General features: G+C 36.0%; 1 protein-coding gene across 1 annotated transcript; it reads left to right on the top strand.

Moving 5' to 3' along the window:
• Positions 1–35453: 35453 nt before the first annotated feature.
• LOC136128018 (peptidyl-prolyl cis-trans isomerase A-like) lies at positions 35454–35997 on the top strand. Its single transcript, XM_065883653.1, has 2 exons — positions 35454–35522; positions 35590–35997. Exons 1-2 carry the CDS (start codon positions 35454–35456, stop codon positions 35995–35997), a joined length of 477 nt encoding a protein of 158 aa, XP_065739725.1.
• The last annotated feature ends 36092 nt before the right edge of the window (positions 35998–72089 follow it).

The following is a 72089-nucleotide window of genomic DNA, read 5'->3' as shown; positions in this document are numbered from 1 at the left end:
TTATGACTTCAACTTATGAGTTTGGGGAAGACATAAACATTTAGTCTGTAGCCCTTGTTATACAGCAATAGATAAACTATACATGAGGAAATTGAATCCCAGAAAGGTCATATGATTTGAACAATGTATCAGATGTAAAGAATTGAAAACGCAAGGGTTTTCTGACCACTTGGTCAGAGAAGGGCACTAAGGAGGTGGCATTAAACAGATACCTAAATGAACTGAGCCATGTGGACATTTGGGGAATAAGTGTGCAGGCAGAGAGACAGGCAAGGGCAAATGCTTTGTCATGAGAACACTGGATCAGCATCAAGGCCAATGTGGATACAGAAGAGCAAACTAGAGAAAGATACAGGGGATGAAGTCAAAGAGATAGGCAGAGGCCAGATTATGCAGAGCTTCCCAGCCATGGTAACGACTTTGGATTTTGTTCTAATTCTAGGGGGAAGACATTAGGGTATTTTAAACAGAGAAGTGATATGATTTGATGCACTTGTTAATATTTGTGGAGAATGGAAAGAGAAACAACAGAAGGAGTAAAGACCCAGTAAAAAGATTTCTTGAGGCAGATAACTTGCCTGGATGAGTGTTAATGATTACTTGGACTAGAGGTAGGAGTGAAATGGTAGTAAATGGTAGATTGAATGCTTGGAAATTGAAGTAGTTTTTATTTCTGGTTGCTTCTATGGACATTTTTGTCAAAGAGCTTGCATTTTTGGAAGGGAGGTTTAATCGTGATGAGAATGCAATCTAGGTATTTGATTACTGGAACTTAATGGTTTTGAAATTATGGCTGTGCTCTGCTTTAACCAAATCAGATGAGCAGTCTTGACTGAAGGCACTCAGACATTGGAGAAGACTGTATAAAGGCACGGTACAGGTTTGGCATTCCCCTTAGATTTTGAGCGGGTGACCATGAGTGTTGGAAAGAGCCAACACTTATTTCTTTGCTTTTGCACTACACAAACTGAAGTTAGTTTTTGTTTTCCTCTCATTATCCTTTTGACCAGCTTTCCTGGGAGATCCCAGAGAACTCGCCCAACAGTTCACATTTTATAATTGCTCTTTTTCTAAGAATGGGTATGTATATATATGTACACACACACACAAACACATACAAGGGAGAGATGGCACAATTTATTTTTGATTTTGTTGTGTATGAGAACACACATTCCTAAATAATATGGAGAGATTGTCTAAGTTTGGATGTTGGTTGAGATCCCCAGGGATCTGAACACTGGCACTTTTATTTTGAAATGTCCTATTGCTGCCTCATCAGCATTATCCTCCCATTTTCTTCTCAAAGGTGAATTGGAGTCTTTCATTCTTTACATCTATCCCACTAGGGGGACTAGAGTTGAACACGGTTCAGGAGAGCTCTTTGTATACTTGATTTCTTCACAAGCTTTGTTTTGGGAAAAAAAAAAAGGTAAAACTCATCTGGTAATTTTGAGTCTTTTCATTTTAGAGCAAGAAATTATGCGGTAAAATTTCAGTAAGTGACACTGAAATATATTTCCCTTTTGCTAAGTGTAACTGCCTTTTTCAGATTTCAGAAATAAGGTCTCATATGTATTCAATATAAATGATATGAAACATTCATTTGTCTGTGGGGTGTGTGTCAGATATAAAGTAAAACATCTTAAAACCCACAGGTCAATTTCCTCAATAATAAATTCATGTAACTATGAGTTTTAAAATAAATACATTCTTGGGGAATAAAATAAATGATATTTGAGAAGTTACTGATTATTTATTGAAGGCATTGTTTATGTTAAATGCTTTATGCTAAGTGAAATAAGTCAGACAAAGACAAATACTGTATAATAGCACTTATATGTGGAATCTCAAAAATACAACAAACTAGTGAAAATAACGGAAAAGAAGTAGGCTCACAGATATAGAGAACAGGCCAGTGGTTACCAGTGGGGTGGGGAGGGGCAATTTAGAGGGGGGAGAGTAGAAGGTACAAGGATGTATTGTACAACACGGGAAATACAGCCAATATTTTGTAATAATTACAAATGGAAAGTAACCTTTAAAAATTATACTAAAAATGCAGTTTAAACAGTATTTTCCCAGCATTTTATCAACTAGGATCTCTCACCCTATCCACCATTCTTTGATCATCTACTACATTTAATCCACCCCAAATGAATAATGGTCCTGCAAGCAGTTGGTTGAATCTACCTACAGAACAGGCATTTCACACAGAAAACATATGTTATTTTACATCTCTCAGATTGGAGAAATGTTATATCATGATGGAAATTGGAATAATTCCAGCTTCAGAAGTGTCCTCTAGAATTCCCAAATGTCACAAATTTCCATTTCAGAGTGGTGGTATCATAATTTATAAACTGCTAGGGAATTAAAAAAGGGCTAAACAACCATTAGTTTGGGTGTTAATATGTAGATGTATGTTTTTTGTGCTTTTCCCCATTATACAAAAGCAAAGGTTTTTCATTATGCTAGCATAGTTAATTTATTATTTTCAAGCTAGTGCCTAAACTTCTGGAACACAAAAATTAATGGGCTCTTGGAAACCCTCTCTGAATTGTCCCAAAGTCAATAGTGGTTCTTCCCATCTGTCATCTTAATTTGTAGTATGTCTCCCAGATGCATTAAAACAAAGATATACACTAAACTTCCTTGCATTCCCATTGGCACTAAGTACAAAAATAAGAGTTGTCATAAATCAATTATTTACAAGAAAACTCCCAAACTTGCCAAACTGGAAGCCCTGATTTAAAATTAACTGGGATGCCACTCAGCTTTGCCAACCAACTCTTTCAGACTGCAAATGACATATTTATTTATAGAGCTATTTAGATAATAATGGAAGAAGGTTTAGTAGCTTATTTTCTAAACTAGCAACCAACGTTAACTCCGTGAGTTTGATGACTGCTTATAAAATGATCTGTTTGCATCTGTTTTCTGTTGAAATAATTACAACTGGAAATGATGAAAATATGTTAATATTTAACATTACACTTGTTTTGGGTCATATTCTGAGAGAAGATTATTTTTTGATCCAGAACTATGGCCTTCAAAGTAATTGAGAATGAATTAATTCATGACTCCCATAGTTCTTTCCATGATAAAAGGGTAAAGGAAAATTTGGGTAAGTAATTTTAGCATTTTATGTTGTCTCATGTTGGAACCGAGCCCAGTTTAGCCTGGGGAGAATCCAGCTCACAGTTGAAAGGGAACCAAGTCTGCAGTCAAAAAACAGTACTACATACAGCAAGTCCAAAGAATGAGGCAAGCTCAAGAATGGGGGGAAAGAAATGAAGTCGGAAAGCTGGAGAAAAAGGCAGCTAGAATGTAGTTTAAGGAATTGGTCCAGGACAGAGGTTTATAACTAAGGTCAGCCATTTTCAGATAGTGCCAGCATTATCCTGCAGCAATGGTGCACGTCAAAGTAAGAGTGGAATTTATAGGAACTGTAAGAGCAAGACACAGACCTCCACTATCCCCACTCCTTACCCATAATTGCTGTAGTTCCTTCAGTATTTATTGTTTCCTGGTACAGGATAGCTAAAAATTTGAGTGACAGGATAGCTAAAAAGTCAGGTTTCCCTGATTTTGTCCTAGTCAAAGCCTACCTTTTGGTATAGTTATGAAAAACACCCCCTTTCACTTTTCAGAGTTTCCTAGTTTGGATGATAAAGTTTATGGTCATTCTAGCAAAGGCCCAAGATGAGAAGGTATGAGCACCTTAATCCTTTGTGGATTATTATCTTATTATTATTACTATTTTTTTAAATTTAAATGAAAAAAATTTTTTTAACATCTTTGAGTAAAATTGCTTTACATTGTTGTGTTAGTTTCTGCTGTATAACAAAGTGAATCAGCTATATGTATACATATATCCCCATATCCTCTACCTCTTGCATCTCCCTCCCACCCTCCCTATCCCATCCCTCTAGGTGGTCACAAAGCACCTAGCTGATCTCCCTGTGCTATGCGGCTGCTTCCCACTAGCTGTCTATTTTACATTTGGTGGTGTGTTTATGTCCATGCCACTCTCTCACTTCCCAGTTTACCCTTCCCCCTCCCCGTGTCCTTAAGTCCATTCTCTATGTCTGCATCTTTATTCCTGTTATCATTACTATTTACCCACAAATCCTGTTGAAATCCACATAGGAAAAGAAGATTTGTTGATTATTCCTTCTTTGGGAGATGGCAAAGTGTATGGGAAGGGATGAGACTGTCTTCCTGGAGAATTTTTTTAAAAAATTAGAGAAATTTGGTTCTAAAGTATTCAGGACATCAAAGATCCACAGACCATGAGGGTAAATTTAAGAAAATTGATATAAAGTTAAATTACTTACCTCCATTTCATTAGGGGCTTTTCCTAAGGTTCTACCTTTTCTTTTGTTTGGAACATAGTCTTCAATTTCTTCGTCTTGCTTGACTCGGTGTTGATGTCTATGCATTAGATAAACAGCCCCCTCTCCCCAGTCTTTTTTTTTTTTGTGGTACGCGGGCCTCTCACTGTTGTGGCCTCTCCCGCTGAAGAGCACACAGGCTCCGGACGCGCAGGCTCAGCGGCCATGGCTCCCGGGCCCAGCCGCTCCGCGGCATGTGGGATCTTCCCGGACCGGGGCACGAACCCCCGTCCGCTGCATCGGCAGGCAGACTCTCAACCACTGTGCCACCAGGGAAGACCCCCCGCCCCCAGTCTTAAAGGAGACGCCTTGGGTAGATGAGCGTCATCGTTCAACCCTGCCCTGGCTCTTGGTTGTCCCTCAAACCTTTGTGATCGTCCAAGTGGCCTATTTTAGTTTTAGTGGCTCCCAGTAGTTGAGGGTTTTCCTAGAACTATCAGTGTCCCAAAGGGAAGGATCTCAGGCAGCACCGAGATTCAGGCAGATTAGAAGCCAGACCCTCAGGCAGCAGCTTTGAAAATATGCAAATATATACAGTCCTGTGGGACCCTGGCTTAAGTCCCGTCGGCCACGGAGTCAGTGATCCAGAGGTGTCCCCTGGGTGGCAGCTGCAAAAACCAGGGCACCAGATGCACTTAAAAGCTTCCCTCCAGGAGACTGGCGCTCAGGAGCACTGCAGAGGGAGAGTGTGAAGATGGGGTGCATCCGCTGGGGTGGAGGTGAGGTGGAGGGTATAGATGGCGTGGCCAGGAAGGAGAGAGAAAAAGATGGCGCCAGGGAAAAAGCGCGCCAAGACGGCGCCTGCTAGCTGGAGCTGGACAAAAGGAGAGTGTATAGATAGCATCTGCAGGAAAAGGAAGAGAAAAGAAAAGAAAACAAAACTTTAGCGTTAGAAAATTATATATATATATATATATATATATATATATATATATATATATATATATATAGTGACTGGGGCTAGAGCGAGGCACAGGGAGAGTGTGAAGACAGTGCCCGCCAGCCAGCAGGCTCCAGATGTGTGCTAAATTAGATGACTGCCCCTCCTGCCAACAGCTTTAAGATAAGCAAATGAGCTTCATTTACAGAAGTCTGGGACCTCTTCATCCTATGTGTCCACCATGAGCCCTGGAGCTGGTGAGTCCGAGCGCTGGAGCCCTTTAAGGCTGTTTCTTAGACCGTTTTATTTTAACCTTTTGGGTAATGTGGACCGAGCCCTGGAGGTTTTTAAAGCTAGATGTTTTAGGAACTTGACAGTCAGGGGCTGGTCTTAAAAGTTGGGGTCTCCAATGTGGGCGTCAAACCCTACTCTCCTCAGGGAGAAGCTCTGGGGTTTGAGTTCCCTCCTGATGGTGCATCGCTCTGCCCCAGGGTGGGGTTTATGGGGAGATGTGCCCCAGGCTCCCCTACCTTCTTCCACGTGGGACTTAATTCTCTCATTCACCTGATGCATAGCATTTGCTCAGAGATGAGGTTTATTTCAGAGGAAGTTGTTTCATACTTAGCTGCAGATTCGGTGTGCCCGTGGAGGGAGGCGAGCCCAGAACGCTTCTATGTCTGCCTTGACCCAGAACTCATTGGTATAAAGAAATACTGACAAGTCTGGTAATTTTAAAAGGTTGAATGGAATCTTAGGGTCACATAAAATGTAGCACAGGCCATAAATGAATCGTTAATTAAGATGAATAAAGAATGGTAAAGTTAATATTAGAATGGGGCCCTTTATTTCACGTAAGGTGTTCTTTATTCAAGGGCTATTATGACAAAAACACAGCACTTAGATCTTGAAAAAGGGAGAATTCTTTAGGCTTAAAAGTAAATAGGAAAATAAAACATTCATGGGAATTTGAATTTGGAGATTGAAATTAATTTATCACTTCTCATTTTACTATTCAGTGTGGTGTGTGTGTTCTAGGGGATGTTTAGACCTTACTCATGAAAGTCGGTAAACTATTCAACTGAATGGGGCTTCGTGTGGGAACCCTGACAGCAGAGGCATACGGGAGTCACTTGATCACTTGGGTATTTAGTAATGCAGTTAATGCCGTTCATTGTGTGATCATTTCTATAATGAGAAGGTGAAAGTTGATTAGTAAGTGGAACTGATTTGGAAGGAATTTATTAAAAGTTTGCACATGACTAAGTGTTAAATAGAACATTTAATTTCTACAACCAATGTTTTCATGAAAAATTTGAGATTATTTTTTCTAAAAATGGATCGACTCTCTTGTCCCTGGTTTTCGCTAATCTGATTTCTCCTCAATATCAAGATAAAATGGTTCATACACACTCTTTCACTTTCTCGCTTCCCATTTCCTATTCAACCCACTACAGTCTGGCCTTGTGCCTGTTTAGAGATAATCAGAAACTGCTCTCAGAGTCATTGTGACCTGCAGTCATATATTGGACTTCTCGATTGCATTTGACTTGGGGATCATTTTCTCCTTGAAATTCTGTGTTCCCTACGTGTCCTGACACCACCTTCTCGTAGTTCTTTATGACCAGTTCTAGTATAATTATGTGCTGCATTTTACGATGGAAGTATGAACAAGCAACAAATAATTCTGGCTCAATCTCTTGTTTTCCTTCTTATTTGTTAATTTTAGTAGTTGGGCCAGGACATCTCAGTATCACAAACAAGAAAGCACTTCCTACACAAAGTGAATATCTAAATGTTTTGAGGACCTTATTTCTTATTTCCATTCATTTTACATATTAATATTATGCATAATATAATATTCATTTGATAAAAGATTGCTATCAACCTTGAAGCAGTTTCTGTTGACTCCCTGTCTTTACCTGAGTTCCAACTCCTGTCTTATCTTTGTCGCTGCATTTTGACTTTCCTCCTTTGTGGATGTTGATACAAAGATGGAAAAGTCATGCATTTCCTTTTGTGCGGATGCCATGCCCAATCCACTACTGTCTCCTCTTCTGCTACTGGTACTGGCTCCATCCTGTTGCCTTTCCTACCAATGTTCTGTTTTTTCACTCAGAGGGGAAATTTCTCTTGAAAATGTGACACCCCAATTGAATCAACACTAGAGAATCGGTTTCTACATGAGGATAGCTCATTTAACCCCCAAATGGTAACCTTCTCTTTGATGATTACAGTGTCTTGGATGAGACCTGCACATAGTGGGTGTTCAGTGAACTCCTAATACTCTTTTTAGGTACTCTAGGGATTATTCCCAGTGGAGGATAAATATGAGGGAAATGATTCTGTATCATTCTTTAAGATTCATCCAGCGTGGGATGTTTGTCCACTGATTTATCCCTGACTTTAGGGGAATACCCTGCTATTCCAGGTGTTAGAATAGCCTTCTTTGCAAATGAAAATCTTCAGGACAGAGATTGGACACAGTCAAATGCTCTTTCCATGATGGCTCCTGAAAAAAAATCTATGTAGGAAAATTTTATTATCTCTATTTTATAGACAAGGAACTTCACTGAGAGACTGTGATCCTTCTGAGGTTATTTCGCTGATACCTGCATAACTGAGACCCAGCTCAAGAGATCTGAGTCCAACTTCTGTCTACATTTCCTCCGGATTGTGTAATTTTATTGCAATAATGAATTTTTGGAGTTATGCCTAAATCTTAAAAGAATTACTTCCAATTTTAAACATTTCTGAGTTTTAATATTCTGTAATTGGAGTTAGTTCAATATAAACAAATCTATAAACTAGAAACTCTGTATTTCAAATCTATTAAAAAGAAAAATGAAATACAATCAGCTCAATTAGTTTATCTGGTGGTCTCTAGCTAAGGAAGCATAAGCCCGTATAATAAATCCCTCCAGCAATCTGGGAATTTAGTTCAACATAAATGGTTAAATTATTATATTATTTCCTGAATGTGTCTTTGATTTTTTGAGTATTGTATTAAACCATAAATAAATTATATTAAATCTGGGGAAACAATTAGAAAAATATAAATATAAATTAATGGGAGCTTTTATGATGAATAAATGAGGAAAAGGAGTTAAACTTGAAGACAGCAGAAAGGAGTAATACCAAGTATCTATGAATAAATAAAGGTAGATCCTAGGGAGAACATGGGTCAATTTTATGACTATTCGTCTTAAAATACGGTATTAATCAACTTAACATTCTAGACAGAAAAATAATTTCTTCAAGTTTTGATATGAAAACCTCATCATTTTAAGAAGGTTTGAGTGACAGAATAAGCTTTTAGAGAAGAGAAGGAAATCCTATAATGTAAAATCCTTGAAGTCAGGTTAATGGGTGGATTAATACTCATGACATAAATCCTATAATGCAAGAGAGTGGCTTAGCTGACTTGCTGGGAACATTGCTGATTCAAATTATATTCATCTGCTTGGAAATAATACTTTGGGGGAGTCTGGGTATCTGGAAATATATTAATTTTAGCTTTTTCAAGTCAAAAGGTGTGCCAGAAACTCATCAAGTCACTCAGGCAATGGATGGAAAAATCTTCATCCTGATTTTTTAAAAATTCTCAAACTATATATACCTCAATTTAATTTTCACCTTGATTTAAGTTGTAGGGACTTCTGCAGTATCATTTTAAATTTTGTCAGTGTCTTATGAGTAATAACTAAAGGATGGTTTTCTTGTTTGCTAATGATTTTATTTTTGGGGGAGGCCACAGTTCCCTATTTCTTATGTGAGATACCTATTTCAAAGAAACATCAGAAATGTGGTTTGTAAAATACAGATATACCTTTCTTGCTGCAAAAGACAAATTCCTGAAAGAATGCATATAAACTCAGTTCTGGTTTCAAATGGCTTCTTGGCTAGCATTTTCTCACATTTCTACCAAAATACGAAATCAAAGAAAAAGAAGAAACTAAAGCTTTGTAGATTTGACTTTGGAGTCATGTAGTTAAAGAACACACAAACAAACCAATAGTTTCAAACTTACAAGAATGCTGTAAAGGTAATATAAAGAACACAAATATGTCCTTTTTTTTTTCTTTTTAATTAGACATGTGTTTCACTTTATTAGATACTGCCAGTATCTAATACTGCCATTTTACATCCACACTAGCAATATAAAGGCATTTTATTTGCTCCACATTCTTGCTGGCTTTTGGTATTGTCAGTCTTTAAAATTTTGGCTCATTGTGGTTCTAATTTGCATTTCTCTAATAAGTAAATCTTTGAGCAACTTTCCATTGCTTATTGTCCATTTGAATATCTTCTAAAGTATCTGTTTAAATCTTTGTTCCATTAAAAATGTTTTAGTCTTTTATTAATTTATTTGTAGGAGTTCTTTATAATGTAGATGAGTCCTTTGACAGATACCTATGTTGTGAGTATTTTCTCCCTGTCTGTGATTTGCCTTTATACTTTCTTTTTTAAAATTTTTATTTTATATTGGAATATAGTTGATTAACAATGTCATGTTAATTTCAGGTGTACAGAAAAGTGATTCAGTTACACATATACATGTATCTATTCTTTTTCAAATTCTTTTCCCGTTTAAGTTATTACAGAATATTGAGCAGAGTTCTCTGTGCTATACAATAGGTCCTTGTGGTTTATCTGTTTTAAATATAGCAGTGTGTACATGTCAGTCCCAAATTCCCTTTGTCCAGGGACCCAATTAGCTTTCTTCAACTGTCAATCATATCAACTATAGCAAAAGAATCTAGTGTAAGATCATGTGTTCCACCTGGTTATGTCTTTTTAGCTTCTTTTCTTAAAAAACAATTGTTCCCAAGTCTTTCCCTTGTTTTCATGACCTTGACATAAATTTTAAGGTTATAGATCAGTGTTGTCTCTGTTATCCCTTAGTTTAGCTTTGTCCAATGTTTCCTCATGCTTAGACACAAATTGCATATTTTTGGGTGGAATGTCACAGAAATGATGCTGTGTTCTTTCCATTGCATCTTTACAGGTACCATAAAATGCTTTTTTTGTTGTTGTTGTTGAGTATTTTATTTTATTTTACTTCTTTGGAATTTAATTTAATATTTTTATACAGCAGGTTCTAATTATTTATCTGTTTTATACACATTAATATTATAAATGTCAATCCCAGTCTTCCAATTCATCCCACCCCCACACACCCCCACTTTCCCCGCTTGATGTCCATACATTTGTTCTCTACATCTGTCTCTCTATTTCTGCCTTGCAAACTGGTTCATCTGTACCATTTCTCTAGATTCCACATATATGTGTTAATATGCGATATTTGTTTTTCTCTTTCTGACTTACTTCACTCTGTATGACAGTCTCTAGGTCCATCCACGTCTCAACAAATGAGTCAATTTCATTCCTTTTCATGGCTGAGTAATATTCCATTGTATATATGTACCACCTCTTCTTTATCCATTCATCTGTCAGTGGGCATTTAGGTTGCTTCCATGACATGGCTATTGTAAATAGTGCTGCAATGAACATTGGGGTACATGTGTCTTTTTGAATTATATTTTTCTCTGGATATATGCCCACTAGTGGGGTTGCTGGGTCATATGGTAATTCTGTTTTTAGTTTTTTAAGGACCCTCCATAGTGTTCACTGTAGTGGCTGTATCAATTTACATTCCCACCAACAGTGCAAGAGGGTTCCCTTTTCTCCACGCCCTCTCCAGCATTTGTTGTTCGTAGATTTTCTGATGATGCCCATTCTAACCAGTGTGAGGGAATACCTCATTGTAGTTTTGATTTGCATTTCTCTAATAATCAGTGATGTAGAGCAGCTTTTCATGTGCCTCTTCGTCTCTATGTCTTCTTTGGAGAAATGTCTCTTTAGATCTTCTGCCCATTTTTTGATTGGGTTGTTTGTTTTTATAATATTGAGCTTCGTGGGAGCTGTTTATATATTTCGGAGGTTAATCCTTTGTTGATTCGTTTGCAAATACTTTTGCCCATTCTGAGGGTTGTCTTTTCATCTTGATTATAGTTTCCTTTGCTGTGCAAAAGCTTTTAAGTTTCATTAGATCTCATTTGTTTATTCTTGTTTATATTTCCATTACTCTAGGAGGTGGGTCGAGAAAGATCTTGCTGTGATTTATGTCAAAGAGTGTTCTTCCTATGTTTTCCTCTAAGAGTTTTATAGTGTCTGGTCTTCATTTAGATCTTTAATCCATTTTGAGTTTATTTTTGTGTATGGTGTTAGGGAGTGTTCTAATTTTATGCTTTTACGTGTGGCTGTCCAGTTTTCCCAGCACCACTTATTGAAGAGACTGTCTTTTCTCCATTGTATATCCTTGCCTCCTTTGTCATAGATTAGTTGACCGTAGATGCATGAGTTTACCTCTGGGCTTTCAATCCTGTTCCACTGGTCTATATTTCTGTTTTTGTGACAGTACCATATTGTCTTGATTACTGTAGCTTTGTAGTATAGTCTGACATCAAGGAGTCTGATTCCTCCACCTCTGCTTTTTTCCCTCAAAAGAGGGAAAAAAAGGATTGTTTTGGCTATTCAAGGTCTTCTGTGTCTCCATACAAACTTTAAGGTTTTTTGTTCTAGTTCTGTAAAAAATGCCATTGGTTATTTGATAGGGATTGCATTGAATCTGAAGATTGCTTTGAGTAGTGTAGTCATTTTCACGATATTGATTCTTTCAATCCAAGAACATGGTATATCTCTCCATCTGTTTATGTCATCTCTGATTTCTTTCATCAGTGTCTTATAGTTTTCTGAGTATAGGTATTTTACCTTCTTAGGTAGGTTTATTCCTAGATATTTTATTCTTTTTGCTGCAGTGGAGAATGGGATGGTTTCCTTAATTTTTCTTTCTGATCTTTCGTTATTAGTGTATAGGAATGCACAAGATTTCTGAGCATTAATTTTGTATCCTCAACTTTACCAAATTCATTGATTAACTCTAGTAGTTTTCTGGTGGCATCTTTAGAATTATCTATGTATAGTATCATGTCATCTGCAAAAGGTGACAGTTTTACTTCTTCTTTTGCAATTTGTATTGTTTCTATTTGTTTTTCTTCTCTTATGGCCATGGCTAGGACTTGCAAAACTATGTTGAATAATAGTGGCAAGAGTGGACATCCTTGTCTGATTCCTGATCTTAGAGGAAATGTTTTCAGTTTTTCACCATTGAGTATGATGTTTGCTCTTGGTTTGTTGAATATGGCCTTTATTATGTTGAGGTAGTTTCCCTCTATGCCCACTTTCTGGTGAGCTTTTATCATAAATGGGTGTTGAATTTTGTCAAAACTTTTTCTGCATCTATTGAGATGGTCATATGGTTTTTATTCTTCAGGTTGTTAATATGGTTTATCACATTGTTTGATTTGCATGTATTGAAGAATCCTTGCATCCCTGGCATAAATCACACTTGATCATGGTGTATGATCCTTTTAATGTGTTGTTGGATTCTGTTTGCTACTCTTTTGTTGAAGATTTTTGCATCTGTATTCATCAGTGATATTGGTCTGTAATTTACTTTTTTTGTAGTATCTTTGTCTGGTTTTGGTATCAGGGTTATGGTGGCCTCATAGAATGAGTTTGGGAGTGTTCCTTCCTCGGCAAGTTTTTGGAAGAGTTTGAGAAGGTTGGATGTTAGCTCTTCTCTAAATGTTTGATAGAATTCAGCTGTGAAGCCATCTGGTCCTGGACTTTTGTTTGTTGGAAGATTTTTAATCACAATTTCAATTTCATTACTTGTGATTGGTCTGTTGAACAATGACGCTCATCTCCTACCCAAGGCGTCTCCTTCAAGATTGGGAGGGGGTGGGTGGCTTCCCTATATTGAATATAGTTCCCTGTGCTATATAGTAGTACCTTGTTGTCCATCTGTTCTATAAATGGTAGTTTGTATATGCTAATCCCAAATTCCTAATTTATCCCTCCCCCATCCCCTTTGCCCTTTGGTAACCATAACTTTGTCTTCTATGTCTGTGAGTCTGTTTCTATTTTGTAAATAAGTTCATTTGTATCATATTTTAGATTCCACATATAAGCAGTATCATATGATATTTGTCCTTCTCTGACTTACTTTACTTAGTATGATAATCTCTAGGTCCATCTATGTTGCTGCAAATGGCATTATTTCATTATTTTTTATGGTTGAGTAATATTCCATTGTGTATATATACCACATCTTCCTTGTCCATTTATCTGTTGATGGACATTTAGGTTGCTTCCATGGGAAGACTGTTTATATCATTTGCTAACTTCTCATGTCCCAGTCAGAAGAGATCTGCGCTCACTCTTCATTCCCCTCTGTTCTCTGGTTCATTCTTCTCAGCCATCCTGCCTACTAGCATTACGACAGGAAAAGACCAGGGCAAAGTGGATAGACATGTCTTCAAAGACACTGGAAGCTTTCTAGCCAATTTAGTAAATTTAGCAAATATTCCTGAGTTCCAGCTGTCTGTAACTTTGTGTGAAGAAGGCAAGGTTTTCCCACCTAAGAATTGAGTCACTTCCCTGAATTAACTGAAATGATGTCATCTCAGATGAAAAGCTTTTTGAAAATCTCTTACACCATAAATTCTTTTCCTAACTTGTGACCTCCTGAAAGGGAAATAAGTTTATGCTTTATGTGGGCCTTGGAGTAAATATATATTCACACAAACACATACACACATGCATATATAATATATACATATATATGTGTATATCTTCATATATATTGCCTTAGAAAGCCCTATTTTGACACTATTTTTGACCTTGAAGATGTTGCTTAGTTTCTGTGTCTTCAACTACAAAACGTGTGTTTATGAGACTAAGAAAGATGGAAAGTACGTATTAAAGTGTCTGGTATCAAGAAGGTTTTCAATAAATGAATGGTACCTACTATGATACTTCTATGTTTTATTAAATTTATGCAACAATTCTAGCCCTGCTTCCCACCCAGGATCATCACAAGGATCGTGTGAGATAACTTGTGTTGAAAATATTTTATACACAGAAAGTGTCAAACAAATGAAAGAAAACATTGTGGTGGGTGCAGTGCATCAGAGGGGGGATAAAGAAGAATAAAATGAAGCAAACAGAATGTGTCTGGCACCAGCATTTAGTCAGAATGGACAGGAAAATTCTGACACCTGCTTCTGTGATAATAGTTGACATAATCCACACAGTTTAATGATCTTAACACACAATATAGCTCCAGTAATGTCCAAAGTAGCAAGAGTGGTGTTTCAAAGCATTATAACACCAATGTAAAGGCAGCACATGCCATGTTATCAGTAGATGACCTTTCCCTTTATTTTTCCCCTTCTTCTCTTTCATGATTAACCTAACATCCATCACAGTAAAAAGAGAAGCACCATGGCAAGAGAATCTGGGACGTTTTCATGACGGTTGAAGCCAGGCAAGTCCTTATGCTAAGAAGAACTGTAAAACAGGTTAGTAACCTATCATTGTGTGGTGGTGTTTTTTCATTTGAATTTTATTATGTGTGCTATCTAGTAGAGCTTCAGAATTGTATTAAAGTGAAGGAAAATATAATTGGAGATTGTGTAGCAGTTTGGTGAACACAAACTTTCGAAAAGAGAGCAAAGAGAGTTGTATAGTCTCCCAGAGTATTTTACTTGGACATTTTAGCTCAGTTATTAAATGGGATACTTTTGTAAATATCAGAATAATCTAATTTGTAAATATATCATTTGTGGTTATTCTGAATTAAAAATTAATGCAAATCAAATTATAAATTGCTCTCTTACACTTTATTTTCTGCAGACTACTATTTTTTCATTTGAATTTGGTTAAATTGGATTAAATGGTTAAAAAATTAAATGGTAAAATAGTTAAATTATTAAAGAGTTAAATGGTTAAAATTTCAAAGAATGCCACTCATTTTATATGGTTGTACTTAACAGTTGGTGTTGGTTGATGATATTGTTCAATGTTTTTGAAAAATTTCCATATGCCAAGCACTGTGCTAAATGCTAAGGACTTAAGGATAAATACTATATGATTCCCATCAATCCCAACGAGCAGATGAATTGTTCAGAGAGGGAGATAGACAAGTACACTAACAATTTTAATACAATGTGAGAAGTGAACTCTGTATACAATATTCTACTGGAGCATACTCTAGATAGAAAAAAGGAAGTTCTTCTTCTTCTTTAGAAATTTAAAGGGAGTCCAAGGAAATGGTTATTCAGCAAAAGAAGGGGCCTCCTTGGTGGGTGGTAAAGGGGTATTCTATGTGGGAGTTATCTGAGGCTGAAGGAAGAGCTTATACAACAAAATGGAGGTGTGAGTACACAATTTAATGAGGAAGAAACGAGAAGTTCATGTTGGCTGGAATGTAGAGTGCTCTTGGAAAAGGAAATGGCAAGAACTGAGACTAGAGACGTAAGTAGGAGCTTGATAATGAAGAGTATTGAATGTTTTTCTAAGGATTCTGGGCTTATTCTGAAGGTGGGGCGGGGAGGAGAGGTGAACCCTGGAGGATTCAAATCAGTGGAGTGACACCCACAGATTTTCATTCAGGAAGCTCACTCCAGTAGATATGCAGAAACAAAAGAAGTGGTTGGGAGCTGGATTATGCAGTGTCCCCTCTGCCACAGTAAGTGCTTTGGCTTTTATTCTGAGATGGAAAGTTTGAGTAGAGGAATGACATAATCTACCTCATATTCATAGGATAGTTCTATCTCCTTGTAGGGAATAAACTATGTGGGTAAGGAAATGAGGACTATCAGTTAGGGGACTCATGCACTTATCCAGCACAGAGGTTTTGGTGGCTTGGACAGTGGTTGTAGTGAAGGTGGAGGTGTGAGGAGTGTTTGTTTCAGGATATGCTTAGAATGCAGAGCTAAGAGCATTTGCTACTGATTTCAATATGAAAGAAAGAACAACTTTAAGGTTTTTGGCCGAAGCAATTGTAAGGATGGAACTGCTGTTCCATAAGATGCTGAAGAGACCCTTTTAGGAAAAAGGTTGGGGAGGGGGGTGATATCATGTGTTCTGCTGTAACTTTGTTAAGTTAGCTGCCTATAAGCATACAGTGGAGATTATAAGTAGGGAATTATATTTATGAGACTATATTTGGAGGAGAAATCTGGGTTGGAAATACAGACTTGGGAATTGTCAGCATATAAATTTTTTAATTTTTTTTTTGCGGTACGCGGGCCTCTCACTGCTGTGGCCTCTCCCATTCCGGAGCACAGGCTCCGGACGCGCAGGCTCAGCGGCCATGGCTCACGGGCCCAGCCGCTCTGCGGCATGTGGGATCTTCCCGGACTGGGGCACTAACCCGTGTCCCCTGCATCGGCAGGCGGACTCTCAACCACTGCGCCACCAGGGAAGCCCATATATAAATTTATTTTAAACCATGGAGATGGATCATTTTCCTGGGGAATGAGTGTCTTGAGCAGATGAGTCAGAGAACTAAGTGCTGTGGCACTCCAACATTTGGTGGGTGGAAATAAAAAGAGGATCTGATAAAGGAGCATGAGAAGGAGTAGCTAGTGTTACTGGCAGGGGGAGAACCACATGTGCCACAAATCCAATAAAAAAAAGTTTCAAAAAGGAAAGAGTGAAACTATCATATTAAATGTTATTGTTAGACAGAGGAAACAAAGAAATGAGAAGAAACCACTTGATTTTAAACTTGTAGATTATTTGTGACCTTGACCATAGCAGTTTATGGTGGGGACAAAAGCCCAACTGACGTAGGTTCAAAAGAGAATTAGAAAAAGAGGAAGAAGAGAGAATGGGAAAAGAAAAACTGGAGATTAGGAAAGTTTTGCTCTAAAGATAAAAGAGAATAGGGAGAGTGGGTGGAGGTTTACGTGGGGTCAAAAGAGAGTTTTTAGTTTTTAAGATGGAAGATAGGAGAGCTTGTTTGTATGTTAATGGAAATGATCCGACAAGAGGGCAAACTTGAAAATGCAGGAGATAAAAATGATTAAAGACCTTGAATAATTAGAGGATATGGGATCCATTGTAAAATGGAATTTAGTGTTAGAAAGAAGCTTGGACAAATTTATCCATTGTGACAAAAGGGGAAATGTATATGGGTACAGATGCAAGTATATTGGTATAGTAGTTGGACAGTTGCAAAAGTACAGGTAAGAAATAATGGTCCAGATCAAGTTATTGCATGGAGATAGAAGTGTACAGATTCAGAAGATACTTGGAAAGCAGTATGGATAGGACTTAGTGCTTATTTTGAAGTGGAAGATGAGAGAGAAATCTCCTAAAACTATCTCATAAACTGATCATCAAATAAATTATAATTCAGTTAGTCTAGTCTGAGCAAAAGATAAAGATTTATGAGTCACTAATTATGGAAGATAAAGATGAGCTAATGGAGGATAGATTATATGTTTTTTAATATGGGAGTTTCTTATGTATATTGCATTCAGAAGCATGGGTCAGTTGACAGAACAAGGTTCAGGGTAGAAAGAGTAGATAACAGAGTAGAGAGAGGACAGCCTTTTAAAAGCCCAGTTTGAGAGCCCAGATGGATGGATAATATTTGACTAGAGGGAAGGAAGCCACTTCCTTCTGAGGTTATAGAGAGTTTAAGAGGAGTAGATACACATATGTGTTTAGTAGGGAGAGAAGTAAGGGCCTTAAGGTAGTTCCTGGCTTTTAATTTCTACTCTCTGTTTATCATGGATGAGAGATGATGGGACAAAGACATCGTGAGGTGTGGGAGGTGATTAGGTGCTTGGTATAGTCTCCTTGGGCTGTGGTAGGAGGAGCAAACCAAGTAGAGATCAGAGACTACAAATTTGCTGATGATACCAGTCTGTATGACTGTGCGGCCATTTTTAGTGGGATTCACAGCCTAGTAATAAGAATGGAAAAGTTGTTGGGGGCAGGGGTTCCTGTGGATAAGGATTTTAAGGATAACTGAGGCATACAGGCATATGAAGGAGGAAATGAGAGTTAATATACTATCTATTATTAACTTAAATTCTGTTATATAACAGCACAGTTCTGAGTATCTGACCAGACCTTAACATATGTTTCTGAGCCAATAGTAAATTGACCTCAATAGTCATGGTCAGAGGATGTAATTTGGCCCTTTCCTGGCCTCAGCTAATTGTTCGGAGAATGATACCTGGTTCAGAGGGAACTGACCCAGAGGCTGTGTAATGCAGAATATTCTCCACATCTCTAAATCAGCTGATAATCAAATGTAATCACATCTTCAACCATAATTTTCTTTGGCCGTGTAAGGTAACATATTCATAGGTTCCAGTGACTAGGACGTGGGCATCTTTGGGGACCTATATTTTGCCTACCTCACCATCATAACATGACTACTAGTAAAAATCACTCTGCTACTTAAGGTCTTGTAAGATTGAATAAAAATACGATCCTACAACACGTGGGCATTCTAACGTACTCCCCAAGATTCCCTGCAAATTCTTGTAGAACTTATATTTTTATGGTTATCCCTAGTGCTGAGCTATATTCCTACTGAAATACTTCTCAGTCCCACTCTTTCTGTTTCTATTTTGTACCATGCCAGACAAAATGGGAAATGTGATTTCTGGAATTTGGAGTGGGAGTGCAGGGGATAAAAATATCAATCTCACAAAGCTTACGGGTACAGGAGACTTTACCGAAGATCTGGTAAAATGGAGGAGAAGCTGGCATAATGGTGGCAGTTATCCAGCCAATACCAAATATTTTTAAATTGAACATCCCTAGTCTTAAAAATTCTTTCATTCACTCCATCCCCAGGGCTTTTTACCATTGGTAGTGTCATCCTACAAAGGTTTCCTGAGTTTTGGAAATCTGCTAGGGCTTTTCCCTTCTTCTCATTCCTTCTTCCTTTTTCAATTGAAAAAAAAGAAAAAAGAGGAGGAAAGCCTTCTTACCTCTCTGCCCCTCGCCCCCCTCCTCTTTCTCTCTCTTTTGTTTTTTCTTATACACCTTGTTCGGAGGCTACTTGTTTTGTACCCAAATTAGAAAATATTGGTAAAGTGATTCTTAGGTATTATAGTCAAGTTTTAAACATATATTATGGAATCTCTTATCCCACTTGAGTAAGTGATAGATTTTTGCTGTTCGAACAGTCTCCAATTCTGAGTTAATTTCCTGCTGGTCTAATAATCTTCATAAATTGAACTCTTGTTGATCAAGGTCAGTATAATAATTGTAGTAGATCTTCTTCTGGAAATATTTAAGACGAAGGATAATTTCACTTTTACTCCTGTATGGAGTGCTAGACACTATATTTAGCTTTATGTTTAATTGACTTATTGTACTGTGTGTTCTTCGGTAATGGAACAAAAATTGCATCTTTTTAAAGCACTTCATGTTACAAAAATACAAATGTAATTTTAAAATGACATTAAATAATTGATGTACAGAAGGCATTGTTTTGAAGAAAGTGCAAAAATTTCTCCTTAATGAAATATTTACATTGTTTCAATATAACTTCCACATCAAGAAATGTAGCTAACGAAAATTAAGTAGAAAAAATTCAGAGTAATTATTATTCAAAATGTTATGGTGAATTCATATGTAATACAAAGTATTTAAATTCATCACTGGATTGCATTCTAACTATAAATAACACCCATATATTGTGAACGGCGGTGGGTTAATTGGGAGAAGTGTAAATGATCACAAACTTACATGTTGCCTCAGCAGGTCATATAATCCCTTTCAATAACTCACCATTACTACTCATTTCTATTTTTCAGAAACTATAAGATATTTCTGTTGTTTGCTATTCCCAGGGAATTCTGTCATGTTATTGAATCTTGATAAGAATTTCGGGAATATCATTATGGTAAAAGAATCACATAGTATTAAAGTTTCAGCACGAACAATACTCCCAGTACTTCATGAGAATCAGCCTTCTCAATAGTTTTCCACAGGACTAGACCTGAGTGAAATTGTCCTGGATAATAGTGAGAAATTGGAAGTTTGTCTTTGCCATCCAACTTTCTCTTTTCCTCAGGACCCTCGGTGACCTGGTGTCCCTGAGCTTGTGCAGAGGTGTCCCATATTGCAGAATCACCACAGTTCCAATTCCTTTACCAGAGGTGCTTGAGCCATACCTTCAGAGTCACCTCTGAATCAAACTTCTACTCTTTCAAAGTGTTGTCATATCTACAGTATAAATAAAATTTAGGCAAGCCCAATTGATTTGCTTTCAGTATTCTTAAAAGTTCCAATTCCTTTACCAGAGGTGCTTGAGCCATACCTTCAGAGTCACCTCTGAATCAAACTTCTACTCTTTCAAAGTGTTGTCATATCTACAGTATAAATAAAATTTAGGCAAGCCCAATTGATTTGCTTTCAGTATTCTTAAAAACTCATTTGGCCAAGATACAAATTGGTTTGGTGAATTCCTGAAGCACTGACCCTTTTTTCCGGTCACATTTTCTGTTCTAAAGACTGAGAAAAATAGAGCCAGTCACTATACTCTGTTACGAATAACTAAAACGTCACTTCTGAGTACAAATAAAAATGGGAATATGATATTGTTTATACACTTTTACAGCAACTGAAAGAAAACAGACTGAAGCTAGTATGTATTGGACAGTTAGCATGTGTGAGATACCACATCTATCTTATGATAGACACTATTTGGATTAGGAAGATAAAAGCTTGTCTGGTCAAGTAATTGGCCCGAGGATGGACCACAGCATTTTGCAAGGTTTGAAGCTGGCCCTAGACAAGCCTACAGCTTTTACTTTTCCCACACTCCCACTCTGCCTCTGTTATTCAGAGACATTTTCAAATATCGAAAATGAAAAAGAATAAGTGAGTAGAATATGGTTTGTTTTACTTTAAAATTAGCAATGATGTCTTTAAACTGACAAGAACTGAGTATTTTTGCTATTATGAATGTTTTCTTTTCTTAGACAAGCAGGGTCATTCTGGTTTACTGCCTTGAGCATCAGACCAGGTGTTTAAATAAATGTAAGTCAATTTAAATGTTTTAAATACATTCTTAACGTTCTTTGTTTTCGCATTTTATTTTTGCATTTGGCAGCTTTGAGGACCTAGAAAATGGTATGGACAGTCCTGAGAAAAATGCTCAGTTACCTAAAATACTGTGTTTAGAAATCTCCTAAAGCCTGTCTTTATACCCAAGTTTGAAAATCTCTGAACGAGAGGACTGTAGTAAGGGAGTGATCTAAATAATATTGCAAGCATTTGTTAACAATTAAAAAAAAAAACATGAATTAATTTCACGGAAAATAAAAAGTTTAAAAATTAGAATGAATTGTTGAGAACTGTACATTCCTGATAGAATCACACATTGCAAGAGGCTTTAAGTAGTTATAAATGATGACAAGAAAAGATTTAATGTAATTATTATACTGCTTAAGGACAGATATACACTTTTTTTAGTAAAAAAAGTACAGTACATTTGTATTAGAAATTTTATCATGCTGAATTAAGCAGATGTATGTGAAATCTCCATGGGTAAATTGTCCATTTTTAATTCTTCGTGAAAGCTGTATTTGCACTCTACAACAATTTTATTTCTAGTTTCTTGTTTATTTCTTACTTCTTTGCTGCAGTGTCTGTTTAATGCTTAAGTCCCACTAGACTTCATATTCTGCTGATGATAGGCAGCCCCTCTACTTCAAGAATAAGAGTGAATAATAGGAAAACAATGAATATGCTTCATTTGTCCGTATTCACTGGGCTTTATTAATCCTCTGGGCCACACTCTTCGTCTCCACTGTTAACTGTGCTATTTTCTTAAATGTGTGAAAACAATCTTTAATCAAAATTATGCCAAGTCATCTCTGGGAACAAACCTTCACATTTGGAAGAGGATAACAAGCTGGACATCGAGTGCTATTTAAGTGTGAATAGTGACAAACAAATTTGTTCAAGAGCAGCAGTGAAAACTCTAGGGAAATTGCTCACTGCTCTTGGCGTGTTAGCAATGTTTAAAACCAATGGCGCCTTGAGTCCATGGACCATATCGACTAAGGAGCATTAAAATTCCAAACAGTCAGCCCAGGGCATGCTTGGAAGGACTCAGGACCTTTCTTCAACAGGGTAAGATATGGAGAGTATAAATATTTTTAATGGACTAAACTTGAGGTCCCTGGTCTTAGTAATATCAGCCAACAAATAAATACCTTAATAGGTATATGTCAGAATTGTTATTCTCTATGCATTTTTATTCAATTTTATCAAAGAAAGAATTGATAAAGAACTAATAAGTTAGCTAGTGACTCTCTATTGAAATGCCTAAATAAGATTTATTCAACTCATCTGTTAATGTTCAGGTTTTTTTCTAAACAAAATCTGCATTTCCCAAATTATAAATGAACAATGCCTAAATTTTCTAAAGAAGTCAAAACCATACTTTCATTATCAAATTGCCTACTAACTCAGGGATACAAAGTCTTTGTATTTGAGAGAAGGAGGAGTGTAGAACTTTCAGGATGCTTTGAATTTACTCAATGAATTCTTTACAAGTAGAATATGTATTTGAAAAAATCAGAATCATTTTAATTTGAAACTATATTTAGTTAATAATATAGTTAATTTTATCTTTCATATTAATCTTGGCATAAGGTTTATTCAGCCAATTTGAAATTATATCTGTAAGTTTCATTTCTCAGAGATTTGCTTTAAAAGAAAAACAAGATTTTCAGAGATCAATGATATATTGTTTTTCTGATGTCATTTTTAATGAAGTAACCCCCCTCTCCTGCAACTGGTCTGGCATGTAAGGAGTTTGGAGATTGCTACTCTGTCCTAACAAGAGCGAGTAAAAAGCTGAAGAAACTAAAAAAGCTACAACCTTTAGATTCATAACAAATATGAGGTCACAGGGGAAACTGCTGTCCCCAGAGCTGGACGAACTGACAGATGAACACAGAGAATTGTATCAATAACTTCCTAGATCAGAACCCACAAGCTGAAATCTCCATGGGAATCACTCCTAGGGTAGGAAAATCTGAACAGTAATTGACAAATTGCTGGAGGTTCATTGTGGACAACTCTGAGAGAACTTCCCCAAATTAATGTCAGAGACCAAACCACAGGTCCAGGAAGCTCAGTGAACACCAAAGAGGATACATGCCAAAAAAGCCACACCTAGGCATATCATTTACAAACCATAGAAAAAAAAAAATCTTAAAGAAGCCAGAGGAAATAAACATTTTACCTAGAGAGGACAGAAGGTGAGAATTATATCTGACTTTCCTCAAAAACCATGCAAACAAGAAGAAAGAAGTGACATATTTAAAGTTTGAGAGAAAACAACTCACCAACCTAGAATTCTGTACCCTGCGAAATTATCCTTTAAAAGTGAAGGAGAAATAATGACTTTCCCAGACAAATAAAACTGAGGAAATTTGTTGCCAGTATTCTGTCTTGAAAGAAATGTTAAAAGGAATTCTTTAGAAGAAGGAAAATGATATAGGTCAGAAATTCAGATCTATATAATGAAAGGAAGAGAATCAGAGAAGAGGCAAGTGAAGGCAAATCATACTTTTATTTTTCTTATTTTTAATTTCCCTAACAGACAATAGTTTGTTCAAAATAATAATAGCAACAGTGTGTTTAATTATGTACATATATTGTGTACATATGTATGCTTATCTATGCTTACATATGCTTATGTACACATATATAAGTGAAATGAATGACAGCAATAATACAAGGGACAAGAGAGAGGAGTTAGGATTATTTTGTTATTATAAGGTACTCACACTACCCATGAATTGGTATAGTGTTATTTGAAAGTGGACTTGGAGTACTTGTAAATGTGTATTCCAAACTCTAGGGAAACCACTAAAAAAACTGAAAGTGAAAAAACAGTACAACAGACATGCTAAGAGTGGATAGAAAATAGAATCACATAAAATGCTTAATTAAAACCACAAAAGGCAGAAAAAGAGAAGAAGACAAGAACAAGAACAAGGGCAACAAATAGAAAACAGTAACAAATATGATAGATAGTAATCCAAATATATCAGTAATCACTTTGAATATCAATGGTCTAAATTCACCAATTAAAAGACAGAATGAATCAAAAAATGAGACCCAACTCTATGTTGTCTACAAGAAACCCACATTAAATGTAAAAAGACACATATAAAAGTAGATGAATGGAGAAAATACACCATGCTAACACTAACCAAAAAAGGAAGGAGTAAGCTATATTAATTTCAGGTTTAGTAGATTTCAGATCAAGAAAATTATCAGAAATAAAGAGGGGCATTACATAGCGACAATGACGATGTGTTGATGTAGGTTTACCGGTTGTAACAAATGTCTCACTCCGGTGGAGGAGGTTGATAACAAGGGAGGCTATGCATGTATGGGGGCAGGGGGTATTCAGAAAATCTCTGTACCTTTCATTCAATTTGGCTGTGAATCTAAAACTGTGCTAAAAAATAAAGTCTTTAAAAAGCCCCACATTTTCTAATTATAAATGACATTAATATGGAAGTTTTCTAGAACATGTTTTAAGTGGGCATATATATTTCATACTACTTTCAAATTAACTTATGAAGTAAGTTCAAACTCCTTTATAAAAGGAAAAATATTGAAATTTTCCAATGGACACCAGATTTTTTTTAGCTTTCTGAACCTAAGTGCATATAAAAATGTTTTATAAGCTTCTCAACTAAAAAAATATTAACATTCACATGAAGTACCCTACAATAAAAGTGATCATATCTTTTGAGTTACTTTAGTAACTTAGTTGCTTCATATTATATTGAATTTTAACTTATAAAACAAAAGCAAAGCAGAAATTGAAGTAGGCAAAATAGAAAGATCAGAGAAAAATATCCAGGTCTTAGTGATCTAATCTGCCAGAGAAGAATTCAGAGTATTTTCCTTTATTGTTGCTCATTTTCTTTATAGGATATAGTGACACATAATGGCCCTAAACACAAAAGTTTTCTACTTAAAATGAAAAAAGAGGCAGTTGCTTATCAGTTTTGGTCTTATTTTTTGAACACCTATCTTACTTTTTAAAAAGTAAGTCTTTATGAGCTTACAAAGAAGCAGAGTTTTATAATCAAAAGATTTGTTCAGTCATACAATCATACAAAAGGCCTTGAAATTAATGATATAATCTCAATTACATTAATTCAGAAATTAATTAAATCTATCTCATATTATTATCTATTCTATAGTATATTTTAATATAGAATATATAATATTTTATTATCATTATTTGTGCATGTATCATTACTCTTTTCCTAAACTATAAACTCCTTCAGTTGGTATGATCTTTCTTATTTATCTAAAATAATTTGTTTATATTTTTTTGGCATAGTACTTTTAAAAATTATTATTTATTTACTTTATTGAGGTATAGTTGATTTCCAATATTATATTAGTTATATTAGGTGAACAATATAGTGATTCAAAAATTTTATACAATATACTCTCCAGAGTTTGGTTTTTAATGTTTACTGAATAAATGTGAATAAAACTCTAAGAATTTACACATTTTACTTATTCAAATTATAAGTTAAGTAAGACTGAATTGTGTAGGTGAATATATGACCTTTGCCCTGTTTATTTAATAAAATTTTTTTCTTAATGTCTAACATTCTTTTAACATTTATTAAGCACCTACTATATGTCAGACACTATCCTGGATACTGGAGATATATCAGAAAATAAAACAGCCAAAACCACCAGCCCACATGGAGCCTCCACTCTTGTGGACAGAGAAAAGCAAAAAATAAATAAGTAAATTGAATAGTGTGTTAGGAATTAGCAGGGAATTGGCAGAGGGGGTACCAGGCATTGGGGTCTGCAGTTTCAAATAGTTGAGCCAGGGAAGGGCTTTCTGAGAAGGAGACATTTGAACAAAGACTTCCAGAGAGTGAGAGTGAGCCACATGAATATCTGGGAGGAGAGCATTCCAGTCTGAGGGACAAGAAGTGCAAAGGTCCTGAGGCAGGAGTGTGCCTCGAGTCTTCCCAGAACAGCAAGAGGACAGTTGTAGCTGGAGTGAGTCAGCAAGTATGAGAGTAGCAGATGAAGTCAGAGAGATCATGAAAAGTTGGATCATGTAAGGTCTTGAAGGTCATTGTAAGAATTTTGACTTTTACTCTGAATGTGATGGGAGGTATTGGAGGATTTGAGCCAAGGAATGGCATAATCTGACCTACATCTTAAATAGGATCACTGTGCTGTAATGTTAAGAACAGACTGCAGAGGCACAAAGTGGAAGCAGGGAGACCAGTTAGGCAAGAGATGATGGTGCCTAGGACTAGGGCAGTAGCAGAGATGGTAATGAGAAGTGGTCGGTATGTGGATATACTTTGAATTAAAGCCAATATTTATTTTTTTGATGGAAAGGAATCAAGGATAATAGCAAGGTTTTGAACTGAGCAAACAGGACGATTGAGTTGCTATTGAGAGGGAAGTCTGATGAGGGAGCAGGTTTGTGTAGATTAGAAACTTATTTTGGAAAAGTTAAGTTGGAGAAGCCAGCTAAACATCTAAGAGGTGAAATCAGGTAGGGAGTTGGGTCTACGAGTCATGAGGTTAGCAGGGTGATCTTGATTAGAGACGTGAAATTAAGAGTCATCAGTGTGCAGATGGTGTTTATAGTCCTGGGATGGAGGAGGGCACCCTGAGAATGAGTGTAGTTGGAAAAGATGAGGGGTTCAATAACTGTGATTAAAATATTTGAAAAATGAGAAACAAAGGAAAAGAAAAGGAGGCTGAGTGGCTATGAGATAGGAGGAAAACCAGGAGAGTGTCATGTCCTGGAGTGAAATTAAGAAAGTATTTCAAGACAGGTGGAACATACAGTCTTGTTGTGTTAAATGTTGCTGACAAGTCAAGTGAGATGCAACTTGACAGTGCCCATTGATTGGATTTATAGATGGGAGTGACATCCACAGAAGTGGGGCTAAAGGGGTGGGGCGGAGGGGAAAGAGCTTGATCGTGTATAAAAGAGAGAGTGGGAAGAGACTGTAAACTTTTGAGCAGTTTTACTCTCAAAGAAATGAGAGAATAGAGTGATAGTTGGAGAGCCCCGTAATCAAAAGTATGTGTGTGTGTCTGTTTTAAGAAAGTGAGAAAGAAGCATATTTGTGTGCTGGAATGATAACAAAAGAATGCTCGTCAGGAGAAAGACTTGCTGGAGCAAAGTTATTGAGAGACACCTAGGATTAGGGTCCAAGGTACAGGTGGAAGGATCGAGTACATTCCACCTGCCACGCTGGGAGCTTTCCCAGGAACCCTGTCTAGGCTCTAACAGTTTTACAAAAGAGAAAACTGAGACTCAGAAAATTTAAGTAATTTGTAAATGTAATACAGCTAGTAGAAGGCAGAGCTGAATTTCAAGTTGTATTCTGCTGTAAATCTAGCGCTCTTTCCACGTTCTCACAGCTGGAGAGCCGTTAAAATGGCAACTTCACTGTGGTATTTAATGTTGTGCACATGACTGGAGAAGAAGTCGAGAAAATGTGCTGAGGTACATACTGCTTACTAATTATCTAGGGCTCAATTTGTACAGTATTCCGTGTTCTCTATATTTTTCTTATTTGTGCTCTTTACGCTTTAGCCTCCCAAACACATTCTCCCCTACACGAGGGGGATGAGGATGATTGGACAGAAGCATGATCTAAAAAAAAGATTTACTGTGGGAAGAGTTCCAAGTTATAGTGGTTTTTTTCCCCCCAGTGTGTTCTCTAATATAAAAGAGATATTTGAAAATGCATTCTATTTTGACTATATGTTAAGCTTCGTAAGGCCTGCAGAAGTAAAAGAAATGATACAAAACATGATATTCTTGCAGAAAGATTCTAATGAGAGCAATGTTAGGACCTTACTCCCTGGGCCACTAAGTTTGTTGTGATCCTTGTACATTATTGATTTTTAACCCGTGTCAACAGTCTTTTCAGAGTTTGGTCATTGGTCAGATTATCTCCCGGTGAGAGGATAGGAGTGAATCCGCAAAAACTCAGTCCTACAATTATCAAAGAGGTCAAAGGGAGGGACCTATAGTTGGCCGAGTAGTAGCTCCTTTCCATACACAAAGGACATACTGGACAAAAGCCAGCACAGCAGTGCTTGAATGGCCTCATCCCTTGGAGATAAATTAGGGCTAGGAGTGATGGAGTATTATTTTATTAGTTAACTTTAGTTAACAAATTTAATGAATATATTCTATATACTTAGCTCTCCTCCACTGAAGAGGTATCAGTGCACAAAACTGCTTAAAAAATCTCTGCTTTTTGTGATGGTTCCAATCTAATGGGGACAGATAGATAATAAGCAATAAGGATAATTGACAAGTAAATTTTACGGTATGTCACAAGCTAATAAGTGCTATGGAAAAAAATACATCAGGGTAAGGGGGATTGAAAATGGGGGGAATTATAGTAGTTATAAATCTTGTCTTTGATGCTAACACTCCAAATAAGGACATGAATATTCTTAAAGCAGAGAATGACTTCCAAATCAGCAGAAAGAATTTTCTTATGTCTTACACATAGTGTTTACTGCTTTTAGTATAAAGGCAGTGGTACTGAATTCTGAGGCACAGAAGTGGTGTGGGAATTGGATGAACTTAACTGTCACCCTTTGAAATCCTTGTTTCTGACAGGTCAGATATTTCAAAATCTCTTGTTAAGAACACTTTGAGCATGTTCCTTTCTTGGGGACATTTTCATCTTTAACAATAACCAACTTAGAGAAAGTAGGACAGAGCAACTAGGATATTTTGAAAACAACAAAGAAACAGATGCTTCATTGCTAACTGCTTGGCACTCTGAAACTCTGAATATTTAAAAAGCATCAATTGTATTTCTAAAATTCGAGCAAGGTCATAGGCTGACAATGCCATCCTGTAAAACTCTTATCATAAAACTAATGAAATCGGAAACTAGTGATATTTTGCAGGGCAGTAAAAGAAGGAAGGAAGATCAGGTAATTATTTTTGTATTTCCCCACACCCAGTGCTTGTCAGTGAGAAGCTGCAGGGGAGAGACTATCTTAGATTATTTCTGCATCCCCAGAGCTCTCAGATACTGAAGTTCCAAACAATCACTCAGGATACTCACTAAAAATGTATAATCTTGAGTTCCACTGTATGGAATATACTTATACTAACAAAATATGTGTTGTTCATGAAATTCAAATTTAAATCTAGCAACCCTAATATATAATTAAAATTGAGAATAGGTATCCCATACGTCTAAGGACAGATTTCATAGCTGTGAGACAATCATCTACCTGGGTAACAAGGGTCTATAAATTAATTCAGTTTTCTATGGCTCTGAAAAGACTAAATTCTCTTACTTGGCCCCAAAGTAGGTTTGTTTATTTCCGTCTGTTTTGAGGCTAGAAATTAACACTGGCTTCTCAGCTTGGAGGTAACAGTGATTAGTCATATAGTGGGACTGATGTAGGTGAGTCTGATGTAATAAACATTATTAAGAAACTTCTTAAATCAAATATCCTGATGACATTATTGCAGCTCCATTTTTTGTATATGAAGATTATGAAGGGAATAATCCCTTCATAATAAGGGATTATTATCATATTATTATCATATTATCATATCATATTATTATATCATAAGGGAATATCCCTTATGATAAGGGAAAATCTAGCTATTTCAGTTTGTGTATATTCGTGTTTCAATGAAAAATGCCAACTATTAACTTATTTGGATGGAAATCAATGTCCTAACCACTCTTTAGTTCTTAAAAATTCTCATGATGAAATGATCATAAAAGTTTCTGCAGACTGGCTGATTATTTTTATTGCTCGGGTATGCTCACCCCTGTTTCATTTTATATTCAAGCTGATTGATTTTCATTGATTCTGCTCCACCATCAGGGACTCCAAACAAACCAGTCCTAAGAAGTTATGGTTATGGCAGTAAGGAAAGGAAATGGTTCAAGATCCCCATAGAATTAGAAAAAGACATTTTATAAGTTTTCTATTGCTGTGTAACAAATTGCCACAAATTTGCAGCTTAAAACAACTTCCATTTATTGTCTCACATTTTCTGTGGGTTGGGAGTATAGGCACAGCTTAACAGAATTCTCTGCTTGGAGCTCAAGGCTGCAGTCAAAGTGTTAGCTGGGGCAGGGATCTCATCTGAGTCTTGGCATATTCTTCTAAATTTCCACGTTTGTAGGCAGAATTCATTGCATTAAGTTTTTAAAATGTGAGATGTCTTGCTTCTTTAAGTCCAGAAAACAGAGAGAGTCTCTGACTTCTGTCTCTGACTTCTAGACCCTCTTTTAAAGGACTTACCTGATTAAGTCAGGCCCACCGAGGATAATTTCCCTTTTGATAACTTAAAGTTCACTGGTTAAGGAACTTAATTACATCTGCAAAATCACTTTATCTTTGCCATTTAATATAACATTGTCACAGGGGTGACATCTCATCACCACATTCTAATGGTTGGAAGCAAGAGTCTCAACTACACTCATGGGAGGGGATTATATAAAGGTTTGGGTCATTGGGGGTTATCTTCGAAATTGACCTACTATTTTACTTACAGAATTAACTTTCAGATCTCAGCCAATTTTGGAAAGAAGTGAGATAAAAAGATAATTAAACTTCCCTCTATGAGATACAAATGTGTATTTGGAGAATTAGTGAGCAAAAAAGAAAAGGAGGTCAAAAGAAATAGAGAAGGTAGGCCCAACATTATGGTTCCAATAAAAAAGATTATCAGTGAGAATTCAGGGACCAGAGTGTTCAATAATTTTATGATAAGTACCATCTAGAATTCAATGTAAAATTATTTGCTTAAATGTATAATTATTTGCTCACTTGCATTTAGTGGAATTATTGGTTCATTTATATATGGAATTAAAACAAAACAAAACAAAACAAGCTCATAGGTACAAAGGACAGATTGGTGGTGGCCCGAGATGGGGAATGAGAGTGGGTGAAATGGATGAAGGGGTCAAAGAGTACAAACTCTCAGGTATAAAATAAATTAAGTCATGGGTATGTAATAAGCAGCTTAGTGACTATAGTTAATATTCAAATATTTATTGCGTATTTGAAAGTTGCTAAGAGAGTAGATCATAAAAGTTCATCACAAGAAAAAAATTTGTAACTGTATGGTGATGGATGTTAACTAGACTTATTGTGGAGGTCATCTTGTAATATATATGGATATCAAATCATTATGTTGTACACCTGAAACTAATATAACATTATATGTCTATTATACCTCAATAAAAAATTACCTGCTATAATGTTTTTGGAATATAAACCTCTACAGTGTCCCAGAATCTCAGAAAAGCTTGTTGCATGTAGGTTCCATATAGAAACCGAGAATTGATAACTAATAATATAGATAATTAAGACTCCTTGGATATATTGTGTATACTGCAGGTTTTCCACCACATATGTGGTCAGGATTTGAGTCCATTTTTCTTAAATATTGCACACAAGATGATCACAATAAACTGGAAGTCTTGGGAACATTTAAAATTTTAATTTATAGGTTATATATGTTTCTGTCTGCGAAGAGAACAGTAATTAGAAATTGTCTTAAAATATATAGCCAAACCTACCTCAAGATAGGCCAGGAGAATATGGTTCATTCTGAAATAAGGGCAAGCAAGTAAACTTCAGGGTCATAAAACAAACAGACAAACAAATACTTAAGCTTTTGTAAAGAAGAACTTAGAAATGTTTTTATTGTATTGGCAAATGGTTGCTGTCATATAGCCTTCGCAACCTGGTAACACAATTCCAGATATTACCTGTGTCAGCAAAATGCTGCCCTTCAGACAGATGACAGTTTATTAGATTTTCAAAATTGCACTTTTCGTGATAAAAATCACCTCAGGACTCAAGTACAAAAGAAATGACATGTGTTTATATGAGTTTGATTCAGAGATTAGAAGATGTGAAATATTAATGCTATTTATTGGATGTTGTAACATTCAATACCTGCTGAGTATAAATGTACACAAAGTCAGCATAAGATTCCTTCTGTCTATGAGAGGATTGAAATCATACAAGAAGCGTTCAATCTATCAAAATTAGGAAACATTTTGGTGTTTGGTCCTCAGCTTGGTTGAATACTAAGGATATGGCTAAGAGAGATGGCAGGAGAAGTAGTATGCGAAGAACACTGGGTTTAGAACCAAAAGTTCTTTCTTCCAACCCTGCCTGGGTCTTGTGTGCATTGGGTGAGTTATTTAACATTTTAAGGCTTCAATTTTCTCTTCAGTAAAATGGGGACAACCTCCCAGGATGAGTAGTGAATGTTCAAGGGGTATGCAAATTATATTACCATAATAATTTTAATTATTATTTTCTACTGATTCTAAGCTAGGTACCATCCAAGTGTTTACTTCATAGGGAAGAGGCAGTCAAAGCACAGTATGGGATGTGATAACAGGTTTGTAGCAAAAAAAAAAAAAAAGGAGTATTTATCAAACGTAATCTAGGACTGCTGAAGATTCTCCATTCAAATCTATTCTCACTTTACCCAACCTCTTTCAGTCACAGGAGGTACCTGTCTGTGGGAAATCACTTAATCAGGTTAAAATCTTTGTCCAACATGAAAAACGTATAAAATGAAATGACGAGAAGGCTAAAGTTTGGGCAAGGATCTCTACTTATTACTTTTGTGTATTAATGTTTTGCATAGAATAGTACTTTAGAGTTAGGCAGGGTAGATGTAATCTCAGTTATACCAAAGAAAGAGCTTTCTTACAGAAACTTTGCTGGCAAGATTTTTTTTTAGTTGAAGTATAGTTGATGTATAATATTGTGTCAGTTTCAGGTATATAGCAAAGTGATTCAGATATATATATACATATCTATTAGATTATTTTCCATTATAGGTTATTATAAGATATTGACTATTGTTCCCTGTGTTATATAGTAAATCCTTTTTGCTTATCTATTTTATGTATAGTAGTTTGTATCTGTTAATACCATACTCCTAATTTATCTCTCCCCCTTCCCTTTTCCCTTTGGTAACCATAAAGTTGATTTGTGTCTGTGAGTCTATTTCTGTTTTGTTTATAGGTTCATTTGTATTATTTTTTAGATTCCACATATAAGTGATATATAATATTAGTCTTTGTCTGACTTACTTCACTTAGTATAATATTCTCTAGGGCCATCTGTGTTGCTGCAAGTGGCAATATTTCATTCTTTTTTTACGGCTGAGTAATATTCCATTGTGTGTGTGTGTGTGTGTGTGTGTGTGTGTGTGTATGTATATATATATATATATATATATATATATACACCACAACTTAAACCAATTATCTATTCATGGGCATTTGGATTGTTTCCATGTCTTGGATATTGTAAACAGTGCTGATATGAACATTGGGGTGCATGTATCTTTTCGAATTGTAGTTTTTTCTGGGTATATGCCCAGGAGTGGGATTGCTGGGTCACATGGTAACTCTATTGTTAATTTTTTAAGGACCCTCCATACTGTTCTCCATAGTGGCTGCAACTATCTACATTCCCACCAACAGTGTAAGGGGGTTCCCTTTTTTCGGCACGCTCTCCAGCATTTATTATTTGTAGAATTTTTGATGATGGCCTTTCTGAACAGTGTGAGGTGATACCTCATTGCAGTTTTGAGTTGCATTTCTCTAATAATCAGCGATGTTGAGCATCTTTTTATGTGCCTGTTGGTCATCTGCATGTCTTCATTGGAGAAATGTCTGTTTAGGTCTTCTCGCTGGCAAGATATTTCTAATGCACAAGATGAAAGGACAGGATAAGTGACAGAGCTAGTTACCAGAAATTAGGCTTTCTTGTATTACATCGTGGCCCTCTCATTTGTTTCCTCCTCCATCTCTCTCTCTCCCTCTCTCTCTCTCTCTCCTTCTCTCTCACTCTTGCTCTCTCTCTCTCTCTCTCTTAATTTATATATCTATATACCTAAAGGTTAAGTGAAAGAAACTAGTTTGGCTAATTAAGGTAAAATGATACTAAGGAACATTGCACACAAAACAGAGGTTAAAAGGATGCTTTTCAGATTTCTCTCAGAACCCCCAGGAAAATCAGAGTCACACTGCAAAAACAAACGACTCCCTTTGGAGGGGGACCTATTCACTCAGTGGCATCAAATCACACATTAATGTAAAGAGAGTGAGGTAAGCTTTGTGTTTTGGCCAATTGTAGTCTCTATTAATAAATTTTAGAGGGTGACTTTATCAGTTATTTTCATGGTTTAGTATATTCATAATTAATCTATAAATAACATTCTAGAAAAATTTCTTATTGAGTTCTCTGCAAACATTCCTTCTTCTCTTTTTGATTCTACTCTCTTCACTGCTGTCAGAACTCTATCTCTTAAACAACTTATCTAATTATTTATTTCCCATGACTTGCACATTTCTATTAAATCCAGATGGCTTTCAAGAAAAAATACTAAAGCCTCTGGCTAGGCATTCAATGCCCCTCCTCATGTGGCCTGAAATGACCTCTATGACCTTATTTTCACACATGCATCTCAACTCCATAGACCCACTCATGTGACTCTATTCGGGAACATTTATGTCTCATCCTTCAATAAATATTCCATATCAGATATTCCGTATCATTTCATGAGACTAAGTGGCTGCAAATGCTGTCGCTTTGCCTAGAATATCATTCCTCCTTTTATGCCTGACAAATTCTGCTCAGGCTTCAGGATCAAGTGTAACTTTATTTATTTGTGAACTGTTTCCTGAATCCTGTGGGCAAGCAGTCTTTTCTTCCTCTGAGTTCCAGGAGATAGTTTTTCTCCCTATTATAACATGTGCTACATTGTATTGCAGTTTATCTGTTTCCATATTTGACTTCTCTGTAAACTGTAAGTTCATCTGGTACCAGGATTGTCTAACTCACTCTTAATTCCACAGCACATGATATGGTGTTTGTGACCAGCAGATAATCGATAAATGTTTGTCAAATTAAATTAAAGCTCCAGAAGCTCTATTCTTTGAATTGCAAAAATTTCTTGGATTGATTCTTAAAAAAAAAAAAAAACTTCACTTTTTAAAATAAATATTTGGAGTCCTGATTTTATGTTCTAAGTAGGATGTAGTAGGTTACAGTAAGCCAATACTCCTACTGCAGCAATGTGAAAGTGGATAAGTTGCAAAATTGTAGTGTTAAAAGTTTTCAGAAATCTACGGAATCAACAAGGACTAGGTGGAATAAAATTATAGAGAGGCAGGCAGACGCCGCCACCCCAGAACCTCCTGCGCTGCCCAACCATGGTCAACCCTACCGTGTTCTTTGACATCGCCGTCGATGGCGAACACTTGGGCCACGTCTCCTTCGAGGTAAGGGACCTGGAAACCGTGAACTGACTGCTCATCCAATCCATAAAGTTATGTTAACAGATTGGAGCTGTTTTCAGACAAATTTCCAAAGACAGCAGAAAACTTTTGTGCTCTGAGCACTGGGGAGAAAGGCTTTGGTTATAAAGGTTCCTGCTTTCACAGAATAATTCCGGGATTTATTTCACACACCATTGGCACTGGTGGCAAGTCCATCTATGAGGAGAAATTTGATGATAAGAATTTCCTCCTGAAGCATATGGGTCCTGGCATCTTTTCCATGGTAAATGCTGGCCCCAACACAAACAGTTCCCAGTTTTTCATCTGCACAGCCAAAACTGAGTGGTTGGATGGCAAGCATGTGGTCTTTGGCAAGGTGAAAGAGGGCATGAATGTTGCGGAAGCCATGGAGTGCTTTGGGTCCAGGAATGGCAAGACCAGCAAGAAGATCACCATTGCTGACTGTGGACAAATCTAATAATAAATTTGACTTGTGTTTTATCTTTAAAAAAAAAATAGAGAGAGGGAAACTGTATACAAATGATCTTTGGATCACCAGATATTTTTTTGTTGCAGAGGAATTGCCAGTTCTTGTGTGAGCTGAGGGTCAGGGTTGGCCCCTGTGCAGAGCCTCTGCTGGGGAGAGAGAAGTAGGAAGGCCTTTTGCTATTGTGTGGATCTGGAGCTGCAAATTGGAGTCTTGAGGAACCACAAACATTTGCAATCATCAAAGACAGAATTTAAATTCATATGAAATATTTACCAAGTCAACCATCTGATGGGCCATAAAGAATTGCCAGAAATTTCAAAAGATTTGAATAGCTTAGAGTATATTCTCTGATCACAATACAGTTAACTTAGAAGTCAATAAAAAGATAACAAGAAAAGCCCCACTGTCTGGAAATTAAAGAAAACATCTCGTATATGAATAATTAAGAAATCAAATGAGAATTAGTTTGAACTAAATCGTAATGAAGTTACAACATATTTAAACTTGAGGGTTGCAATTAAACTATAGTGAAATCAATGGTTACAGGGAGATGTATGCTTATAAACATATATATTAGAAAAAAGGTTAAAATTTAATAATTTAAAATTCCATCTCAAGGAGCTAGAAAAACAACATATCAATCCTGTGTAAAAGAGAAGAAAATAAAGATAAGATCAGAAACATGGAATAGAAGGATAAAATCAACTAAGCTAAAAGCTTTTAAAAAACTTTTAGTAAAATTAATAAAGCTCTAGCAGAACGTTTAACAAAAATAAAGGAAATCAAATTATCATTACCAGAAATTTGAAATCCATTACTATTGGGTTGGCCAAAAAGTTCGTTCAGGGTTTTCCGTAAATAAAAATCTTCCCACAAAGAAAGTGCTTGAATAGCTGCAAATATTTAAAGAAGAAATTAACACCCAGTCACCCAGTTTATGCAGCCTCTCCCAGATAATAAAAACAGGGGAAAGAGTTTTTTTAAGTGATGTCAGCATAATCCAAAACCTGACAAAGACATTATGGAAAAGGAAAACTAGAGAACAATCTCCCATACAGATGTAAAAATTATTAACATTTAAATTAAATCTAGTGGTATTCAAAAAGGAAAATACAGTACAACAAAGTGGAGTTTACTCCACCTATGAAAGGCTAATTTCACATTTCAAAATGAACATAATTCACAGTATTAACAGAGAAAAGGAGAAAAATATATGATTTTCTTAATAGATGCACAGTTAGCTTTTGATTCAATATCCCTTCTTGATAAAATAAAACTCTCAGCAAACGAGTTATAGAAGGGAATTTCCTTAATCTGATAACAAATGTTTACAAAACACCTACAGCAAACATTATATTTGATGGTAAAATATTGAAAATGTTCCCCTTAAGATCAGGGGAAAAAATGGTATGCCTATTCTCACTATTTTTATTTAGTATTGTACTGGGGGTTTTATTCAGTGCATTAAGATAAGGAAAAGAAAACTCACTCAGACACACACATCAAATATCTAGCAGTTTCCTCAGTTCTCTTTGTGCTTTGAGACATGCCTGTCCACATCTGATGCTGCAACTTTCCAATTTCAGGAAACACTCTTTTACCACTTCACAAAACTTGCAAGCTGGGACCCCTCCGATGCTCACAAGCAACCCTAAATCACTTTCAAAGTAAAGTGTCATAGTAGTTATTATGCTACTTATGAATTTCTGGACCATACATAAAACTGTTACCACTTTTATCAGACTCCTATTTTTTTATGTATGTGTCACTGGTGACGTTTGTGAGCCTTATGCCCCTAACCCATTTTCCCCATAAACCCTGTGGTTTTTGTTGTGAGATTTTTGCATAGCATAGTGATTTTCAGGGATCTATATATCTACATGTAATGGCAAAACTGCCCATAAAATTCACTGAAAGTCAATCAGTGTTTTTATGTGTAAAATTTATCTCAAGGTAATTGAAACAAAGTGTGACTTTGGACTCATTTTCAAAATAAATAAGAAGCTATTAGGTATTTGACTCTGTGCCCATGTTCACATGTGTTCAGGAATTCTTTTCCTCTCAGAATACACTTTTGCTATTGTGTAACACGGCTGTATGCAGAAAACATATTATAAAGATTTAAAAAATTGACTTTCTACATATTTATCCAATAGACAAAATTGTGTTAAAGGCATCGAGCCTAAACTAGTCAGTTCACGCCACTTCTAACAAGAGCTTCCTCAGCCCCTTTGGTGACAGCACGTGTCGCAGGTTGCAATGAAGTGGGTTAACATGGATGTTAGTCATGTGGGATTTAGAGCTGCCTAGAATGCGATAATACAAATAAAGAATATACTCTCACAGGAACAAAATGGTAGTTTTAAGGCAGTGGTGCAAAATTTGATTGCTTTGGGATGGGTAGGTATGTTTTTAATGAGGTATTTGGAAAATATTCATAAAGAATAAGCTGTCTGTGATACGAGCTGTTTAATGTCATCTGATGGGAATATGATGAGGAAGAACATTTTTAGGACAAGCTTTATGTAACATTGATTGCCACAAAAGGACTGTCTTGGAAAAAAAAACATAAAAGACCGCACCCCAGATTCCTTATTGTAACATGAAAAACAATAATAACTAGACACAAAGTTCAAAAGGAGCTTGGGGAGTTCTAGTATCTGACAGCTTATGCATCTAATTATGATATGTCACCAGAAGTCTGATTATGGTGGAGGGAGGGAAGGAGGGGGTGGGAGGTGATGAGATGGCAGTGCCTAAAACAAAGGATAACATTGTCTCTTTGTATCTGGATCGCTGCTCTTTGGATCATAAGGGAATCTGCAGTGTGAATGAACTCTTTGCCCTGTTGGTGCAAGAAACGAAGTGTTGCTGCTAGCTTGGGCATTGTCACTTGATGCTTTGGTATAAATACGGCAATGATACTTATCTTGTTTGGTTTGTTTCAGATTTTAGTGTTCACAGAGAGTATTTTAAATTTCAAACCATTTGATTCAACTTGAAGTCTCTACCTGCTCTTTTGGGGCACAGATAGGAATGGTAGGATTAAGGGATGCTTTCTGACTCATCTCTTTCAATCCTGGCCAATACAAGAGGAACGGAGCCATACAGCTGTGGAGAGCACAGCCAGCCTCCCTCCCCTGCAGGGAGGCAGATTCCAGCGCCCCCCCCCCCCCCACCACCGAGGATCCCACAGAGGCCTTCAGACTCACCTTTGCCAGCCTTTGGCAGGCTGGCTTTTATTCCCAAGAAAAAGAGAGTCAATTAAATGGACTTCCAAAAAACTGAGGGACCTAGGAATGCCGGAATACAGCTTTGGTAAACTGCTTCGGTGGGTGAAAGAGTGGTGTTCTGTAGATCTCCTGCTGCACTGTGTGGCTTTGAATTGCCTGCTGAGAAAGACAAGCCTGATTTTCCTCTGTGCCCCTGGCAAGCCTGTGTAGTTCTAAAGGTCAGAAACGAGATTAATAAGGGTACACACAAGCAGAGTTTCCAAATTACCTCTTTACCCATATATCGTTCATGCATTATTCATCAGCTCTTCTACTGTGTGCTGAGAGCTGGGATAAGCACTGGTGAACAAAGACAAGTATGACGTGGACCCTATTCTGAAGGAGCATCATCTAGTAGAGAAGGACAGGCAGGAAAACAAATAAGGGCCATAACATGTTGTAGGGACTCTGAGAGAATCAGCGCCAGAGGAAGAGTAGTCCTGTTTACCTAGAACACGGGTCTTTAAACTGTTTTTTCCTCTGGATCCATTTGGCAGTTGACAAGATTTAGGTGTTGATGTTCCAGTTTCAAGCAAATGCTCAACAAAATATTTGTTAAACATATAATTAAATGTGACCGTGTTGGGATCATAAGTTAAATTACAGAGCCATAGCTACTGCCCTAGTTCCTAAGGATATGAAAAGGAAATTAAAGCATATTGTTCTAAGTTACTCTGAAAATGCCATAGGACAGGTGAAAGAACCCAGAACACCTGTTATTGCTTGGCTTTGCAAACAACTAGCTGTGTGATCTTGGCCAAATCACTTAATTTGACCTCAGTTTCCTTATACGTAAAATGAGAAAGTCTCCCATTCCAGACAGTAATGATTACAGAAAAACTCAAAGATAAGACTAAAAATAGAAAAAAAAAAAAGAAAAGTGTAAATTCGTAACGGAATTTCTCCGTGTATAAACAAACTTTAGAGAGAAACTGGATGATTTTGGACTTCCCTTGAAATTCAAGCCAAGTTGGGAGCCAGATGGTTGTTACCCACAAACCCCACATGAGATGAATCTCAGGAAGCCCATCTGCTTGAGTTCCCCCCACTTCCACATGGAAGTGAGGATCTCTAGATATTCATAATCCAGTGAGTCATTTCATCTTCTCTCTTTTCTCGTGCGTGCCAAAGAAAATTTCTCCAGAGGAATATAAGGAATCTAAGTTCTGACTGGTGTCCCTGGAGTATGCAGTAAATGGTTCTTATCATGAGTATCTGTAGAAAACTCAGAAGAGTACAAGGTAATATTCTGCATTTTATAAGTGAAATTCTATTCCCTACGACAGCTACTCAGAACGTCTAACCTTGATTGTTCAAATCAGCTTCCCGTTTATGGTTTCCTCTCCCGTCCAATCCACTAATAGTGCACTACTGGATTAATCTTTTAAAGCAACTCTGTCCAATAGAACATTCTGTGATGATAGAAATGTTCTATATCTCTCCTGTCCTGTATACAGAAGCTGCTAGCTTTTGGGCATTACTGAGAATTTGAAATACGGCAAATGCAATTGAGGAGCTAACTTTTTCATTTTATTTAATATTGATTAATTTAAATGTAAACAGGCAACTACACGTGCTGGTGGCGTCTGCACTGAACATCACAGTTCCCAAGCACAGCCCTGACCATGTCCCTCCTTGACTCAAAACGTTATGTACCTTTGTTCTGCTTAAAATGTACCAATAAAGTATCTTAAACATTCAAGAAATTCCATAAACTGGTTTCAGACTTTGCTTTTTATGCAATCAGTATTTTATCCGAAGTGAAATATTTGCTGTTCTCAAACCTATCTTCTGTTTTCCAGCAGTCACACTTTCCTTACGGTTTTTTTAAACGAGTATTTTGTTCATTTATTTAATTATATCTGATGTTGAAATAGCTCAGTTTTCCCAGCCTTTATTTATAAGATCTTATCTCATTCATATCAGTTGACATCTCTTATGCTCATGAAATCCCATAGCCCTTTCTTATGACATTTAGTACATTTTACTGTATATTGTAACTATTTATGTATATACATTAAGTCCACTACTAGACTGTAATCTTCCTGAGACTGTTGCCCATGTCTGATTTAACTTTGTATCCTTCCTGACTCTTTTCACAAAGAAGAAATATAAATTAATCATTAAGCGAAAGTCAATAGCATTGGATTTAAATCCCAGTTACTTAAACTACTACCTGTGTAATTGATTAGCGCCATGCCAAGGTACATAGCAAGGATGCAGCAAATGCTAGCTAATTCATAAATGCTAAAAGATGTAAGTTCAGAATTTTCATAGGCAGATTGTCATAGTTACTTTTGATGCACAAACAAAAGTCCATATTCTTTCACTGAAAGAATCACACAATCAGCAATATCTTATTCTCCAAGACCGAGTGTGATAGAAAGAAGCTTGTTCTCTCTCACAGCAGAGAGAACCTTTCTTGATCTATATTCACTTCTCTCTCCATTACTAAAAAGTAGAGTTTGGGGCAAAATGTCAAGAAAGAAGACTTGCAACTTAGCCCCAGGGCAGGACCGACAGCAGATCATCCTGAAAGCTATTCCTTGGTAAAGGCAGCCCCATTTCTACGGGAAGCACGTGGTTTCCTGCCCTCCTGCCATCCACTGTGTTCCTGTTGGCAGCACCAGGGCTGAATGACTTATTTCTTTTGGCCCTGGGCTTGAAAAGAATTATAAAAATACATGGCTAAAAGGGAAGAGAACAGATTTAAGGGGAAGCTGCCCTTCTCAGCATTTGAGAGAATTCTTTGTTCTCTGCTTTTGGACACTAATCTTTGGGTTATTTAGGCTTTTTCCACAATGGTTGAAATCAAATGCTTTCAAAACTCTACAGTAGAGAATTTTAAAGATTTTTCTCAAAGACATAAAATTCTACTAAAATATTGTTGATTATGTTTAAATTACCAAATTCTTGATTCAGAAATATTTCTAAGGAATAGAATTGCTTTTATCTACAAAATCACTTGAACTAACTTCTGACCTACTCTTAGTAAGTGATAATGACTGATCTGCTTTAATGAAATAATAGGATGTAAATCATCTGGGTTTGAATCCTAGTTTGCTATTTACTCACTATGTCATTAATTTTCTTACCTATTAGAGTCAGCTCCTTCTAGGTTCGAACATGAGTTGGGGCACTTATAAACTTTACAATCACTCACAAGTTACTTAAGTTTCTTCATTTATGAAATAAACTATAAAATAATGATAATTCCTACTTCTCAAGAATGTGGTTAAATATGAATTGAATTTACATAAAGTGAATAAAGCACTTTGCACAGTACCTGGCACATAAAAGGCACTCAATACATTTAAGTACCATATGTGGGTAGTTTGTACTTTGTACAAACCCTATGTGGTTTGTACTAAGATAAATGCTATAAATTATTAAAGAACAATTTCTTCTTTGGGCTATTTATAACTCCTCCATGTAACGTTGACTATACTATTTTTTAAATCTTTTATTTGGAAATAGTTTATAGCTTACCATAAAGATGCAATGTTGGTACCCAGAACTCCATATACCATTTATCCAGATTCAAAAAGTTTTTAATATTTTGTTTATCATAAGTACTCTCTTCATATATTATATATTTGCTTTATCATAAGTACTCTCTTCATATATTATACATCTATCATTATATTTGCTTTATCATAAGTACTCTCTTTATCATAAGTACTCTCTTCATATATTTGCTTTATCATAAGTACTTTATCATAAGTACTCTCTTCATATATTATACATCTATCATTATATCCTAGGCTGGGCTTTTTATAACCACATGTCCAGCTATCTGCAACAGCAGAGAAAGTTTTTTTCTCTTGTTATTCATTATCACGGAAGACATGTGGCTTTCTTATGTAAAAACTAAACCTAAAAACGTTTTGGAAATGCCATACTCCAGATATGCCACTATCTGATCTGTGTATCCAGCACATTACCTCCACATTAAGCCTCCCAGAGCAATACCTGGAGTGGTTTCCCCTCTAGAAAGTGAAGGGAAGCATTAGAGCAGCATTCTCAAACACTTCAGTTTTAGGGCCCCTTTCCCCACTTACAAATTACTGAGTATCTCAAAGAGCTTTTTTTAGGTCTGTTATAGCTATCACTAGTTACCATATTGGAAAATAAACTGAGGAAAACTTTAAATATTTATTAATTCATTTAAAAATAATATTAAACTCACTACATATTAACATAAATAATATACTTTAGTGAAAAAAACTATATTTACCAATAATAAAGATGTTAGAAGAATTGTGTTGTTTTAATTTTAATCTTTTTAATTTCTGTCTTATTAGATGCCAATTAGATTCTTATTAGATTCTCATATCTGGTCTGAAGTCAACCCATTAAAATATGCTGTTTTGGTTGAAGTATAAAAAAAAAGAAATCCAGCCTCATGCAGTTCATGGGAAAAGGAGTATATTAATTGCCTTTTCAGATAATTTATCTTTAAAACTATATCAAAACTCAGTAAGTGGTAGTTTCTTAAAGATTAATTGCAGCCCTATCTTTTAATATTCTGTCAAAATGATGCGCTCTATTACTTTTAAATCCATTGGCTTCTTTTTCACTTTAAATGTGTCTTTTACCCATGCATACATGGTTTTGTATCATCATTCATTGGCCATTTGAAAAGTATTGGTTCACTGAGTTGTGCAGATCTTCTGCATATTTCATAAATATCAAAAAACACATTTGTTAATATGCCCACTAGTCTCCTTAGAAAATCCAACACTGGGAAGCTGTTAGACACATAGTGGCTCGTAAAAGTCTTAAAAATTTGTACTTTGCTTGAAAGTTTTAATTATATCGCTGGCAACAAATACTGTCAGTTGTTTTCTTTGGAGTGACAGACTGACTTCCTTTGTTTTCGAGAAAACATCTGCCAAATACTTCTTTTTTTAAAAGCAGTTTATTAAGATATAATTCACATACTATAAAATACACCAATTTAAATTTTAGAATTCATTGGTTTGCAGTATATTCACAGAAGTGAGCAACCACCAGTACAATAAATTTTAGAAAATTTAGAAAATTTAATCACTCCCAAAAGAAAGCTCACATCCATTTGCAGTCACCATAGCTTCAGCACAACCCTCAAATCTTAGAAATCACTATCTACTGTCTGTCTCTATGGATTTGTCTGTTATGAACTTTTCATATAAATGGAATCATACAATATGTGGTCTTTTGTGATGGGCTTCTTTCACTTAGCATAATGTTTTCAAGATCCATTCATGTTGCAGCATGTGTCAGTACTTGACTTTTTTTTTTTTTTTTTTTTTTTTTTTTGCGGTACGCGGGCTTCTCACTGCTGTGGCCTCTCCCGTTGCGGAGAACAGGCTCCGGATGCACAGCCTCAGCGGCCATGGCTCACGGGCCCAGCTGCTCCGCGGCACGTGGGATCCTCCCGGACCGGGGCACGAACCCGTGTCCCCTGCATCGGCAGGCGGACTCTCAACCACTGCGCCACCAGGGAAGGCCGCCTGTCTTTTTTATTATAGCCTTTTTGGTGCATATGAAGTGGCATCCCATTTTGGTTTTGGACTGCATTTTCCTAATGGCTAATGAAGTTTAGCATCTTTTCATGCAATATCGTTCACTTACATATCTTCTTTTGAGATGTGTAATCAGAACCTTTGCCCATTAAAAAAAAATGGGATATTTGTCTTTTTATTGCTTAGTTCTTTGTATATTCTGGATATTAGACTCTGATTAGATATATGATTTACAAATATTTCTTCCATTCTGTGAATTGTCCTTTCAGTTTTTTGATGGTGCCCTTTGAAGCACAACAGTTTTTAATTTTAATAAAGCTCAACTTATCACTTTTTTTCTTTTGTCAATTGTACTTTTGGTGTCATATCTAAGAAACCTTTCCCAACCTATGGTCACAAAGATTTACTGCTGTATCTTATTCTATGGATATTTCAGTTTCAGCTTTTACACTTAAGCATATGAGCCATTTCAAGCTAATTTTTGTGTATGACATGAGGCAGGGTTCTAAGTTCATTCTTTTGTATATGGATGGATACTCAATTCTCCCAGCACAATTTCTTGAAAAGATTCTTCTTTCTCCATGGCACCCTTGTCAAAAATCAAATGACCATAATTAAATGGATTATCTCTAGCTTCTCAGTTCTATTTCATTTATCTATATGACTGCCCTTATGACAGTACCACACTGGCTTGATTACTATAACTTTGTGGTGAATTTTGAAATCAAGAAGGATGAGTCCTTCAACTTTGTCCTTTTTCAAAATTGCTTTGGTTCTTCAAACACCAACTTCTGAATAACCATAATTTGTTTGTTGGTTGTTCTTTCAAGTAAAAATTATATTCTGTGGTAATAGTGGCTAGTTCTACTCTCAGGCTCGCAAGTGCTTTTGTTCAACACAACTACTGGACTTTATAATATGTAGCAGAAGTGCTCTATGCTTCTCTTTTTATCACACAGAATATTAAAGGATGTGTAGTCAAGGGCCAAGATTTAATACATTTAACAAATTTTACTACTATATTAAGACTTCTTTAGAGAAATTGCCTTTTAATATTTATTTATTTATTTTACACATGTGTGTGAGACCACAATGACCACAAGTGCTACTACCTTGATTCCTGCTCAGTCCACAGCAGTTTTGCCCATCACTGAATTTGCACCATCAGTACAAATGTCAACACAGTAAAAAAGGTAAAAATTTCTCTGCATGTATTTGGTAATACCAAGTCTGGTAAAAAAAAAAAAAAAATCTGTGAGGAGTAAACTTTTAAAATACCATTTTACGGCCCGCATAACTTCAGAAAACCTGTCAACAAACATTTAATTCATATTTTATTGCATATATCTTTAAAACTATATACAGTAAAAATAATTGTCCAAGTAATCTTGTCATAGTTATGAATATTTACCTCTAACAGAAAATATAGTTATTATTAGTGCTGTCATTACTTGGATAAGGATACTTTTTAGGTCTTTTAACATATTCCTTTGACCCAGAATAGTCTGTGATTGTGTAATAAGGTATTTTCTGTATACATTGCAATTTGTGGCTATGGCATTTGAGATAGCATAAAATATTTTAGACAAAATGTTCTTTCAGTGAAGTTTACATTTTTTCTACTGTAATTACCAAATGCCAGAATTAATTTTTCTCAGATCATTATTCCTTTAGCATAGTTGACAATCCCAGGCATTTAACTCATTCATTAAGATGCAGTAGTGATTTCTCCAATGGTTTTCACTACCAGTAATGACATGCATTATTACACATTACTAATTTCCATGAAGAACAATGAGATACTATGTTATTGGTATTTACAATTACAGGACTATACTTTGTTGCATGCTTATAAAGAAAACAAAAGGACCCAGGTCAAATTAACATCAGGTTTTTTTTCTTAAAGATTAATCACTATATTAGTATATGATGTTAGAATTCCTACTAAATATTTTTATTATTATGTAATTTCATTAATAATTGGAATAAACATATGGCTGAGGACGACACTGAAATTATTAAAATTATTAAAATTATTAAAATATATGATGATAGTTATGAGTAAACTTGGAACTAAAAAAATTTTTCAAGACAATTTTTGGATTAAATATTCTGAAGTTTTTTTCCTTTGATTTTTTTTGCATTTGCGTTTGTTGTCATTGTTACTTTCTCCAGTTCTAAGCATTTATTAATTTCAAAACAAGCCACTTAACTTGTGAAATTATCTACTTTAAATGCTTTTTTGTGTTAAATGTTAAATGTCTTATTGTGCTGGTATTCCAGTGTTTACATTAGTACTCACTAAAATAAAACAGTTACTTTTTGATAAAAGTTAATTTGTGATTTGAGCCACTAAAACAACACAATGCAAGCATTTCTCAGTTTTGCCTTGAAGAGTCATCTTCAATTTTATAAACTAAAAATGTAGAATTAATAATCAGGCTTTATATCTGGTGGACAGTATATCAAAATATTCACATATGCTCATTGATTAAAACACTTATTCAGTTGGACAGCCACTAATTGATATGCAAATATTTCATCCATTAAGGTGAGCTTTACTCAAAATGTATGATTTGTCTTAAAGATTATAGCTCCTCATTTCAAAGACATGCTATTTTTACCCTATTTGTATGAAGCGACTGTGACATGCAGGGACTGATTAGCTTAAACCACAGATGTGTTTGCCTTAGGGAAGTAGCAGTAGCCTAGTTTTCCCCATAAATATGATAGCCAGAATTCAAATTATTTCCAATCCAAAGCCACGACTGTCCCAATTCTAGTAGTTCAGTGATTAAATTGGAATATAGTAAAGAGGAAAGGAAGATTGAACCTGTAAACATTTAATGTCTGTATATTTTTTTCTAAGGCTAAAAATAATAATTCTGTATATTACTAGGGATTGGCTCTCACTAGGCTAACATCGGTAGGCGACTCATTTACGCAGCACTTGAAAAATTCATTTGCATCAGTCATCGACACATGGATGCATAATGAGGGTGGGTATTTTTCAGGAAGAGAACACACATTTAATTTGACATTTTCATGTTAAACTTGAGGCAGCCAGCTTCCCTGGCTTTACTCCATCTTTTCATCCCACCAAACCTTCCCTCCTACTCATCAAATCAGCAGAGCATTCTGCACCCTAAAACATAGGCAGATGGGTTCTTGTGTCATTATTTGTAATCCGATTGAAAGATCTGTTTTTGCTTCTCCTGGCCCCCATCCCATAGTTCTCTAAAATCAACATTCCGTTCCTTAAATTCACGATCTTTCTTTTTTCTTAGCAAGAAATGAAACTTACCAATAGCATTTCTTTGCAACTTTCTCATGTACTTTATAGTCATGCATAATCTCTGGGTGAGAGTAATTCACGTAAAGTGTTGGAAACTGTTTTTCTTATTTCAGTAACAGTAGTACACTTATAAAATGGAAAGTGCCAAATAAATGCCATATAATAACAACAATTTTATTGAAGTCAAGTCATCTAGCCTTTCCTATAAATATAAATGCTTCATTATTTAAGCATGCATTTAAGAACCATTTTCGTGGGTTCTCTTTATTCATGACTGTTTATTCTGAATTATCTCATAATTGGATGATTTCTCATTTTATTTTAATAATTGCTTGAAGCATCTAAAAAGCACTAAGTGTTAAGAGGTCATTCCTTAACAGTGACTGTTGGAAATGATTTTCCTAGGTTTCTAGGTTACATTTTTCTTGCCCCATTTGTATGCCTAAAATTCTTTGTTGAGCCAGGGAGGGATATATAATATTATGCTTTTAAACTGTCCAATCAATACTTGTGTACCTACATCCTTGAATTTTTTTAATCTATAAAGAACTACATAAATCTAATGTGTAAAATATAAAGAGAGCAAGCCCCACTGGGGACATATGAAATATTGAAAAATATAGTAAGAATAAAAATCAGCTTAAATACTGAACCCTGAAACAACATTTTACAAAGTGGCATTTCCCATTCTTTACATTCATAAAAAAACCTTGCCTTGTGTCCTGGGAAAAGTGAGTCTACCTCCAAAGTTCATGGCAGTTGATTAGACATAGTTAAATCTTTGCATAAGAAGTACGAGTGCTTGGACTTTTAGCTTGACCAAATTCATATTCTATATTTAGTAGGTACTCTAACCTGATTTAATCACAAATTACAGAAATATCACAGGGAGGGAAGGAAAAGGAAGGGTGGCAATTAAATGAGACAACTGGTTTTCCCAGATCTTTCATTTGACCTCTTCATCCTCAGTCCCCCATCTTCTTTGATTCTATCTTTCCAATCCTTCCAAAATAATTTGAAAGAAGTGCCTTATAGGAAATGCAAACTTTCCAGAGATAGGCAACCAAAAGGTTGAAATTTACCAGTGTGTGATTTTCACCAGAGGACAAATACTCTTTCACTCCCTTTCAGTCAGATGAACAAAATGCTCCTTATTATGTTTTAAGTTTTCTACTGCATACAGAGTAGTTGTTCTGTGTCAGGAAAAGTTGATTCTGGAAAGGTAAAATATCCATGCTTCAGAGAGTTTACATGTTAAGAACAAGTTGATAGATAAGTGATAATTTAAAAAAAAAATGAGGCGTAGATGTTATAAAGATTTTTATTCAACTAATAGTTTTTTTTTTTTTTTTTTTTTTTATTAATTAATTTATTTATGGCTGTGTTGGGTCTTCGTTTCTGTGTGAGGGCTTTCTCTAGTTGTGGCAAGCGGGGTCCACTCTTCATTGCCGTGCGTGGGCCTCTCACTATCGTTGCCTCTCTTGTTCTCTGTGGAGCACAGGCTCCAGACGCGCAGGCTCAGTAATTGTGGCTCACGGGCCCAGTTGCTCCGCGGCATGCGGGATCTTCCCAGACCAGGGCTCGAACCCGTGTCCCCTGCATTCGCAGGCAGACTCTCAACCACTGCGCCACCAGGGAAGCCCCAACTAATAGTTTTTTAAAAAAATTATTATCTAGCATCATGTAGTGAAAATTCATCGTACTGGGGATCAGGAAACAGTGCTGATTTTGGCTCTGGCTTGATTGGGTGTGACCTTGGTTATGTCATTGAACATCTCTGGGTTTCAGATTTATTGTCTAAAGAAAACAAGATCGATTGAACAATCTCTAATTCATAGTCATTCTGTATTATTTCTTATGAGGAAAAATGTTCTTTTTAAGGACAGGTGTTTTCACAATACTCCTGTTAATGCACTTAATGCCTCTATCGTATCTTTTGAGCTTCTGTCTGGTACTTAAGATTCTCCTATATAACTATATATATCTTTAGTGCGTATATTTTTTTATGAAATGAAAAACATTGGGTTTTTTCACATGGTTAAGCACTTTTCATGGATAGCTAATTCTTCACAGCACTCTCTGAAGTATTATTATAATTATGCCTGTTTTCCAGGTAAAGACTTGGAGACACCATGAGATTCGGTCGCTAACCCAGGATCACATTAACAGTAAATGGGGAACTGAGATTCTAGCCCAGACAGTCTGACCCTGGGGCCCACTTTCTTAACCACCTTACTGCACTTATACCTACCAGCATTACTGATTTCACACTATTCTCCATATTTTTCCAAATGTTTCTTTTTCTAGACAGATTGATTTTTTTGTTTTGAAACAGAAGGCTATGTGCTCATTCAGGACTGCAAATCTTTACATCTTGTCCCCCATCCTGAATGCTTTTATCGAATCTCTCTTCTCTAGGCTCCAAAATGGCACAGTGCTCCAGGTGGCCACTGCATCAGTTAGTCAGAGTTGGCCTCTGAGAATAATCCTCTGCATCATCACATGTTTGTGGCAATGGCTCCCAGCTGGATTTCAGGGCCCTGACTGTTCTCCTGAGCACCTCTGCTGTGCCAGAGGCTCCTCAGCTGACATCTCATTTTGCCCAAATTTGCAACATCCCTGATCCTCTTACAGGTAAATGTACCACTTAATCTCACCAAGCAAAAACTTTGGAATTCTAGGGACTTCCTGATGGCGTGGTGGTTAAGAATCCGCCTGCCAATGCAGTGTACATGGGTTCGAACCCTGGTCCGGGAAGATCCCACATGCCGTGGAGCAACTAAGCCCATGCACCACAACTACTGAGCCTGCGCTCTAGAGCCCATGAGCTGTGCACAACTAATGAGCCTACGTGCTGCAACTACTGAAGCCCGCGCACCTAGAGCCTGTGCTCCTCAACAAGAGAAGCCACAGCAATGAGAAGTCCATGCACAGCAACGAAGAGTAGCCCCCGCTCGCAGCAACTAGAGAAAGCCTAAAAAAAAAAGTTGGGAATTTTAGATTATTCCCTCTTTCTCATCATATACACCCAGTCCCTGAAACCTAGCAGTTTTGCTCCTTTTGTGTCTCTCAAATCCCATTTTTCTCCATTCTCATAGCCATTGCCTTAAGTCCTTATTATTTTTTGTCTGAATTATCACAATAGCCTTCTTGTCTGCTCCCTGTGTCTCCCACCATGCCCTATTCCAGTTCTGCCAACATAAATCTGGCACAATCTTCAAAAATGGCTGATCTTTCAGATTTCCTCCATAATTTTCAGTATAAAATTTCAACTCTTTACCATAATTTTTAAGGTTTTTCCTTCCTTCCCTCCCTACCTCTCTCACTTCTCCTGACACTGTTCTCCTCAGGTGAGGTTCAGCAAACTTCCCCAAGTCTCCCAGCCCCTCCTGTGTATTCCTCTACTAGAATGAACAAGTAGGACCCTGTTCTCTCAGTGCTTAGAGCCCCAACACCTAGGCATTTTAATATAAAACTTAAGAACTCATACTTTGAAGGTACACAAACCTGGTTTGAATTACTGGTGCACCAGTTACTAGCTTATTTGGATGAGCTTGGACAAGTAATGTGACCTGCCTGGGTCTTAGTTTCCTCATCTGTAAAATGGACAGAATAAAGGGCCTATCTCACAGAGTTGTTAGCAGGGTTAAATAAGATAATTAATAGAAAGCCCTTACTGGGATACCTGGGACACAATAATTGCTTCGTGAATGTGATACTACAACTAATGCAATGCCTAAAATTGAATACTAATGAAATTTTTAAATGAATAAAAAACTGAATGAATGAATGAACAAAGTGTATGGAATTGAATCTAAGGAGGAAAGAAAAATCCTGCAGGTCAATGATAGTTTCAGGATGAGATCAAGTAAATAAGCAACACTTCAGATGTGCCCATCTTTTGCCTTCAGATTTGTTTCATGGTTGATATTATTTTAATACAAAAGAAACCATCAAAAGCTTATTTTTGATCAGGCTTTTATTTTATATTTCCACTTCCATGTTCTTCTTGACATTTGAGAAGTACTTTTTACTACTTCCAAGATCCTGGTCTTTGTGCATCTTTACTGAATTAGAATAAGCACAATGCACTTTCTATTGATGGAGCCATCTGAGGTTCTTGGCCTGGAGGTTTCCTTCACAGATAAAGGAAAGCTGGTGTCAGCACATTTAGGGCACATCAGAGAACAATCGAGCAGTGTGCAGGGTCTCTGCAATCACTTGCTCTCATTAGATACTTTTTAAATGTTTACATGCTTGCCAGTGGCAAAGATGGCAAACTTCAAGTAATTGATTGGGAACAAAATTTTTATTGTCCCCTGCAGTTCTATAAAAACCAGTGGTTAATATATTTTTCTTTTTTTTCTGAATGACTTTCCACTTCAAACCTTTGGTCAAGAGTCCAGGTCTATAGTCAGTATCTGGAGTCCTTAGCAGATGGGATGACAGGGATTAACAGGCCTTTCTGCAGGTGGTGAAGTGTAACCAGCAAGATACTAGCAGCTAATGTTTTTAAGCTCTTTATAATTTACCCTGTGATTCCCATATATGATCTTATAAGGGGAGGGGAGGTATTTTTCTTAACCTTCTTTTACACTTGAGGAAAACAGGAAAATCGAGTATCAGTTAATTGTTCAAATTCACTTATTAGGAGTGCCACTGTTACGGTCATTGTTAGGAATCAAATACCCTTCCCCTGCTGACCTAAAAATCATTTTGGAGGCTGATTTTATAATGGATTTAAAGATTGAAGAGGCTAGAATTATTTATTACCATTGGCAGGGCGGAGATGTGGCAGATGTGTTTCACTCAAGCAAATTTAAGACAATACATTTAGGGAAGTGTGTACTGTAGGGTGAGGGGGTTTGTCTACACAGTTGTTACTTGGAGAAGATGGAGCAAGGAAATTAGAGGGAGAAAAAGTAACTACAACAAAGAATTTCTCTTACTCTTGCTCCAATCACCATTTCACTTACCTGCCGATGAGATAAAAATTTCTATTTTAAGGCAAGACAAGAAAATTTAAACATACAATATTTCTCTGCCAGTTTGGGCCTCCTCCCTCCCCTCCAGTGTGCATTGTACATCTGCATTATGCATCAACCAGACCTCCCCAGTGGCAGAAATAGCTGCTTAAGCATAACGATCAATTTTTCTTCTTCTGGAGCTAGTCATGAAACTCCTTAGGAGATAACATTCCTTTCTCAGTCTTGTAGGGATCATGGTGACCCACCACTTGCCTTGTGTGTGTAGATGACTCTGGTGAACTTTATGTACGGTGACAATATATCATTTCCCTTAGAGAGAGCAATTGGTGCAGAACAGACTGGTCAGATGACCTGGGGAGATACTGGGCCACACCTAATAGAATTTTACAGCTTAAATACTTACTTATGACCTTAGTAATGTGACTAGTTATGTTACTTGTATTTTGCCTATTTTACAAGATTGTTGTTTCTTGCATTACCAAATGTGTGACTAATCCTGAGATAAAACTAATGTGATTAGGTGACTTGAAACAGTTGACCAAATATATAGTCCTGTAAGATCAATGATTATAATAGTGTAACTCTAGATATGGAAAGAAGCAACCAGAGGGAACCATTTCCTGAACCTTAACAGACTAGTAGGACAGGCGGTCCAAAAGCTTTTGGCTACTGTTAACAGGACCAGTCCAGTAATAGCACTTCGAGTGGCTTATCAACGAAATTCTTGCTTGACCTGGGAATGGGCATTCGTAGTGCCATGGGACAAATTGGTCATGAACTGCCTCCCAAACCTTGGTGGAAATTAAGAGCGAAAGGGAAGGGATTATAAAGTAAAGAATGTTGCCCACCATCTTGTTCTACAATAATCAAATTATCAGCCACTGCAGTCACTGACCTACCAGACACTCTGAAAGGAACTTGGGGTGAAGATCAGGAAGAGGTAATCTGTGCTCTGGGAAAACTGACAGAACAGGCCTTCAAATAGTTAGATATTTTCGGGAGAAATCTTTTATGAAACTGGATTCTTATATCTTGCCATACCTGGGAAAGCACTAAAACCGTCAACTAAGATGTCTGTTTCTCATGACTAGCAGCAACCTTCTACTGAGATGTGTGCTTGATTGCATGTACCCCCTTTGCCAGAATAACATGTATGCTGACCTCCCCCTTTACCTCTTTGGAACAGTCCTCAGAGCTTTCTGAAAGACTGTCTCCCAGGTTATAATCCTCAGATTGGCTCAAATAAAATTTTCCATCTCTTTCTTTGATTGTTGATTAATTTTTTTTTGTAGACACTGCCACAACCACAGCATGAACCGATTTGTTAGTGAGACTTCTGAGCTTGCCCTGGAATCTGTTTTCTATTCTCTGACATTAGTTCCCATCAGAGCCAAAAGGGTCTCCCAGAGCAAATAGCTTTCACTTCAAAATCGTGTCATATCCTTAATTACTAATGCCTTAAAATACCATAACCCTTAGCTTTTTGATCTATGCCTTCTACCTTTGTTTTTTAATCTTTATTGGGACTTTCAAAGTTGTTCCTATTTTTTTAATCTTTATTGGAGTATGGTTGCTTTACAATGTTGTGTTAGTTTCTGCTGTTCCTAGTTTTTTTGGGTTTTTTCCCTCCTATTTTTCAAAGTTGTTTTGATTTCCCTAGGTTCTTTATATTTCCAAATGAATTTCAGAATCAGCTTGTCAGTTTATGCAAAAAGGATTCTCATTAGGAATGCTTTTTTTTCTTAATTTCTTAATTTGGGGGAAATTTGACATATTTGGTATATTGAGTTATCTGACCCATGAAACTTGTAAATCACTCCATTTATTTAGGCCTTTCATTTCTCTCAGCAATGTTTTATAGTTTTAAATGTGCAGACCGTAATCATGTTTTGCCAGATTTATCCCTAGGAATATAACACTTTTTAATGCTATTGTAACTGGAATTTTAAAAAATGTCAATAGTGAACTGTTCATTAGTAGTATTTGGAAGTAACAGATCTTTGTATATTGATTTTACATCCTGCAGCCTTCCTAAAGCCACTTATTGGTTCTTTTTTTTTTTTTTAACATCTTTATTGGGGTATAATTGCTTTACAATGGTGTGTTAGTTTCTGCTTTATAACAAAGTGAATCAGTTATACATATACATATGTTCCCATATCTCTTCCCTCTTGCGTCTTGTTCCTAGTTTTGACTATCATTATTTTCTGAAGCTGTGGTGTGAGTAGTTGTGGTTCTCTGAATTCTTCGCATCTTTCTTGTCTTTCACCTTCAGTGGTGTATTCAATGAATAGTTTTGAGCTCCTGTAGTGTACTAAAGGCACCAAGATGAATGCAGAATGTTCCCCGACCTCACCATTGGTTGAGAGAGATATCAATGGTGTTTCTAAAACACGGAGATAAGTGTATTCATAGTCAAGTCAATCCAGGTCATTGCTGGATCTTTCTAAGGAAACTTGAGTCTCTCTGTCCACCAGAAACAGGATATCCTTTGGTGAGCAAGGCCACAGACTGATGCTTGGTATTCCCCACATCTACACTCCACCCATCAACAGATTGCAGGAATTAAATCACTTGACAACCTGTGGTAAATTTAATCCACTAGGGCTCATATTATTATCATCTCTGGTCACCACCCAGTATATAGATTCCTGTTATCTACTCTTTCCTGCAGCCTCACCTTAGGCCTCCTGCCCCTGATCTGTCCTAATGCTGCTCCTCTTGGCACTGCCTTCTGGTCCTGATCTCTATCTTTTACTCTTTGAAACTCCCTGATCATAGTTAACAGACTTTTCTGTGTTTCCTACAACTGGGGGCCTTAATTGAAAAGACATTCCGTACGTAAACCCTTCTCCTGTTCAAGTGGGAAAATCTAATATTGGGAAGGAGGTAGTCACTAGAGTCTATGTGTATTTATGGCTTATCTACAAGAATTCTCAAAGTTAGTTGTTTGTTTTGGTTTTGTTTTTAGAAGCCATGGGGTGAGAGTTCCCCAGATGTGTTCCTATGATCTTGAAGTCTATCCATAGCAAGCATGTGACACTTGCCTGGATCATCAAGTTTCAGAGTACCTGTAAAAGTAAGTGCATACAAATAAACCAGGTGGTTAACTTATTTACAAAACAGGAACAGACTCACAGACATAGAAACAAAACTTATGGTTAGCAAAGGGGAAGGCGGGGAGGCATAAATTAGGAGTTTGGGATTAGCAGATGCATACTACTGTATATAAAATAGATAAACAACAAGGCCCTACCGTGTAGCACAGGCAACTATATTTAATATCCTGTAATAAACCATAGTGGAGAAGGATATGAAAAAGAATATATATGTACACATATATGTGTATACATATTAATATATATCTGAATAACTTTGCCGTACACCAGAAACTAACACAACATTGTAAACCAACTATACTTCAATTAAAAAAAAAAAAAAACAGACATGTGGTCAGGTCCGAGATATTCTGTGCAATCAAGTTTTCTCTCTCTGACCAAGAATGTGTCTATTCTGCCTCATAATTGCTTCAGTTTTAAAGAATATATTTCAAATAGGTTAGCTTCCTACTACAACATATTTTCTTTCTTTTGTTTGTGAACTTTTCTAGATGTTTAAACTTAATTATTTTTTTCCTTTGTAATTTATTTTTCACTTCTGCTATCTCTTGAAGTAAAGAGTTTGGTACGTTTGCTTCCTGCTAGGGAAAGTACTACAAGAAATTTTGTGTCATTTTGCATAATTGAGTAATAAAGTATTCTGGTTACCAGAAAAAAAAATTCAAGCTACACACATTCAAGAAATAAGGGTATAGTAGACTATACCTAATAATAATCCTGTTCTATGCCTAATTTATACTTTCTTTGGATGACTCAGAAGGCAATTAAAGATCACACAGAAAGCTCAGGGACAGGATGGCATATTATGGTAAATATGTAGAAGCGTCAGTTAACAGAGTTTTCAGATTCTCTGAGAAATATGCTTTATGTTTAAAAGTAAAAAAAGTATGTTAATGTAAAGTGCTTTATAAATAGAATAATATGTGCTGTTTCTGAGAAAATGATAAAAGTAAAAGTCTCAAGGTCACTTTCTTGAACTCTAGAAACTTCTTGCAAAGAATAAATCACTAATCTATGTTCTAGATTTCATTATCTTCTTTCAAAAATGATATTCATGTTTTTGCCTATGCCGTAATGTATTTTCTAATTCCACCTCCTATGTGCCAGTAGGACATAATGTTGAAGTAAAGAGAACATGAGCAGGCTTCCCTGGTGGCGCAGTAGTTGAGAGTCCACCTGCTGATGCAGGGGACATGGGTTCATGCCCCGGTCCGGGAGGATCCCACATGCCGCGGAGTGGCTAGGCCTGTGAACCATGGCCGCTGAGCCTGCGTGACATTTACCAGTTTTATTTTTCTAATCTATAAAATAAAAATAACTTTTTAGCACATTGAGTTCTTGTGAGCAGTAAATAAGACAATTTAGGTAAAGCCTTTAGAATTGTTCCTGGAATATACTCTGGGTTCAGCAAAAGCTTTCTCTTAACAGTCATTTTTTTCTTTAAATTTATTGGTTCATAGGTGAGGCCCTATTGTTTTTGAAATTTAGTGCATACATCTTTGTTAACTTGAAATGGACTTCATCATCTTCTAGTGGTTGTTTTTCCAGATGCAAGAGGCCTAATCCCTTTAATCAGTGCTTATCATCCACGGAATGGATGCAGCATCTGGCAGCTGAGGGCATGAGGAAATACTGTGGAGGTAGAGGGAGGATTCCGGATTGTCCTAGTCTCTCAGTTTGAAGGTTCTGTTTCATACCAAAGCGAAGTCAGCTTTTTTATATCTTCCTTTTAACTTCCCTACTCCTGCTGCCTGGCCTGCACTGACTGCGTAGCCATTCTGGTCATTGGACAAACCTTCCAATATTTAAAAATGGCCATTGTGTTTCACATAAAACTTCTCTCTTCCATTTCAACACACCCAGTTCCTACAAGCCTTCCTGATAACTGTTTTCCCAAACATTTATCATCCTGGTCACTCTCGTCTGTTCACAGCATCCTAAAGTGGTCTCGGAGCAGGACATGCTATTCTAGGTGTTGTAAAGAATTATGGGATTTTCCCCTCTTGTGGACACTGTTTCCATTAATGCAGGATACAGTTGTATTCATTTTGGAAAAGTCTTGGTGTCCTGTTGGATGTTGGGCTTGAATTCAATGACAATATTTGAGGTTTTTTTAAAATTGAAGTATAGTTGATTTATAATATGTGTTAATTTCAGGTGTACAGCAAAGTGATTCAGTTTTATATATATATTTTTTTCATATTCTTCTCCATTATAGGTTATTATAAGATATTGAATATAGTTTCCTGTGATATTGCAGTAAATCTTGTTGTTTATCTATTTTATATATAGCAGTGTGTATTTGTTACTCTCATACTCCTAATTTATCCCTTCCCCCGTATTTGAGTTTTTTTAAATTGGAACGACTTGTTGTTAAAACAGGTTTCCTCATCATGTAGTTGCTCTAATGTATTTTGAGCTTAATTCTAGGATTTCATATTTTTATCTGTCAAATTTTATATTACTTTTATGCCATTGCTCTCATGTATTGAGAGTTGTCGATCTATATTATATTATTGTATTATACTATATTATATGTATTATATTATATATTAGTATTTGATCTCAGCATTGGGACATCTGATGTTTTAAAATACAATGTATAATAGTGGAAACCCTACTGATAAAGAAGTAGATCAAATCAAAGCTTTATATACAGGTGACTGACATGCTAGACATCTCTCTTCAGGTTGGAAATGAACAATAATCAATATCATTCGGTCTCTAGCATTATTTTACCTCTCTCATCACTGATAGTTTTTCTAATTGGGTAATTTATTGAATGAATCTGGTGAATCTTTCATCATTCTGTGATGTAAATCATTAGGACTGGAACACTGGACTCATTTAAAGCATATGTGTACTCTCTTACTATTTCCACACCTTTCCTGAGCGTTAAAGTTTTGCTCTGAACACAAACATGCACACACATACCCACACGTTCACACACACACTCACATTCATTGCAGAAAATTTCAAAACTACTTTTCACTTAGAAAATTTAGAAAGCGCATGCAATTCGATTCAAAGAACGGAACCAGTTGTATGACTGTTTCTCCTGGCTCACTCCTAACTAATAGCTACATGTCCCTTCTCTCTTTAAACACACACACACGCACACACACGCACATACACACATACACACCTCTTGTTTATATAAGGTTGGGATCATATCTATAATAATTTATCTTATTCTCATTTACTTTTTTTAGCATTTTCCAAAGTTGTGAAAAAATATGGGAGAATATGAACGTTAATGGCTGCATGTATACTATAAAATAGATTCAACATAACTTATGTAACACATTCTCAGATTAAGTATATATCCAAATTTTGGCTATTGTGAATAATCTCATGACAAAAATAATTATAGCCAAATAATTCTCAGTACCTCTGGTAATTTCTTCTAGATAAATGCCTAGAAGAGATTAATTAAACAGTCATAAGTTTACACATACATACAATATATATTATACATTTATATTTCTTTTAACAAAAAGTATATATTTTAGAAAATATATAAAATGCAAACATTGAAAAGTCAAAAAAATTATAACCCACAACCCAGAAAACAATGTTATTAATTTAATCTTAATAACATAGTGCATATATTTCCTGTATTTTTTTACATTTAAGATTTAAAATATAATAAGGTTATACTGTACATATTATTTTTAGAATTTTTTTAGTTAAAAATAGGTCATAATCATTATTCATATCATTCATTACTTTTCTACAATATAATTTTAATATCTATACAGTATTCTTTTGTATGACTTAATTTTAAAAAAGAGAATTCTTATTATTGGTTAGTTATGCCAGTTCTATATTCTTTGTTATGTAGACTGTGATGAGTATTGCTGATAATAAATCTTTGTATATATTCACATCAATTTTCTAAGTATAAAGTCTTAAAGATGAAATTGCTTGTCAAAGAGCATATGCAATTCTAAAGCTTTTTATGGACCTTATTCAATTGGTCTTTGGAAAATATCCACAAATTTTCCCTCCCAGCAGTATAAAATCACATTTCCTCAGATTCTTACCAACATCATTTATACATTTTGGCCTCGCTTTAAGTGAAAATTATGTTGTATGGTTGTTTCTATTTGGCATTTCTTTCTTTGATTACCAGTGAGGTTTCACGTTTGGGGCTGCGTCTGTGTGTGTGTGAGCGTGTGTGAGAGACAGAGACAGAAGGAGATGGAGAGAGAGCTTGTGTGTGAATTTGCTCCTCAGTCTTTATTATTTTCTATAGGTTTTTCTGTTTTTTATTTAGAAAATGTATTTGATATTAATGCAATTAAACATTTATCTTTGAATAACTTTTACAATTTTTCTTAAAAATGTTTCCCATTCTCCAATACTGTAAAATATTCAACATTATTATTATTATTTATTTTTTTGTTTTGCGGTACGCCGGCCTCTCACTGTTGTGGCCTCTCCCGTTGTGGAGCATAGGCTCCGGATGCGCAGGCTCAACGGCCATGGCTCACAGGCCCAGCCGCTCGGTGGCATGCGGGATCTTCCCGGACCTGGACACGAACCCGTGTCCCCTGCATCGGCAGGCAGACTCTCAACCACTGCACCACAAGGGAAGCCCCACATTCTTTATTTTATTCACTTTTAACTCTAATCTTTCTGATTTTGTCTGTTTCATGTGAATGTGTATGTGAACTCTGAGTTAATTACTATGCTAGACACTGGCTCTATAGCAGAGATATGGCTAGAGCTTGCAGTCTAACAGAGAACACAGATATAAAAGACAGTAAGGTAGAGTTGGAAGGTTCTTTTTTTTTTTTGAAAAGGATTTTTTAAAAAAAATTATTTATTTATTTTTGGCTGTGTTGGGTTTTCGTCACTGTGCGCCGGCTTTCTCTAGTTGTGGTGAGTGGGGCTCCTCTTTGTTGTGGTGCGTGGGCTTCTCATTGCGGTGGCTCCTCTTGTTGCGGAGCACGGGCTCTAGGCACCCGGGCTTCAGTTGTTGCAGCACACAGTCTCAGTAGTTGTGGTTTGCAGGCTCTAGAGTGCAGGCTCAGTAGTTGTGGTGCATGGGCTGAGTTGCTCCAAGGCATGTGGGATCTTCCCGGACCAGGGCTCGAACCCGTGTCCCCTGCATTGGCAGGCGGATTCTTAACCACTGTGCCACCAGGGAAGCCCCAGAAGGTTCTTTGAAGAAATAGTTAAGCAAGAAAAAACAAAAGACCTTCTGACACTGACATTTTACTAATCCCTAATGAAACAACCTAATGACCCAAAATTGTTGCCCACCGTACAGAAGTTCTAATCGGTTTTTGGTGCCTTTTTGTTGCATGCCGTCTTCTAGATTACCTGGGATACGTGGGAACCTTTCAAAGACCTTATCCCCCAAAGTATCTCACTCCACAGCTTTTCTTGCTGGAATTTTCAGCATGTCCATTGTTTGCCCCAACTGCTATCCTTTGCCTCAGGTCGCAGTAGCTAGCTTCTTTTCCTTTCTCAGTGTTTTCGAGGAATTTCCTTGCATAGCCCCCTTGCTCCTCTGAGAGAGTTCTGTTAGGTAAAATAAAGGCAAGCCTTTTGCACTAGTCCTTCAGGGGCTCCCAGAGAGGTCAGAAGAGATATACCGTTTTTTGAGAACAAGGTTCTCTCTGCTCTCTCCAGACCAGAACCAATATCAGGAAATGGGGACTGCCAAGCTGTGGAGGGGAGAAGGGACCAAGGCAAGTCAAAACACCACACAAGTCTCCTACTGGGTTTCAGTCACTGTTTTCCTGATTAAGCATTCACGTGGTTACTGTAAACCTCGGACTATGTATTATTCTAGAATTCTGATAAGGTTGCTTCTACACATTTTTTGCCAGAATTTTTGGTGTTTCTGAGGCATGATAGGCCGCTGGAGGTCCCCGCTCTGTCATTTTCACTGATGTTACTCTCGACTTAACATTTTTTTACTTAAAAGCCATGTCTGAGTGCTCTCCCATAGAAATACATAAAAGCTTCTTTATTCTTTTTATCAGTACAGTGTTCCATTGTGTAGTTCTACTCTGATGATTTAATGAATCTCTTATTGCTGTACATCTAGCTTGTTAACAACCTTTTGCTATGACAAGTGGCAAAAGGTAATGAATAGCCTTATACATGTTATTTCATATCTCTGCTTGCATATTTCTGTAATACATTCTGAATGCATTGGTGTGCCAGTGGATATGTGCGTTCATAATTTCAAAAGTATTTCCAAACTATGTTATATGTGACTCTTACCAGTTTACAGAGTTACTAACAATGCACGGGAATTCAAGGTTTATTACAGGCTTATCCAACATAGTGCTTCATCAGGTTTTCTCATCTTTTCCAGTTTGATGCAGTATAGTTTTTATTTGCATTTCTCCAGTTATTAATGAGGTTGAGTATCTTTCAATAAACTAGAGACCCACTTTTGTTTTAACTTACGTGACTTTTATTTATTTATTGCTCATACTTTTATGGCCATTTGCTATTGGTTTGTGAGAATTTTTGTATTGGGAGAGCACTCATAACATTTCCATACATATTATTACTGTTTGTCAGTTTTTTCTTCTAATTTGTACTTGTTGATTTCTCCATGCATATTATATGCAGTCGTATCAATCATTTTTAAATGTTTCCTGGGCTTTTTATCATAATTAGCAAGACCTTGAAAACTAGGGGATTAAAAAAAAATTTAGGCATGATTTCTTCTAGGTTTTCTAGACTTCACTTACTAAATTTAAATATTTACTGAGGATATTTCTTATTGTAGTACAGGAAGTTTGGATCCAACTTTAATTTTTCCACATGAGACTCCACTAGAATGTAGTTGGCTCAACACCTCTTACTGAATAATTTCATTCTTACCACCTCTCCCTAACCCCTACACTAATTTGAAGAACCAAGTTTATAATACACAAAATTTCTGTAGCATTTGAATATATATATATAAATTTTCTCTTAAGGGATTATGTCCTATCAGTTGTAAAAACTGAGATTCCCTCCAATATATTATCAGGGTATTTGTAGACCATCTTTAATCCTGCTCAACTTTTAATTTTCTCATTAATCTCATTAATATTCTCTGATAATCGTCTTTTATGGCAGCCTCGTTAGAATGAACATAACTGGCTCAGAAATGTTGATGACTCACTTGTAATTACCGCTAGTTTTCTATGTTCTATATCCGCCAATATGAGATGGTAGAGACTGTTCCTGACTATGTCACATCATGGGACAAGTTAACCAGACATATCAATGCATATGTTTTGTTGGATAATTACAGACCCCTGGAACATATTCCACTACATATACCTGCTCTAAATTAGATTTTAAATTGTAAAGGTAAGCTACCCAATATGTGATGTTGTCCTGGGTAAGTGGTGGTTAATGTCATGGATCTGTAAGAAACCTAAATTTTGGAATATTTATAGCTCCATATCAAGGGTTTAAACTTTATAATTTACAGCTATCTGAGGAAAGTCCTAACAAATTTATTCTAATGGTTTTGAGTATATTATATGGTAAACTAGATATAATTAATGTGTTTTTCTGGGGGTAGGGAGAGAGTACACTTACATTTTATTATCATTTGGCAAATAATGATGTAAAATTAACATTTGACTTCTAGATAGATGTTGTTATATACATTTTCTCATTACTTGAAATTATTTCACTATACGTGCTCAAGAAAGTGGTAGATTTCCTAAAATATTAGTTATACACTTTTATTTGGCATATAGTTCTATTATATTTAAGATGTAGTGAAAAATGCAGGATTATTAAAATTAATGAAGAAAATTGGAGCATTTTGCATGTTTGTAGTATTAAAACACGAAATATATATTAGGAGTATCTTTAACCAACAAAAGAGGACAAAAAGGAAATGATAAATATTATTAAGAAAGAATAGATAAACCTGAAGAGCGGCAACATAAGATTATGGGTTTCAGCATATAATTTTATTAATTTGAGAACAGACCTCCAGAGAAAAGCACTTTCCTTCTTTTCAGAATTTTCAATGACACTGGACATACTTTAGCTGTACTGTCACGTGATTTATAAATCAAAATGATAAAATTCTGGTACTTCCATTTCGAGATGAAATTAAGTAGTTATAAGGGAATGAAAATTAATAAGACTTCAAATAATTTGAGAAACATAATTGCCTATTAAAGTAAGGTTAACCTTTATGTGCAGGACATGAATGCAAATTCTAAGAAATATTCTTATGTTTTGTACTTGCTAAAGACATGTGTTGTAACTTTAATATTGAACATATCACCCATACTTATCTTTGAAAGATAAATGCTCAAAGATATTAAAAAATTAGCTGCAAACACTGTAAGATCAAGTATTAAAATTATGTAAATTGTGAGCCAGTGCACACTCAACATGGTTTAACTATAGCATTTAATTTTAAGATATTATTTTTTAAATTCACAAAATTTCTATAGGTTACTTAGGCACATTCATTAATCACCCGAGATTTTTGGAAATGGAGAGTTAACTTTCTATCGTGAATGAGAAAGTCTTCTTTCTTGGAAACTAAAATCTTTCGGTCAGTGCCAAAATCCACATAATTGTTTTGACATCCGGCTGACTCTTTACAGTCTTTTGATGATTATTTGTTGAGATCTCTCAGCTTTAGTTTACCCAGCTCTCTCCAAATGTAATCCAGCTTATTTTTAACCTCATTTGAAAAGATTTCCTTATGCCAATAGAAACACTTTTAAATCAAGTTGGGAGATACACAGAAAAGAAGGTATTTGCTCTGCCACATCATTTATTGCAGATTACCTGAGTTATACCCAGCCCCTAAGTAAGCCAGGCTAGCCTGTAGGAATTTCGTCTCTGAAGATGGAAATGACCCCAAGAAACTGACTCGTATTTTCCATTTAATTCAACTTACAGGGATTGGTTATGATGGGAGTTAGTCACCATAAATATTGGATATCAATCCTCTCCAAAACTCAGTGGCTTAAGAAAAATGTATTTATTTAGCTCACAAACTTGTAGGTTAGCTGGGGGAAGGGGCACTATTCTGCTCTTAACTAGGCTTTCCCAGATGTCTAGGGTGGGCTTGCTTTGGGGTGATCTTGAATGGCCTTGACTGAGATATCTCATCTCTTTTCCACGTGTCTCATCTTCCAACAAACTAACATCAGCATGTCCTTCTCATGGATGACAGAAAACAGGAGAGAAGCCCAATTGTGCCAATGATATTCAACCCTGTGTTTGGCAAGTCACATGGCTGACCCCAGAGTCAGAGTGGGAGGGCCCTGCAAGGCTACATGGCAAAGAGCGTGAATACAGGAAGAAGTAAAGAATTAGAGCCATTTTGCAATCTACCACTGTGATTGTCCTAGGATTGTATTCACCACCGCACAATATATGTACTGTCTGTATGCTCTGCTGCTTCCAGAGAGCAGAACTACTTTAAAGCTGTTAAAACCTCACAGGGGAGACAACGAAAGCTGTACTACCTTATGGCACCACGTCCTGTAAATGTTGCACTCAAATATTCAAAGCTCCTATTGTTGACTAATAATAGGAAAGATGCCATTTGGGAACATTATTCTGATGCTAAAGTCTACTGAAGCTTCAACAACACTGCAATTCAGATTTTCCTAGATTTATCTCTTAGGAGAAATAAAGGAAACTCAATTAAATGTAGAATTATTACTCTCAAGCAACCAGTTTGTGAAGGATAATGATCTCACCTAGAAGATAAAAGTTTTCATATGATCAGCTTCTTCAGTCCGTCAAGCATTGTCAAACACCTGAGAGTAATATGTAAAAGATCTTCCCTCACTTTCTTGGGCTAATTAAGAGGAATGGCGTCCCTAAGGCGTCTTCATGCACCGATCCTCCACAAGGGCCTTACTCTGATGTTTTCAGTTACAAGTTGTGACTCACAGCAGGTGAGTTTTGTTCAAGATTATGCAGTTTATTTTCACGACGTAGTATGAGTTTTTCTTGTTAGGCTCCTTTGCTAAGCAAACACCCTCACTAATCAGCTCATAAACTGTACAACACAATTGCAAACATTTAAAAATATTTCTATTTTTATATCCCATGAAAAGTCTAATTGTTAAAAAAAATTCCATTTACTATGATTTACCTTTATGTGGATTTTGACATGCTTCTCCCAATTCTGTGGTCTTGTGATAAGTGCTGAGTTTTCATGAAATTCTAAGTTTTCTTTAGTTAAATCTGGTCACCTCACTGTAAATGAAAACATTGTGATATATCTAATTAGTAGTAATAATAGCTAAACTGTACTGGGCACTCACAGTGACTCCAGTGCAGCATGTTTAAATTTTGCATCAAATCTAAACAAGGTTATTATAATTGTCAGGAAATTGAAGCTCAGAGCGACCAGGTTTCTAAGAGATCACTTATTGTAGGTGAAAGAAGAGATTGTGTTCATCTTGGGAACCCCTTCCTGCACTGTTGTCTGGAACCTGCCTCTAGGCAGAAAATCAGGGAGACTGTGTGACTCATCTCCTTTGTTACCCTTCTCTCAGATATCACAGAGTTCCTACACTGCCTCTCTTTTATATATATATAAAAGAGGGGCAGTGACGACCCTTCTAGGTCGTCACAAAGCATCGAGCTGATCCCCCTGTTACACTGCCTCTTGTTTGATGTCTGAAAACAGTTGTTTTATGTATTCTTTCCAGTTTTCTATTCGTTTATTACAAGAAAATAAGTCTAACACCAGTTACTTGGGCATGATAGAAGCAGAATTCCTCTGGAATGTTGTTTATAGCTGGTGAACTTTTCCCAGAAGGGAGGTATAAAGAAATTGGAAAAGGCCAATCACAGTATTTACCATACATTCTTCATTCAGATTTTGTCTTTAGAAACTGTCTTTTGGATGACCATTGTTTAAATGCTCCATAGCCTTTGGGGTGATCTTAGGCTTATAGAATCTCAGTCCAGATCTTATACATAGGATGATTTGGGGGCAGTCATTCTTTATCTGCCTATTAAAATACCTTCATAGTACTGCAATTTAGGGTTCTGCTATCTTCTTTCTCTTTAGTTTTGAATCTCAGATCGTCAAACTATACACCAATTCCTACTAATCCTTCTCTGAGATGCAGGTGGGTCCTGTTAATCCGTCAATTTAGATATTCCTTCATTTCAGGGGATTTTTTTTTAACATCTTTATTGGAGTATACTTGCTTTACAATGGTGTGTTAGTTTCTGCTTTATAACAAAGTGAATCAGCTATACATATACATATATCCCCATATCTCCTCCCTCTTGCGTCTCCCTCCCTCCCATCCTCTCTATCCCACCCCTCTAGGTGGTCACAAAGTACGGAGCTGATCTCCCTGTGCTATTTGGCTGCTTCCCACTAGCTATCGGTTTTGCATTTGGTAGAATGGGAGAAAATATTTGCAAATGAAGCAACTGACAAAGGATTAATCTCCAGAATTTACAAGCAGCTCATGCAGCTCAATATCAAAAGAACAAACAACCCAATCCAAAAATGGGAATTTTGTTAATATTATATATTCAAATTCTTTTTCTGCTCAATTGTTTGGATTCTCTCTGTAAGAGCTCCAGTTATCTTTACGATGGTCCATTTTTGTCTTGCCTCAATATCTATTATTTTCTCTCAAATTGCTCTGATTGCTTAGTCTTTTGTCTGCACTCACTGTAATTATCTCAAGTCATTCTTCTATATTACCGTCTCAGTGTTAAAGCATATCTATTCTGTACTTTATTTCTAACTTTTTTTTATTTCTGTAATAGTATTATTTTGACCCTCAATTCATTTCATTGGCTCTAGTGTAACCTCTTTATCACATTCTATTGTTTTATCATCTTGTATTTGAGTTTTTATGTATTAAATCCTTGTTCGCATTAATTTCTCCCTTATTGCAAAACACTAGTGGGAACATTTCCTCTGGCTTTTGGCTAACATTTTTAAAAAACTGTTCTTTTTTAATATATAAAGTTTTGGAAGGGTTGTGCAGTATTTTTGCATGCATGTGAGAGCATTTCTTTGACTTTTACTGGATCTAGAGAGTTCATTTCTCGTAATATATAGTGAATGACTGCTTGACTCCCCTTGCACCTCTGACTGACGTGTGTTTCTAAACTGCAAGAAAGGGCTCTTTTGAGAATTTCATTACTCCTGTGCAAGTGTTTTCTTTACCTGGTAAAGACCAGAAGTTCTACTTCCACAGAGGTGGTGGTAGGAGTTTGGAGAAGAGAGTTTATTTACTCCAGAATTTTGGATCATTTTTTTAGTTTATGGAGGATGCTTGGAGTCTAAGCATGTGCAGTAAGAGCGATTTCCACTTACTCCAGGCCCACTTCACCATGTTCTTCCATTCAAAATTTAAAAAAGAAATCAAAATTGATGGTGTTTGTGAGAATTGTCAATATTTAATCAACTCTCAGTACCATTTATATAAGGTGGGATTGTGGCTAAGGTCCACATTGCATTGTGCCCTTCTTTACTTTTTTGTGGACTGATGAATTTTTTTTCTTCTGGTTATTATTTTTTATAATAAAGGAGGGAGAAAGCTATCATTTTTACATGGAAGTCTGGTGCTAATTTTTAATTAATTAATTACGGGTTAAGTTTGGATTCTGTGGTAACAAAATGTAACAAAATGTCTATTCCTGTTGAACTGAAATATTTCCCATTATGATTTAATTAGATTTGTGTCACCTTTGTTGCCAAGGAACTTAATGCAATAGCTCTCCTCAGCCTGATTTTTTTAGTATAAGCATCTATTCCCAACTTGTATAATATGATTGCATGACTTTTGTTATTTTATTTGTCATTGGTTCTATGCACTTTTGCTTTTGACTGTAAGTCAATTCGAATTCTGTTTGGAATTAGGTAAAATATGTAATTTAAAAATAAAATCACTTTCTGGGAAAGAAGACAATATACTTTAAATCCCTATTATAACAACAGCTTCTATGCCAACTGTCGTAATATTTTCCCTCACCATCATAAAGGGGCTCAAATTATTTTAACTCTGTGGCTTTAAAATCAAAATGTGATTAAGTTAAAAATTAAAATGTGCACACACTCTTAGTTTTTATTCAGCCAAGTGGTCACTAGTTTATAGAAACTTTCAAGTAGAAATATAGCTGATAAATGGAGACCAATTAATGTGTATTTTAAGGTTATTTGATCTTTCCATCATGCCCTTGGTCTACTTGGAGAGATGGTACAAGAAACAGCTCTGTTAAAATTAATTAGAGGGATGTCATTGGAGATGAAATTTATTCTGTTAACCTAATTTGTCTTCATGAAAAGCGAAGGAAGAAATTTTATCAAGTCATTGTATCTAGAAAAAGTGAAGCTACCCCTGAGAATAGCATTATTTTAATCCTAAGAATTGAGACTCAGGTACTGAGACTCACAGTATGTTTCCCATTCTGGTTTGGCTATTCAGAAACTCCAGACAACATTGTGACTTACTTCTATTAACTGTATGGGATCTTAAGTTGTGAAATGTTTTGAGTATGTGTTCCTCTGACTCCATTTCCTTTCCTAATTCTCATTTTTCCTGCTTTAATTTATGTATGTACTTTTTCATTTGAAGGCTTTAATATTCATAAAATATTTTGAGTTAGGTTTGGCATAATAAATGAATTAAATATTTGACTATTCATCTGTCACTGATATACTATATTTAAATTTTCATTAACAGAATGAATTATAAAGTCACTTTACTCAAAGTAAAACTTAAATATTTGTATATTAATCTCAGCCCATTTAGAATACCAGAAAAAGGAAACATCTTAACATATAACAATAAAGGAATAGTTAAATATATTTTCATTTATGTATATGATTTCTTCCAAATAATATTAAATGGGTAAATGTTTATGACATAACATCATTAAAATAATGGGATACAAAATTCTATTACAATATGATCTTAATTTCATTGACATCATATAAACAGAAAATATTTTCAAGTAAAATACATCAATGTTAAATATTACTTATGAGGATTGATTAGAGGCGATTTGTATTTTGTCTTGTGTCTGTAGTTTTCATGCATTCTACAATGAGTATCTATTATTTTTATTAACAGAAACATACACTATTTTAAATCACCTTTTAATTTTCAACTTATTGCCATAATCTTAAAATATATTTTGTAGAGTGATACTGGTATTTTTTTGTTAATCTAAGATATCGACTTAATTCCGACTCCCACCCATACCTAATTAGGCTACTAAGGGTCCTAAGACCTTAACTCCTGATGAAATTGTGTTTTCCCTCTTAAAATATCCAGAGATGAGTCTCTTTTTTGCCATAATGATTGGGGTAATTTTTTTTTTTATCATGAAAATCTAAAGTGTCAAAAGTCATATGTGTGGGTACTTAAAATGATCACTTGGGCCCAGGAATTTTCTATAACTTGTGAAATAAGTAAAGCTGACTGAAATTTCAGTGATACAGACTTTCTCTTTCATAAACCAGACTTATTCTGCAACATGCTGTTGCTAAAGGAACTGAACTTTTCCATGCTATGTAATTAAAAATTTTTACTCTACTTCAATGGCTTTTATATTCTGAAAAAGGTAGTGTGGGAAATCTGGTTGTGCAAGATATGTCATGATTTGAATGCTGCCATTTTCCTTCATGCATAATTATGCTGATTCCATTTTCATATTATTCTCTATTGATATTAGTCTCATTCCCCACGTGTTGAGAACACATAGAGTATATTTTATTGCAAAGGAGAGAAAACAAAGAAATGCATTGTAATTGGTCATGTTGCATTATGAGCGACTTTTGTCTTCAGCAAAAGGAGCGCTATTTTAGTACAGCCTCCAGTTCATTAAACACTTGGAAATTTCTTTTTCTTAGTCTTAATCTTCACAATAAAAATACTCTCTTTAGTGTTGGGATAAATGTGCTTTCTTTCTTTTCTTGTCTACTCTACATTCCTAGCTAAATTATTGCTTTCTGGGACTTTGTTTAGTTGTGTGTGTGTGTGTGTGTGTGAGTGTGTGTATGTGTGAGTGTATGTGTGTTAGAGAAGACCAAAGAATTCAAACCAAAAAGTGATTGCTATATTTAATTACTTTAATATTTCCAATAGTATGAGAAATCAACATTCAAAAAATACTTGTTCTGTAGTCTATAACGTTAAGTTGTTCTACATTCCCTGACAGTGTCAGTGCCTTTGAATTTCCTGGCATGGACACAGTGAGAATTCTACTTAACGATTTTTAACCATCTGTAGTTGTTATTCAGTCCTATTCATTAGGACTGAATAACAGCTATAAATGGTATTAGTTAGTTTTCTCTCCTTTGATTGTTATTAAAAGTATTATTTAATTTACAAAACAATATCATAAGATTGTTCAGATTCTTTCCCCAAAGAGAAATTTATTTTAATACTAAAAATATGCCCCAAATAGATTATCCTTTTAAGTTATGTAAGCTTCTGGAAATGAAAACATTTGTTTAACTGAGATTTGGCTTGCGTGTTTTCTAGAGTGACTTTCACAAAACATAAATAAAAGTGATGGAATTTCAATATCCTTGGATATTCTCTTGCAATTAAAAACACTGATTCTAGTCTCAACCTTCTTGTCTCTTAAAATTCATTCAGAGATTTGGGTTTTGCTTCTAGTATTTTGTAAACATAGGAAGAAGAAGCTTAGTGTGTTTGAAAGAAGGTCATATTGTGTTTATGAAGTATAAACCACTGCTCTTGCAATTACACAAACCATTACTCCCCAATATTAATGCTTCCATGCCCTCAAAACAGATGTTCAAATGTTATATTATCTTATTATCTTGTTTCTCTTTGGCACACAGATTCTTTAAAATATTGCCTTTTTTTTAACCACTCTCAAATACCTAAATAGAAGAAAAAACCATCCTATTTTGCCCATTTTAAAAA

This window comes from Phocoena phocoena, chromosome 9 (genome assembly GCF_963924675.1).
Source record: "Phocoena phocoena chromosome 9, mPhoPho1.1, whole genome shotgun sequence".
In the NCBI taxonomy this organism is placed as follows: Eukaryota; Metazoa; Chordata; class Mammalia; order Artiodactyla; family Phocoenidae; genus Phocoena; species Phocoena phocoena.
Note: the sequence above shows the minus strand (reverse complement) of the source record. Positions and strands in the feature narration are given on the sequence as shown.

Coding starts and splice junctions, on each gene's coding strand:
- LOC136128018 (XM_065883653.1), top strand. CDS start 35,454: ATGGTCAACCCTACCGTGTTCTTTGACATCGCCGTCGATGGCGAACAC. Junction 35,523..35,589: donor TGGGCCACGTCTCCTTCGAG/GTAAGGGACCTG, acceptor AACAGATTGGAG/CTGTTTTCAGACAAATTTCC.